Genomic DNA, 71,060 nt, shown 5'->3' with positions numbered 1-71,060 from the left:
GAGGCTCTGGAAAGACAAGAAATGGAAGTCTCAGCTAAGGAAGAAGCAATTCTAAAGAAACTGAAGTCTGTTGAGAAAACAACAGAAGATATAATAAAGGTTAGTGCTATATTATTCCAGAAATAGAATTTATTACTCAATATCATCATATCCAGGGAAAGGGGAACTAGCTGGGATCCCATGAGTGGTCATGAGCTTTTGTCTGAAGTGACAACAGTTCAAATATGGAGGGGTCAAGGTGTTACATTTCTTTAAGTGCCCATACGGCTCCATTTGCTTACTTATGAGGGTGAGGGAGCAATTCCTATCTTTACTCAACTACAGTACATCTCTAAAAACAGCAGCCTTGCATCTCAGCCAGAGACAGACACACCAGGTACAGACCAGGTATGGAGGCTGGTCTATTCATGCTCCTTCAGGTGATGTGCCCAGCTGAACTGCATTATTCTCCTCACCAAGTCCCTGACAGAGATTATGATGTATGTTAGTGTTCTCAGCCATTAGTCTTTGTCAAAAGGTAATTTTAGTATTTTTAAATCATCTTAAATCATCTCAAAAAATACAGTGATGAAACCAAACTTCAGTTCTCCAGCTGTTCTTACATACACGCACACATTCTCTGAAGCTACACAGGGAGATCAGTAAAACTGGAAAGCCAAAGTAGGACCTGTAAAAAACCTTTGACACCAACCAGGTTGGGCCACAGTGGGAGGCTAGGTCACTGTTTAACACTTCATAATATTTTTGTCCTTTCCTGTGTGACTTGGAATCATAGTGGCAAAAGACTGCAGAAATTTCACTCTCACTTACCATGCTCCAACTGAGCACATTTCACTTTTAGCCCCTTCTCTGTATGAAGCTATGCACACAAAAGGTTAAAACTATCAGGGAAACCAAAGCACTGTCTAGTTAATATCTTAAAAGTAACTATCACATTTATTGTTAATGGTTCTCTTTCCCACCTAGTCTGTGAAGACTGAAAAAGCTGGATTTGAAAAAGGTACGTTTAGTCAAAAGAATATTTTTTAAAAGGTTCTTGTAGAAGTAAGTTAAAACATACTAATGCTTTGTGGATCTGTGGATCTTCTTTACTCAGAGGCAGCAGACTACATATATGCCAGCATCCCTGACCTTCCCAAGCATTTCAGACCTTCTGCACTGAGAAGTACAGCACATGCTGACACAGATGATGAAGAAAAGAGAAAAGGTACTGCTTATTAGTAACTCCAGAAGGTGTCAATATGTATAAAAGCTTCCTATATATTGAATCTAATACTTTAAGCAAAGAATAGACATCACAGATATGAGACATTAGTTCTCATTTAAGCTGTGTTACCAGTTAGGTCATCAAAACTGAGAGGTGAGACAGTAGTGTAAAGTATGTGCCACTGGGAATAACTCTTTTCACCACTGACACTTCTTTCCAGCGCTTCATTTTCCTGCCTGTCACAACTAAGTGCAGACTCCCTTCATATCATTCATTTCACATTTTCTATCTGCACTTACAGCTGTTGGGTAGCCAGCAGTAGTCAGGCTATTTCCCAACTACTACAAAGCCTCCCAGCCTTTCAGAGTGCCCAAGACTCTCTGGCATTGCAGCACGTGCAGCTCTTCAGCTGCTATTGCCCAGCATAACGCCAAGGGCCAAGGTTAAATCTGGATTTCTCAGTCTATCATGTAATGAAAACTGTCTCAACGGCTGATTCTTCCTCACAGAATGAAACTATTTTTTCCACAGGATAAAAGAGGACATCCAAAATGAGAATCTAATATATGAGTTGTGTATGTGATAATTTCACATATTTAATAATTTATTCTGACAGTTGTTCTCTATCACTGTCAGAAGTCCTATATTTCTTGCAGCTACTGCATTACCAGTTTAAGCACTTGTTTCTTTCAACAGCATTGTTTGCAATGGAAATTAAGGTTGAAAAAGACATGAAGACTGGAGAAAACACAGTGTTATCAACAATACCTCTTCCCTCAAAGGAGTTTAAAGAAACAGGAATTAAAGTCTATGATGATGGCAGGAAGTCAGTCTATGCAGTGTCCTCAAATGGGACCACAACACAAAATGGGATGGATGAACTTGCTCCTGTGGAAGTGGAAGACCTGCTACGGCAGGCAACTGAAAAAAATTCTCAGTCTCCCACAGAGTACCATGAACCTGTCTTTGCAAACAAATTCTGCAGGCCAGTTACTCCTCAGAAAGACAAATTAGTCCCAGGACCAAAACCGGAAGGCACTGACAAAAGAGAGATGAATGGATTTAGCAATCATCAGACAGGGTTCTCCTCCAAAACAGAGCCCTTTATGCAGCAAAATAAAGAGAATGGCCTTGATCTTCCAAAGGTAATACAAACAAAGTCTCCCTCTCCAGTAATTTCTCATACAGAGAAGAAAGTGCACACTAATCCTGATAACAGGATGATTCATAATGAAGAAAGAAATGCTGCACATGAGGAATTAAAACCTTACCAGGATACAAGGGAAAACCATAGTGAGACAAGGTTTTTAAATTCCTGTCATGCTAACGCAGCATCCCCTGCGCCTCAGGAGGAGGAAGATGTTCGGTACAACATTGTGCAGGCTGTACCTTGCTACGTGGATGAATCCGAACCTGTAACGATGGTTTTCATGGGTTACCAGCGCGTTGACGATGACGACACAGAAGCAAACCAGAAGCTGGCCCCATACGATGGGGTTATCCGTGCAGAACTGGTCATCATTGATGACGAGGATGAAGACGACAGCAAATCTGAGAAACCAGCATATCATCCCGTAGGCCATTACAGTCAAGTTTACCAGCCACCAACCAGGAAAACCACAGAAGCCCAACAGACAAACCCTGTGAGCAGTCTGGGTCCAAGCCTGAACAAGGTACCCCACAAAAACTCCATCTCCCTGCAAGAACAAGAGGAACGCTTAAGCTCACCGACACACCATGCTCATCTTCACAGCCAGATGTCTGGAGATGGTACAGAAGATCCCTCACTAACAGGTAACAGAAAAGGAAAATCATGTCACTGCTGCTCGCTCATGTAGCAACTTGATATTGCTCTTATTTGCTGGCAACTGTATCACTTCTGATATTGTTTGGATTGTTTCAGACTAATATACTATTAATAATATTTTTTTGCTCTTGTTTGTTAACAAATACCAATCTATATTTTAGATCTGTTGAATTATTTTGTCTTCAGCAATGCACTAGTTACCATATCAAAATTTGAAAAATAAACTCACAGAAATTCCATTCCTGTAACCTTGAAAGATTGAAAGTGGTTCTCTTTCAAGTTCCATTAATGCTACCAAAATTAGCAAAATTAGTTTTCATTTCTTGCAGGTAACTAACAGCATTGCTACTTAACAATTCCTCCTCCCTCACTGGCATGTTTTTCTGCCTGTCTGCATTCCAACTACTTCCTAGACCATCCAAGTTACTCCTTAAATAAGAAAGACTGCTTAATAATCAGCTTTACTTTGTATTTTTAAGGAATCAACATTGCCAACATTGTCTTGATAGTGCTTATGCAAGTTTTAACATTTTTCCTTTAACTTGAGCTAGACATTTTTATAGCTTCTGAAAGATAATGAAACAGTTTTCATCACTACACAGTTAGTTCAGTAGTCCACAGAGTTATTTTTTAATAACTTTTATATTCTATTAATACATACAGTATCTATTTCTTACTATAAAGTTTTTATTATAAAAGTTTGAAAGCAATAGCAAAATCTTCCAGAAACATAGAAAACTCTTCTTTATGATTATGTTGCACTTTAATGCATACAATTAGACTCCATTTAAATATGCTTACAGAGCAGCAGATTGCAGATTAGCCACATTCCACTTGAAGGAAAGAACACTGGTTGAATTACAGGAAGATCAGGGGTCCTCATGCCACATTCTCTCCTCCAGAGAATTTGCAGGAAAAATGTAAGTTTAGACCCTGGCTAAAGCTGAATTGACAGCCCAGGAATTCTTTACACGACATGTAAAGCCAAGAGAGAGAATGATCTTTGGATCATGTAAGAACTTTCAAGTATTTTTGCATCAGTAGGCAGCGGTTGGGAAGAACTGTTCAGCAAGCAAGGCTCTCAGTTTTTAAGAGTACCATCATCATGGAGTGATGCACACAAAAGCCAGAAATATTCCAGCAGTGCTGCCCATCCTTTCTGATCAATAAGGCCATTACACTTTTCCATTACCTTTGCTTTCCTCAAGCACCGATTCTGCCATCTATGTACTTCCCTCTGTTCTCCAGCACCAAGGGGTGCTGCCAGGAGCTTTTATATAAGCAACTGGAAGCAGAAGCAGTTAGTACTGGTAAGATAAACCACTCCAGAAGCTGCTCCAGCCCATTATATTTTGGGGATGGTTCCTCAATTCCCCCCATCACATAAGTATAAGATAATGGAGAAGGGACACTCACCCACCCACCAGCAGGTTTCTACTGAAACAGGTCATTCATCCTACAGCCTGCTGAGCGAATGCTCCTGAAACTATCCTGGGAAAGAGTTGTCCAAGTAGTAAGTACAAGCTGACAGTACCATCCAGGTGGGCCATGTACAGGCCATGAGATGTTAGCTGAGCACCCTTATCTGTACCAACACCCACTTATTTTTGTCTCTCAGGAGATGCATCTGAAATTTTTACATTTTTCCCCTTCCACTCAGACACTTCTCCAACAATCTGGGTTCTCTCTTGAGGTTAATAAAAAATACTGACTTTCAGGAAAGGGGACTAAGCACAAATATAGCAAAGATATTTGACAATCTGTCCTGTAAATCTGTATTTGGTCTCAGCCATTTACTTATAACTATTCCACCAATAAGAAAATGGCCAACTGGGAAAAATGGATCCCAGCAAAATTACAAACAGTTTGGCAATTGCCTCAAAAATTCCCCCAGTCAGCACTGCCTCCAAGTGAGTAACTTCATGTCTAGTAGAATTTGGAGCTAAGCCACACTCTTTAGCCCTCCACTTATTTATTGCCACTCCCTAGGACATTTTTGATCAGTGGAAAAAGCCAGGAAGTGACTCAATCTTTCCCAAGCAGCCCTATAATCATACTGAGACTTCTAAAAGAGAAACAAAACCAGGAAAGCCTCTCGATCTACAACAATGTAATTATACAGAGCTGTTTCTTAGAGAAATATATTGTTTTCAAAGCAGTCATTGATGCCCACCCTAGCAGGTTCACCCTAAATGCCACTAGAGAAAAGAGTGGAGTCAATTATTTTTGGTAGCTCATCATTCATTACTAAAACGAACAGTAAAACAGAAAAACAAATCCTCTTGGAAACTGAAGCTTTGGGAAGCTTGCAGCATTTAAACATTAAACAAGCACTGAGGACTCAAAGACAATGGAAAACAAAGAAGCACAGGACAGACCAGCATGATGGCCACTTATGTAACAATTTTTCTTTAGGAAAGAAATGAACCTTCAGAACAAGTTACTGAATTAGTTAGCAATGGCCAAGGACAAAGAAGCAGAGACATTGTTCCATGTGCCAATCTATATAGAGGCAGATGAGATTAAATTAGGAGCTTTTCATGCCCACAATCTTACAAAGATGTGGGGCATACTTCTTTCCACATAGCAGCAATTTTCTTTCACCCACAAGCTCCTTTCTTCACCAACATCTCAAAGTATGTGCCCTTAGAAAACCAGAGGGCAGAGATACAGAGAAAAGGATGACAACACTATAATTGGTACACCCGTATTTGCATTATTAGGACTTATTTTCTTCTTCAAATTTCAGGCAAATTGATTCAAGTGCAAATGTTTTGAAGATGCAATACTCATTAGGGAAATGAAAAGTCCTTGGGAAGGAACAAAGGCGAGACATGTGAAACGAATAAGGAAATGCAAAGCTAAAGCTGAATAAGCAGCAAAACATACTGACAGTTTGGAACAGGCTCTCATGGGACACGAAGGTCCAAGGCTTTTGGCAGCTAGCTAGTCTAGATGAGCTATTTTTTGCCTACCACTGGAAGCATTGCAACCTTCAAAAAACACAATGGAGACAGCTCCATTTCTGTTGAAGAAAGTAAAATACAAAAATCCTTTTTAATGAAGATCCATGCACACCACCTGTTCCTGTAATGTACAGAGCAAGACAAAACTAGACTATGGGCTAGAAGCTAGGCATCAAACTGATTGTTCTCGAACCATGACCAGGGCTTGAATCCTTCAGAATTCCTCAGCCTGTAAAAAGTACACAGTGTCTTTGTAAGAGCTAAGGTTAACATCAGTGGCTCTATGATATAAAGTTACACTCAGATGCTTCTGTGGTTTGCATCAACTTCAGCATTCAAAACATAACTTGAGTTGGACACTTGCTGACATGTGTAAATCAAGTAAACAGCTGCTTTGACCCCTCGTGTCCCAGCACAGAGACACATGCAGGGTGCAGGAATGAGACACGCTATTTTTGGTGACTCTTCAAACTAGCAAGTCAGAGTAATGGAGATTATTCCTGTTGCATTCTCAGATCAACAATGTGCTGGGGGAAGGCTTTTACATATCAAACAACAGCATTATATTGCTGTTCTAAAAATAACCTTAACAATAAATCATTGGCCTTTTGCTGTCCCTTTCAAACTTACCCCCACTACACCCAGATACAGACAATAGCCATACTGATGTTTATACAGGTGCTGTTACTGCATCAGAAATCAGGAACATGACTAAGTCCCACTCTGACTCACAACACTGGGAAAAAAGGAAAGTTTTCTCTGAGCATCACAGAAAAGGAAAAGGTTTTCAAACAGTTACAGCTCCCACTGAGGAGTTCAGTTTAAACAAAGAGTTTGTTTAATTATTCACGTGTCCTTTTAATCTGTCAGCATCCAGTCAAGGGCAAAACCAACTCTGTGTAATGTGTTAGTCAAGGTAACAGAGACAAAATAGAAGGTAGCTGTGCTAATTTTTAAATAGAAATTATGGAGTAATTTCTAAGTATACTCACTTTATTGTAAAATTACCAGAACTAACACCTTCTACTGATTTCTTTCTGTAACACTAAAACAATGCTTATTCTGCTGGATTAACTGCTGGAGGTATGTGTATTCTTCATTTTTCTAAATAAGGAGATTTTGCTTCAGAAATAGAAAGAAAGACTTAAAATGCAATGGCTTTGTTTATTTTTGCAGCTCTGAGGATGAGAATGGCAAAGCTGGGGAAAAAAGTCCTTTAACAGCTGTAATGACATGGAAGTAAAATTTACCACTCAAAGCAGATAAAGCTAAGAAGACTTTCTTCCACATACTTTTTCTGGATCATAATGCTTGTTTTGCTACTCTGTTTCATGGGCTGTTTTGCCCTCCGCATATAACGCAATGGACTTTAACAGACTTTCAGATTTGACCAACTGCCACATGCACACATATCTCATCCTGGATTTTGTTTAAAGTAGTGGGAAGCTACCTAAGGCCATAAATGCAGTGTATATACAAGTATGAAGACATGTGCATACCTGTTCTCACAATCAGAAATACGCTGTTGCTGTATACACAGAGCAGATAAACACCTATCTCCATGGAACTTCATGGGACATTGTTTCACATTAAAGTGTGCCAATCTATCTGACTTTGACTGAAAATGCTGTTCCAGCATTCTTTTCCTAAAAGCATTGGTTAATAAAAAGCAAAATGTGAGAGAGGAGCAGGAAGAAATGTAAATATAAAATATGCCTACCAATTATACTACCTTGGATGAAATGTAAAGCATTCCTTTTTAAGTGATACCACAACAAACAAAAAATAATTAAGCCAGCATATTTAAATATTTAGATCCCTTCTAGACCTCCACAGTCCATTTACCCTTCTATGTTACATATGACAGTGTAGCCATCCTCATACCCTGCTCTCTTCACCATCCCACAAACACGCTGCCCACCCACAACCTCACAGATCAATCCTATGCATAATAATATGAACAGCCTGACCTCCCAGCCTGCTGAGAAAGCTCTGCTTTTCCAAGAAACTGGTTGCCAGACAGGCAGTGCTGTCCATCAAAAAAACCAACCAAACAAAAACCCAATCAAAACAAACAAACAAAAAACCCCCAACAACAGAAAAGGACTCCAACAGCCATACTGTTTAGGTTTCAGTGGGCTGGGGAGCTAAAATCAGGCAAGCCTCCCACCAGAAATGCTGAGTTGCCAGTAGCTTGTCCTGCAGCTGAATACAAAGACCTGTTACAGGTGCAGACACTGCTGGGCACAGTTCTCCAGCAAGTTTCAAGGCTCCCACCAAAAAGCAGGTTAATTCTTTCCACACGGTAGAGGAGATAAGGGCTCTAAAAGCAGGTTCAATCACACCTAGAGAAATCACATCCAAGTCACATTTTCCAGTACATAGTTCCTGGGGAGAAAAAGTGCCTCATAGCACACTACACCATTGTAGTCAAATCAGTGCAACAGATTTAATTCACTATGTCTTAGCCTCATTTGGAACACTAAACAGATACAGCTCATGTTGTGTTATTCTGGTATAGCTGACTCTAATTATGCACCAGTAAAAAAAACAAACAAAAAAAACAACTTTAATTTTTTTGCTGGTATTCTTTCCAAAGCAGGAAACTGAAGTTACTACCTCATACTGGGGCACGATGGTAGTAATTGACTGATTTGTCGCCTCTAAACATTTGGTGGCTCCCAGTCTGATGTGGGTAATAATCTCAAACTTTAAGACTTGTCACAAATGGTTACCTGGAGAGTGGAATAGTGAATGAGAATAAATAAATTTTATTACAGTACACTTCCTCTATGTCTATCCTCTTGTTTGTTGTTGTTTTATAGTGGTTTTTTTCCTTATGCTTCTTCTGTTATTTGCTGGTTGTGAAAGCAGAAGGCTTCAGCCTCAACTCTTAAGGATACACTAAAAAATGAGAGCAGGTGAGTGACACAAAGTAGTCACAAACAATTTTTGTAACAGAAGCAGAGAGCTATGGACACTCATCCTCTACTCCCCCAAAAACCTGTACTATTAAACGTAAAGAATATGGAAAAGGGAGCGACTATCACCATAATACTAGTCAAAGTAGTTTAAAGGAAAGACTGGAAAATTTTGTGCTTCTGGAAAGTAGGAAAGTTCATCATCTGAGTGCTACAGCCCCAGAGCTTTCCTGCATCCTTTATCAATAAGAACAGAAATACAAGGTGGCAAATTATCTTTTCAAATGTCAGTAGAGATGCCATGCAAAGCTCTAATTCATCATTAAAGCCAAGTGATTTCTAAAGCCCCACAACACAAAAGTCTCTCTGAAGCAAAGCTGAAGCTGCAGTCCTTCTAAAGTGCAGTACCCTTTGTGTGGGATGATTGTCATAAACAGCTGTTTCAGTGATGCAGTTTTATGGTTTACATTATGTGAAGTCACTTTTGCACAGCACAAGGAAGACCAGCAGAAGCTAGACAGTGGTTGAACTAGGTCAAGTATGAACTAAAACAGGTGGCTCCAAACATGTTCTGAAGAATATGCCCTGTGCCAGTTCTGCTGTGCCACTTACGCAGGTAAGTGCAACAGTTTCCACCTTCACACAAATCCCTTAGAGAAGTCAGAATGAGATTTATGTGTGCAAAGAATTTCTCAGACCTACTAGCAGATCATCCCTATTAACCACTCTTCCATTCACTTGGACTTTTCTTACTTCAGCCTGCACCAAAGTTCTAAAACCACTGAGGTATTAACTTCTGCATAGAAATGCAGAATACTGCAGTTTTTGCTTGGTGACTGCTGCTCATCTTCTGTTGTCTGGACAAGGATATACCCACATGACAAAAGAAAACCATCCATATCTGCTCAAACAAAAGCTTAATAATAGATAGCAAGCAAACACCCATTCCAGAATGTCTATCTGTATGAGATGGCTTGAATTTAAAGACTGAGTTTCTGAAAATTTTTCTAAGTAGTTCATTTAGGAACACTTCCTATTTTGGAAAACCTTTCCATGCCAACCTCTCACGGACAGGTTGCAGGAAGCAAGCAAAGCAGAATGCTGTTATTTGAACAAGGGCGCCGCGTAGCGTTAGGAACTGATGGAACACAAAGCAGGCAAGCTCTCCTCAGCCTTCCCTGGCTAAAGGAAACACATGGCCACTATTACACGGAGATGGACGTCTCCCTACCTTGGGATTTTTGACAAAACAGAAAACAATGTAGCACTCAGTGTAAGAAGGAGAATTTAAATACACCTTCCCTGGATTGTGCTGCAGCCTGAAATGTCAACTAACTTAAAGCAAAACAAAGTAGCTGTGAACTCTATTACATTTGCACCAAGTAATTTTTGTTCAAAGCACAGGCAAAGAATACGATTTGTAGCTAAGCCAAGAGCAGATAACGAGTATTTGGAGGCTGCACCTAAAAAAATCAAAACAGTAAACTACTTGTGAGACTAATCACAAATGTCTTCCTGTCATCTGTTTTCCTGCCAATATCAAACCCTTCCAGAGATTTTTTTCAAAGAAGTACACAAAAAACTTTGGAAGATATTGGAATACAATGACATATTATTTCCTCTTACTAGTTATGCAGGAAAAGGGCAGGAGTGGTGGTGTGAACATAAACTATGTAAAATAAGCAAGTCTTTCAATCAATTAAGTTACAATACTGTACATAAGGCTCCCATAAGAAACTAGACAATACTGCAAGCAGTGGGAAGAAAAAAATTATCCAGAACAACAGAAAATTTTGCCAATTTAAAAGTTGTATTAGATGTGGAACAAGGAAACTTTTTTTCTTCTTGAGGAAAAGAAACTGCTTTAAAAAGTGAAACTTTTTTTAACATTCAGTTTCAATAATAGTTTCTCCAGGAAGGATTTACATAGCTGTAATTTATAAAACAACATTTACAAAAACCAGACAATCGATTTTGCTACTAGGCAAGACTTTTCTAGTTTCCTTTTGACAGCATTTTCACATTACTAAAAGGGACAAGAACTTTTATTGCGATATTTACATTCATGTTTTAAACCCCATGTTCATTGTCACATGTAAAGGAAACAACCCTCAGTACAACTATGATAGAATCTGGCATTAACCTTAACTTAAAAAGCCAATAATCATGTCTAGGTTGAGTGATTTTTCTACATTAAATTCACAGTAGATTAAAGAGTCCCACAAAACTTTAGCACTATATGAGCCTGAGATTCCCAGGCTTTTTGAGATCAGACTTCTCTAAAAAAAACCTCACACCCACCCAGTTGGCCCCATGCTTCTTGTCCTTCAGCCTGGGTTGTGACTCATTTCTTCGTAGCCCCCCTTTCCCACCCTGCACATGACTTTCCTAAGGGAGATGATTCAACTTGGACACACTTGCAGTCAGCTGCTGCTGACAAAGGGATTAATCCCAGCTCCATACATGTCCTTATGGCTAAATCAGATATCTGAGCAGCCAAAAAAGATCACTGACAAAAAAAAAAAAAAAAAAAAAAAAAAAACAAACATGTAGCTTCCTGAGTATTACCTGTCCATGCAACAGGCTGCACCACAGACTTGGCAAGGTGGAAGAAGAGGCAGAACCAGACAGCTTTGGTAACTGAGCAGAACCACCACCTGGTCCACACCTACAAGTGTTTTAGAGCTGGCCACACTTGTAGAGATGTTGCTGTAAAAGTCTATGCCAAGTCAGGCCTCACTACTCATTATTCTGTCCAATACTCCCAAAACCTTCATTCCCAGCTAGCTTAGTATGCCTAGCTGAAAAACATATCTTGAATTGCTACAACTAAAAAATTATACTTTTCAGTAAGAAAAATGAAGATGTGTGGGAGCAAGCTGTTCAGAGCCACAAAATACAACTGCAAAGCATATTAAGGTTTCATTTCCAAAATGCCATTTCAAGAGTATCCTTCCATACTTAAGCAAACCATGAACCAAAAATGTGAAACAATATAGTCTCTTTTTAGTCTCTGTACCTAGTTCATGTATTTGGAGAAACCTTGTGTTGACTAAAATATTGCCCGCCAATATTCTTTCAGAATAGAGTTGTTATAGAATTCTTATAGTTCTGTCTTCTAGGGATGCCAGCTCAAAGGACTCTCACTTAACATTAACAGAAGCTGCTTTTCCTAAAGTGTCAACCTAGTTCGCAACTTACATTTTGCTCAATAGCACAAATACAACTGCAACATTCCAGAGCAAGTATTTTCACTTCCATTAAAGCGACAGTTGGCATAAATCCATCTTATTCACACAGTTAAGTAACTCAGAAGGCTCAAGCAACCAAAGACAGTAAAACAGAAATCCATAAACACAGCTAGGTTCTTCCTTGGATAAGTTACTATTGGCTTTAATGCATTTATGTTGCAAACATGTTTTCTCTTTATGATTTAGAAGCACCAAGAGGGATGAGACAGAGTAGTATTTTGAGTGAGGCAAATGGTGGTTTTACTAAAGGACTGAAGTTCTTAAAATCCTGTGCTTGTGTAAGTACACTGCTCAGAGCAAACAGTGCTTTCTGCATTTTACTTTTATCTATTTAGTTCATTCATCAACCTGCATTTGTGACAATCTTTCACTAAGTGTCAAGGTTTTTTTAGTTGGGGGTTTCTTTATGTACAAAACTGTCAAGAGCAGGAAGCTGGCATATCACATATTAGAACACAGTAAAGTGGACAGATTAATCTGGACCAGTCATCTCTTACCAGTTCACAAAAGGCTTAGGGAAATGACTACCCAAATACAATTTTTGGCATATCTTCTCAGTCTTCTTTTCACCTATAAGCTTCAATCAAGTAAACTAGTGTGCTTAAAAAAATAGAGATTTCATTCCTTACTCAAGCAAAGGTCCCCATTAAAGTCCCATCAGAAGACAGATTTTGTAGGACTGCAGGATTTCTCTCTAGATTTGAATTCCAGATGTCCCTAACACTGAGCATGACATACATGTGCTGTTCTTCTTCAATTACATCTTCAGGACCATTTTGAGAAAAAAGTTGTATAAAAAGTATTCCTTGCAGATTTTTCAACTGCACAGTATTTTGTCACAAAATTCTCAAATACTTATTTCATACTTGGTTGATTGCTATCAGGAAGGCAACAAGGAATACTATATTTCCACAGACATAGATGGTTAACACAATCTGTTTAAACAGACGACCCTGCAAGAAAAGGGGAAGAAAAGTCATCAAGCAGTCAGTCTTTTTATTGGTTTAAACAAAGAATCATTCCATTTCACAGTACTCAGTTACCAAATTGTGACTCACCTCTGCTTCTGCAGATGTAAGTGACTGCAGTATCTGTACTCTGTCATCTTCTATCACTTCAACTGTTCATGGGAAGAAAAACAGCAGTCAAGTCTGCCCTTAAGAGGAAGGGGGTTTCATTTTTATACTGCAGAAGTCTTACACAGCATCAAATCTGAAAAGGACTTGGGATTTTCATTTGACATTTCCTGACCTGTTACTATCACGCTCACAGCACAAATGAAAAATTATACTGGCGCTGACCTACAAAATGTAAATTCTGAACACTGAAGTCAAAAAACATTTTGTCTTTTGCTAGACTAAATAATCAAAACACTGAGTTTTGAGCTAACACCTTTTTCTTTTATATTTTAAGATAACTGGATTTCATAAGAAGTATTTTCATTAGCCAGCATAAGAACGCTCATTGTCCAAACATTCCAGGTTAATTTTCCCTATTTCTAGGAAGTAATTACTGCAGTTAAATTTAAATTCACATCTTTTATAATCACTCCTTCTCCACATGCCACCTTACACGGACCCCTTATTAATCATACTTCTTCAGTTCTGCAGCTGTCTCGTCTCAGCCTTAGACCCAGGTCATTCACATGTGCAATCATCTCCTCTCTGTGACACCAGCCAGTAAAGACAATAATTTCTAATGAATTTACTACCCCTCTCTTCCCTAGACATATTGGAGTCAGGATTTCATATTCCTTCCCCAGTCAGTCAAAATGACAAGCATTCAAGATTGCTCCTGCAATAATTTCCAATAATTTAAATGCAGATTAAATCTACATTAATTAATCTGAACTTAACATACCCACGTGGGATCAAAATTATGGCAAAAATTAATAGAGTCTCAGAAAATATTTACACATTTCAGTCTGCACATTTTAGCCCCCTATGAACTGCGGTTTAAAAAATGAGAAGCTACTACTTAAAATGGCACAAACCCCACTCTTCTAGAAGACTTTTGTCTTAAAGACTGGCTTTCTTCCATATTCATTAGTCTACAGAAGATTTGACACTACTGAAGAGTTACCTCCTTTCAGCTTCCGTGTTAGAGGCCAAAGAACACCTCCTGAAATTCAACCCACACTGGTTTGATTCTCAGCAAGCAAGGAGACAGCAGGAGTTTTGCTGGTTTGTACCTTTACGAACGAGACAGTAGCTGTGTATTTCCAGAAGAACATCAGTACCAACATGCCAAGCTACAAAGCCAATCATTGCATAGGTGTCCCACGGGTCTGGCAGGTCAAGTGCTGGCAGATCCATTCCCAAGAACATAGTCACAACTATTCAGTAAAAACAAGATAAAAAAACCAATAAGAACGTTATGCCAGTGTACTTTAAAAATTCTCTCAATGCTTTTTAAATAGATTTCCCATGAATTACCTAAAACTGCTTGAGGAACAAGGTTAAATGAGTTCACACAGCTGGAGGTTGTTGAGGGTTTTTGTGGGGGAGATCAGTGGTTGTTTTGGGCCTTTTTGGTAGTCACCAGTCACCACAATATTAGTGGTTAAGGTTGCTGTGGAAGCTTGCCTCTATTATTAGAATTAAACCCAGCTTCTGGATCTGTAAGTGAAATTCCTGTCTCCCATTCAATAACATTGAACTATGCTACTGTAAGAACACCATTCTCGTATCTTCCAAGAGAAAACGAAATTATGAAGATAAAGGACAGGTCCTCATTACAGAGGAATTTCAGATTTGTAATTCCTTTGGTTTTAAAGTCACTTTTTTCTAAGTTGTATCAAATGGCCCCTTAAAACTCACAAAAAAGATGGCCAAGAAAAAGGATCTTCAGACATGTCTGGACTAGATATACATAGATGCTTTAAATGAACAACAGCCCAGACAAAGGGCAAAGTTCTAAAGTTTCTTCTTTAAATCAGTTAAGTGGGAGTTAGTTACTTCTACTCACCAGCTAATATTCTAGCTGTTGTACCAGTACTCCAGTGAAACCAGTTAAACAGTTGCCTCCTATAAAACAATGAAACACATTTTATTGATTACACCACTGGGGGAAGGGGTCAGAAATCAAAGAACATCTTCTACTTTCAAACTGTAAAAACTTTCCATTGTACAAGAATGTTTATAGAAACAGTCACATTTCATTCCTGTGGCTGTAATTTAATGAGTCAGTTGTACCTTGGCGCGTGACGAGATGGTCTGAAGCCTGCCATGAGTGGTTGAAAGATTGTCAAAGCCATCACTGCACAGCCAAGATAAGGATGAAAACCTGCTTGCTAAAGAGAGGACATTTTTCTTAAATATCATATCTATATAAACAGAAAGAAAAGACACCAAAAAGTTGCAAATTTTCCTTGTTCTTGTATTAATAAGTTACAATGGAGCAGCACTGGCAGAGGCAACAGGACACAATAAGCTGCCCTGCAGCCAGATGGAGATTGCTTGCCTTGGTAGCAGACACGCTGGTATGTCTGCTCAGGGCTTGCCCCACATTTTTGCTATATTGAGAAATTCTACCAGCTGAAGAGCAGACTAACATGACTATAGAAACCATAGTCCAAGCTCTCCAGCCTCAATCCTGTGTCTCCAGGATAGGCCTATTTTATAACTCCTCCCAGCACTGGTCTTCTCTTTCACATGAAACGTTTTATTCAATTTCCCTAGCTCACACCTGTGACCATATTCTTCCACCTTAAATTCAGATACTCTCTAGACTTTCCAACTTTTCATGTGACTTCGCATCAAACAGAATACAGGCGACAGCAACAGGCATAAAATCTCTATCCAGCTACTGCTCCAGACTAAGCTTATCACTCACTGTTATGCCCAAATTGACAAAGACACTTCTTCCCAGCAGGTTTACCATGCTAATGTCAGCCATCACATCCTTACTCCCCTCCCAAGATCATATTCTCTAAGAAAACAGTAAGACCAAAATAGTACATAAAGAAACTGTGAGCAAAGAAGTTATTTGAAAGAAAAAGGAAGGAAGGAAAACACTGATTTTTTTCAGCTGTAGTTTAAAGGAGACAAAATTCCTCTTCTGGGTTACCAGAATTTGAACTCAGCCTACTTAAGAACAGTTTTCACAGAAAATTGGTTAGAAATAGTCATAATAGCTGGCAGTGGACTCGTTCATTCATTTAGTGCCACCCTTACCTTTCACCTAACAAAAAGTACACACTTACTTGGCTCCAACCTCCTCGGTACACAAAAGGCAACACAAAAGAAATGCTTGTAAGCATGACTGTGGTCAACATAAGCATACGATGCACCTAGAAAAGTTAAGTTTGGTTTTAGAAACTCTACACTTAATAAATCATTAAAAGACATTACAGTTAAAAGACTTACAGTTAAAATATATTCTTAATCCCCACTTAAGACAACCTTTACTAGTAAAGTAGGTGAACTTGTGCTTTTTAATTTAAAATATTAAACAAAGATTTAAATCATACCATTTTTAGTCTATTTATTGGTTTATAATTCTGCTTGCAATAATACTAGAAAATACAGCTGGAGATATGTGGAGATTTTGCCCACCTGAAACCACAACTCCTTTCCAAGTAGGAATGAATGAGACCAGACAGGTTTGAAGAATCGTGCAACAATAACACCAATACTAACTGTGGTAATCCAAGCAACAAACATTAGTGCTCCTGAAAATAGAAAAAGGTAAATGATAGGTAACAAGGTAACAAGTTAAATGATAGGTAACTTAAGTGCACGTGAATACAACTTCCAAGACTATGTAAATTTTTAGTCCATGTGCACATGGGTAAAATTTACCAATAATTAAAAACATATCACCTGGCTCAGGCTACTGTTTTATAGCCTTTATCTTGCTGGAGAACAGAAATATCCATGCAAAAGAGAATCGTACTTTTCCCACACAACACAACAGAGCAGCTCTGGCTACTGCACATTTCACACATGCTAATACACTTTGTACATACTGGAGAGAGAAACCATTCTATCACCAACTCAGACATCAGAGGATGAAAGATGACATTGCTAAAATCTGTGTGACAAAGAGCAAGTGGCAGTTCAATTATGGACCTGCATTAAAGTCCAGCAGTGTGGGAGAAAAAAATTCCCATTAACTTCAGTGACTCCAGACTGCCAGTTGAGTGGTTTCTCATTTCAAATAGAACTAAACCAAAAATGCAACTACAACAACTTCAAATAGAGACAAAGAGATAAACAAGTCCCACTTTTAAATTTAAGGGAAAAGGCAAGGGTGGACTCATTTTCCTGGGAAAAAACAACTGTTCAACACTGTTCTTGAAATGAAAAATTAGGAACTTTACTTGCCAGTAGATTCTAGATCTCGCTAACCAACAGAATATACAACACAAATGCCAGAAAGACAAGAGGAAATACCAATAACCCTGCAGTCTCAGCAACTCTAGAACTGGGAGACAAAACTAGAAAATGCAGCTTACCATGAGCCTTGATAAGCCGCGGGGCCCGGGAACCTCCGATATCCTGAGGAAGGCCTGTGACATTGTACAGTCCATTGGTGACCAGGGGCTGACGATGATGTTTGTATATGAGTCCACCTGAGCAGTGACAAAGTGATTTATTTCTCACTAATGAAAGCCACTGCACTTGTGTGCCCATTCCTCATTCATGAATTCGAGCCCTGTTGTGACTACTGCACATAATCATACAAGCTAGCACACAATAATATAAGAACCTAACATCATCTAAGCCATTCTGCACACTTACTGTGCAAAACACAACTAACCCAGCTATGGAAAATACAACACATATATGAGTAAATTTGCAGTAACTTCCACAAGCAAACCCATGATCCAGAAAAGCAGTAAAGGTGATTGAATTAAAGGCCTCAAGCTTGGAAACCTTAGTTCAGAGACCAATTCTCACCTAAGCCATATTTTCCAGAAGGATTACTAACTTATTTGGAGCTGTTAAAAGAAAAGCAACCATATGTAAGTCAAATTTACCTTCACTAGCTTCCCCATCTGCCAGAAAGATGTAGTAACTGGTATCCAGATTAAATCTCCCTTTATAAGCAGGAAGACGAATCCTCCTTCTGAAAGAACATTGAAGAATACCATCCGCAAGCCTCCACGACACATCTTCAAGGGCATTCTGTAAAACAGGAGATACTTAACACCCAGTGTTTTCACTGGCTGAGTAAGTGGCTTAAAAGTAACCCTGCAAAAGACAAGAGTGTCACTGATATATAAAGAAAAAAATGTAAAATTATTCAGGGAAGGGGGATTCCTTCTGAATTGGTATGCAAAAGGTATGTCAATAAGTCAACATAGCAACTTAGGGTTTGAACTCATCACTAATTTCTACAGCCTACAGCAATGTTTAACTCAGGACCACTTGCAGTTCTAGCAAAGGGACAGACTAATAATAGGGACGAAGCTCCTAAAAAGACTAAGCTTCCATCACATGGCTATCTTTACAAATTAAATTTAGACTTCCAAAGTTAACACTTACTAGGAAGTAAGAGCCCAACCAATCTCACCTCAGAGAATTATGGATCCACCTCAGTATTTACACCTGCTGTGCAAAACAAAAGCACAAAGCAGCAGCATGCCTTACGTCAAAGCTACACCTGTGAAAGTGCCTGAGCTGTTTTAAAACATACCTCTGAATCCAAGAGAGGATGACTTCGCTCCTTCAGATGGGCAGTGCTCACATGAATGCGGTGATCCGCATTAACACACAGATAAGCATCATCACCACCCTGCAGAGATGAAAAGAAAAATATCTATAGCTCAATAAAAACCACTGGCAGTCTCCAAAAGGTCTTTGATTTAATATAGGCAGCAAGACCTGAGAGATTTTTGTAGTTATCAAGCTGTTATTCCCCATTTTTCAAGCACATCAGTATTATTCCTGAGGAACCACATTAAGTCAAAGAGATGACACATAGAAAGAGACATTATGATTCACACTCCCCTCCCAGAGTAACAACCATATTATCAGAAGTTTCTTTAATAATTTAAAATTTATCAAATTGACTAGACAAGACAGAGATGGATGTTGGAGCTATTTAAAAATCCACTTCAGTTACAAGATCTTTTCCTGCACAGCTGCAAAAAAAGTGTTGTTAAGAACCAAATGTTCCTGCACTAGGGAGATGAATATAAACAGCATCTTCTTTGTGCAACAAGTAGCTTATGCATTACCCATTTGTCAACAGCATCATCCCTTTACTTGGACATAAGTCAGAAAGAAGTATCTTTCAATATTTTTAAGAATGTTTGTATAAGAGTACATTCAAGGATCAAATGCAAATGATTTTCTGAATAACAACTCAGTTTCTGAGAGGTAAGATTTTTTGGATAGGAAAATAGAGATTGATTTCACCAGGAATTTCCGTCAGACAGGCTGAATTCTGCCACAAGAGATATCTATAGGAAAATTCTACTGCAGCTATTCAATCCTGAGCTAAAAGTGGATATGCACCTGTAAGAAACAACCTGTGTTTTAGCACTATGGGAGACCCACAAGTTTGTGTGACATCTGACAGTATTTCCATTTTCCATATGCATTTCCATTCAAACATTACTAACAGCACAAAAGCAACTACAGAAAATAAAATAGAACACTCACCATCCACTGGTCATAGGAAAATGCAAATGCTAAATATCCTTCACTTGGACCACTCATTTCAATAAAAACTGAACTCTCCTCTTGTTGGAAGGATAGAAAAAAACATGAAGCACTCCCAGGATCACAGTTTGTAGGGTTCCTAATGCAGAATTTCATAATTCCACAACCTGATGCACTAAACTAAACAATGAAACAAACAAACAAATTGTGAGCAATGAGAGTTTCCACTCTCTTCCTCCTTTTTACCCATGGTAGAAAAAAGCATACATGGAACAACATCATCTGTGTCTGCACACCAATATCTTAACCCATGTCTACAGTTACCCTAGGACTACTAAGTAAATTGATGGTGAACTCCAAGCTAAATTTGAGTTGAGTTTTCACTTTAAAGGCATTACAATAGAATAACTTTGAAAACTCAGCAAGAACGTCAGAAAAAAAAAAATCTCCCTCTGGTCTAATATTTGGAGAGGTAGTATCAGCTGTAAGATGAGAAAGAAAATAACGGTACTACAGCTTTATGCTTGCTTTTTAAAGCAGAAACTCCACTGATATACATGGAGAAAATACATTGATTATAAGGCACAGTTATCCTGGATCAAATAGCAATGCTTGCTCAATCCATTCAAGACTCAGTAACAAAAGTCAGTAACACAGATGAACTCAGAGAGGAAAGCTTCTGAGCCTGCAGATGCTAAATAGGAAGTTATTAGTCAAGACCAGATTAAGTCTTTTCCCATCTCTCATGAGAAGTATGCATAATATTTTCTGATCATTAATTTATAAATATTCAGTTAATCTTCTCACCTGTATGCAGCATGAGAACATTTGACCCTGCAAAGTTCAGGCAACTCATCTAAAGGTAGCTGTCATGTTCTTAGCCTTAGATATCAAAGTTACTCATCCATCATCTCTCCTTTTCTGTTAACAGGCTGTATCAATGTCATCTCATTCAATTCCATTCATCACAAGCATTAAAGATAGCCTGATTTAGCTTCATCATTACTTACTGGCTTTGATATGGAGGAAACTGGGTGTGAAGTTGACATAGCATCTGAAGTTGCATGCAAAGGTGGTGTCGGGGACAGCACATCAGGCTGAGAAACAATGGGACCTGGAATTTTTACCCAGAAAATCCTGTATTTCTTCACAACTGTGGCTCTTAAAAAACACAACACACACAGAGTAATTACTGTATAAATTTATACTTGGCTGCTACTTTAAAAAGGAAAAAAATCTACAGTTCACAGAAATTATTTGTAAAACCCTCATGTCTATGGAGACTTCTACCATTTTAGGGATTGAAGTAGAAAGTATCTTAAATCTCGGTAGAAAAAGAATTTTAAAACAACACCACATGCTACAGTGAATATAAGAAACATTCATGCCTATGGCATAGATAACTTCAGAGAAGAGTTGCATTGCTTTTATCCTGTAGTTCACAAAAAGCTAGCAGTGTTAACAGGAGGGTACACATATCATTTAGTTAGGTACAGCAAAGAGGAAGATTCTTAACAGTGTGTATTGCAGGTATGAGAAGTGAGAAGGTAGCTAGAAAGACTAAAGAAACCTATCTCCAAATCCCCTTACACTCTCCCTGGGAGGAAAAAAAAAGTAAAGGAAAGAAAAGGAAAAAAAAGTGTCTGCATTAACACAGACTCTGCAGCAAGTAAGGGATGTTGACTTTTCAGGTCATTGGCCCCAAGGGCTTTTCAGTTGCTGGACAATATTTGACACAGACAATGGTACAGGTTTGTCTTGTCTGCATTTTAATAAATTAGAATTAGGTTTACTTACAGAAACTGTACATGTTTTGGAGCATCTTCAGGAGCAATCCAATAAACTTTTATGTCTTTCTTTTTTGCTTTACTTGTGTGACTGACAGCTGAATTCTGAAAACACACATATATCAAGGTTTACACAGTGGATACACATTTTGTTACTTAATACAGTCAGCAGAGGCTGCAGCTAAATCCTACAGAAACACTGCACTACACCAGTGCAACTGGCTTTTCCCCAGTCACTCATGATCAGCTCAGGTGAGGTGTAGCACAGCAACTTACTCATACTAACAAAGGTCAAGACTAAAAGGAAGGACTTTCAATCCAGAAGACTCCAGCAATGAGCTAGAGGTCCCTGCAGCATTTATACAGAAATAGTGAGATTTTCTTTGTAAGGAAATGCTCCACTTTTTGACTACAAGATGAAGAGACAGAACAAGCTCCTCAGTGCCCACTGAATAATTGTAAAGAACTGGACTCTACCTTGGTACGACCACATGTCAGCAGCTGAGAATGTCTCCGGTCAGCTAACACAAAAGAACCAACTGCAGGGCTATCCAGGTGTTCTGCATCCCGGGCTTGTATGAAAAAACCTTCAAAATCTGGTCCAGAAAGATGAACTAAAGCAAGAAGAAGAGTAAGGAAGTTCAACTCTACTCCAGAGGAAGAAGGAAGTATTTCAACAATGACTAGCAGATACATATTTTACAAGTACTGAATGATGATTTATGGATTACCTAGAAATGATTCAACTGCTTAGATAAATCCAGTATAGAAAACTGAGGAAAGGCATACTATAATACAAAGAAACAATAAATTAAACTCTTCAGCTGTAACTGACACAATACCTTCTATGTTGTCCCCTGGTTTAAATTCAGTCCCATTCACTGTAATGGTGTGCTCAGGTGACAGCTGAGGAGAGCTACCATGACAAGGTACCATGCTAGTACAGGCTTCTCTTACTTTTCCATTTGGATAACCAACCACAGATGCATAGAGGCAAACAAACATCCAAACAGCAACAGCAAAACCAGGCAGCTCCATCTGTATAAAACAAAATTTACAGGCAATTAAACACAATAAATGTTTACATTATAGGTCGCCACTCCTTTAGAAATCAGTTGAATGGTAGAATACAAAACCATGTTCAAAAAAAGCATTCATGAGAAGACACCACTCCCAGCTTCTGAATAACTTCTGCTTCTGATAACTGCCAGGCATTGTTAGAATGTTCAGATACCATATTTCAGGCCATCTACAGGTTGTCAATGGATTCCTCTATCCACTGGATGGATTATTTCCCTCTATGCATTTTGACAGCACTTTTCTTTTAAAATGTCTTTTGCCAATCCCTCTCCTGTTCTCTCTCTCAAAAAAAAAAAATCAAGTTCCTTAAACATCTGCACAGGACAGACAGGTCTTAAAACATGCCTCACAGATATATAAAGGTCAACAGTATTGAGGAACTACACAGCTATCAAGTATCAAGCCCACTTTTATTAATCATAGCTTCATATTTTGCATCATTACAGACTGCCTTTTGTTTCCACAACCCGTGTCTATTTCCTCGCATATGACAAATAATTCCCCAGTAACAAGTTCTTCTTTCTGCAGGGAAACTAAAGTTGCCAAATGCCAGAAATAAATTTCATACATGCAAGAGTGAGAATTTGGTATGAAGATTTAGACAAAGAAAGATGTATGTTTGTTGCAGACAAGCACAAGACTTCTCCTTTGAACTCTCCCTTTTGGATATTGGGCCTCTAGACAATTAGTCAAACAATGAACTTGGCTTGTCACACTCTTGTCAAGGGAACAGCATGCATGAAAGACAAGGGATAGTAGGACTCCAGATCCTAAAACAGCTATATGAACCCCTAACCTCAGCTTTCATCATGCAATGTTTTGCCCCACCACACTACTGTTTTCATAAAAGCTGTAACAATTGTTTTGCTGCTCCAGTAGCATGCAGGGCTTACAGCTGTACTGTGGTTCACAGAACACCTTAGCCAACAAAAGAAAGCGTTTCCACATCCAAAAGGCCAGGAGAACAGAGAAACTTTCTTTCAATCCTTAGGCACCAGAAGTGAGTTATCAGCTCTGCTGGAACATAGACCAGGCAAGTTGGTCTGCCTTCTGGAAGGGCCATGCCCATTTTGCAGCAAGTGATAAGATGTATCAGGTTATGAAGTTCCCTGACAGCATGGATGGACATGAAGATAAGAAACACACAGCCATTTCAGACTGAACTCTCAACACCTAAAAAGCAGTCAAATGAAGACAAGGCACATCATCATCTTACACAATAGGAGGCATCAACATGAACTCTTCCAAAGTTCTCATACATGGAAATCCACAATTTCCAAGGCAATGATATATTTTTACTTCAACATATGAGCTCCTCAGCAACTTTACACCACTAAATAGAAGAAAATCAAAGGTAAGAGTGTGTTGAACAGTTAGGTTTCAAGAACTAGAAAACTCTAGTCTCTCTCAATACTCAACTCCTCCCAAATATTCAAGATAACATTACGATCATATCTTTAACTTCTAGTTCAAGTATTTCCTTCTAGTTCAAACACTTGTCCAGACTGTCAAAAGTTTACATCCAATTGATTTTTTACACATAAGTTAAAGGCACCTATAGAAAGATAAAAGGCCAAGGTTCAGCACAATTATATGTACCAGAGAAAATTTCAAAACAAGAGATAAGGCTGCATATCACAGAGACAAAAGAAAGGGTAGTATTCTGCTTTAAGCAGCAGAGGATGTGGTAGGGATGTAAAGGAAACAAGAAATAACCTTGTCAGATTTAACTGACTCAAAAGCTGGCAGAAGAAAAAGATTAAATAGAGATTAAAAGAATTTAAAAAAAAAAAAAACTGAAAAAGATTTGGATAAATGGAGAGCAGTAAGTTACTACCTCCTGCACTGAAAACAACTCCTCCAGTACCTGCAGATAGCCCTGGTAGCCTAATAGCTCATGAGCACAGTGCTCACATTCCAACTCAGGATTTCTTCATAGAACTGATCTTCTTTCAGCTGTTTAACTTCATTAGCTGCCTAGTGTGAAACCTAAAACTAACTTCAGAGAGGAAGAAGAGATGAGACAACAGTCAAGGCAAACATACTGCCAGCTCAAAGGTACAAAACTACCATTGACAGAAATTTCTCCTGAGCACCATCAGACAAGAGGGCGAACAAAAAAGGAAAGAACCACCTGAAGGGGAATAAGCTATATTAATATAAGGGGTGTATGACACATTCCTTTAGAAATAAACCCCTACAAAGGGAAAGTAGCCAGTGTTGCTGTCCAAGAGTCACCCTCCCTCTCAATTCATAAAAAGACCTTGGGTTGTCCTCTTCTACTTAGTTAAAGGTGGTCATATCATGACAGCTGGATTGAGCAAGGACAGAAAACATAGTCATAATAATTCCTTACTTTTAAAATATAAACACACACACCCCCCCATGCACACAAAAAATACACACCTCAGCATGGTGTTCTTTCTAGGAAAGAGAATTTCAAGGGCATATTTGTTTCAAAATTATTTTTTGTAACAGTTTGAGTGTAGGTACTTACCTTACAGCCAGTCCTTCTGTTACAGTGACAAAGCCTGAGTAAAACTGCTATAGGCTCTCCACTTGTAGTAAAACAATTTATATGACTTTGTAATATCTTCTATTTGGTTTGCATCTAACTGTATTAACCTTTACTGTATCCAGGAAGCTTGTCTGAGAAAAGAAACAGTACACACACAAAAAAGTAAGGTTTATAAGAGCATCTTTACTTCAGGCACATATTTTATACAGTTTCCCCACACTTCAGCTGCAATGCATGAAGCTGTAATGAAACACTGATCCTGCAGCTTCCTTTGCTTTTTCAGACACTTCCCCAGACCTCAAAGAGTTTCATACTAAGTAATTACTTAATTATCTTCTGGTGCAGTTAAGGGCAGGCAGGGGGAACCTAAACCAACTTTTGATACCTTCTTCCGCCAAGTATTAGTTGACATAAATTTGCAGCATGATTTTAAAACTCATTATACATTTATTCCCTATCAAAGAGATGTTTTATTTTAGAAGAAGAAGAAACAATTTTTAAAATATGGTAACTTTCTCTTTTTTCCATCTATTTCACCAAGAAGGATTTTGCCCTGTTCATTTGTTTGCTTTAATGAGTTTACTTGGGCAGCTGTTCTGCATAGAATCTTCATGGCCCTAACCTTGCAAACTTTTATCTATATGAAGAGGTAAAGTTGGAGACTGACCTAAAAAGACATAGTTAGTTATCCCAACAAGCAACTTCAACTACAGCATGAGCACATTTACTGTCACAGCTATCATAGAGCCATCTCCTATGCGCGTTAACAAAGAAACAAAATAAGAAACTAATATTTGCATAACAAGAAGCAAAAAAGGTACCAGAGGAACGTAGGTGGCATGGCTTCCAGATAAAATAAGCCATAGCTTACCTTGACTCATTAAGGCACACAGGTTTAGAAAGCAATTCAGAATTCTTGCATGAAAGGCAGCATCTACATGGTGCTCTAAAAACGCCAGCAGATTTTTCACTTCATACCTGCTGCAGATGTTCTGTTAAGCAAATACACTTTCCAAAGAGCTTGTAGCATCCACTTCGAGCACGCACTGACATCAGTTTAACCAAAGCACCACTACAAAGGCTCCAGCAGCTCCTCAGCCCCGCACGTCGCTGCCCCAGGGAGCCTCACTCTCCTCTCCAGCACTGCTGACGGGGAAAGCACAACCGAACCAGGCAGCGCTTTCACCTGCTCCAGCCTCCGCCGTGGCGGCGGCGCTTTTCTGGCTGCGGGGGCGGCCGCCCGCGGGGCGCGGAGAGCCCGGCCCGGGCGGGGCGGGGCGCGGAGCCGCGAACGCTCCGTGTGCTCGCCCCAGGTGCTGCTCGCCGGGAACCCCCACAGCCGGGGCTCTGGGAGGTCTGGATGGCCGACCTGGGTTAACAGCTACAGCTTTACTGAGGGATTGGCCTTGTCAAAGCTTGCAGAGCTCATTAGCGGTGCTGTTCGTGGGCCGAAAGGTGGTCACATATACAGGCTTGCAAAACCAGGCCTTTCTTATCAAGAAAGCAAATAAATACTGGCTGTAACTGGGGCTTCGCTGGCAGAAACTGCAATTGCTTACACAGGCTTCTCTGACTTCTGTATTGTCTAAATCCAAGTTCTCCATTGCTCACGAAGTGACACAAAAAGACCATTACTTAGTAATCCAACAGGAATTTTGCCTTCCCACAGCATAGAAATATTGTGTTTGTGTTAAAGAACACATTTATTGGAGAGTTATAGTGATTCAGTTACTTAGTAGTAGTTCTGAGCAGTTCTAGAGATCCTAGTACTATTAATTTCGTAATATTTTCTAAAAAATAATAACTATACTAAAATATGACAGACTACAAAATGCTTTTGTCAGTATTCACTCTTTTCTCAGTTTCCATGTACCCTGTGGTAACATATTAAAAATATATTTAACATGAAAACCAGTATAGGATTACTTTACCTTATCAGAAAAATTATTTGACTGTTACTTGTACTCTCTTGCTCATGGTAGTTACTGGGAAGCTGAGATCTCACTTCAGTGTTCAGTAACTGAAGAAACATAATGCATAAGCAACAGCTTGAAGTGAAAGTGAAATATGGCTATTTCCCCCTAGCTGGGGGGAAAAATAATTCAGTTTACAACTACATTCGTAAAGTTCTCATATATGAAAGAGTTTGATAAAATTGCAGGCCTAACTACATACATGCTTTATTACGTAACTGTGTGTTTTTAACTTATATAGATACAGTATTAGTATGACAAGTAATAACATAAATATATTTACAGTAAGAAAACTGGTGACCAGAGGGACCAGTGTTCTTGACAATATTTAGGTTCATAACTTTCACAGAGTACAGTGGAATTAATATACAAATATTTTAAGATATTATTAAATATTAAGATATTAATATACAAATATTTAAGATATTCTGTCAACTGGCTCATTGACAGAATGGGGTATATATGTCTGAAACATTGTAATATATATAAGTATATATGGAAGTAATTTCCTCACTAAGACTCACAAGGACAGATGAAAATGCAAGCTACAATTCTGTTGGTAATCAGAGTTTAAGAAGAAAAAAATCTTTTTTCTGTGAAAAGTAAAGAGGGTAAGGGAGGGAATACAGTTTTGCTTATCATTGTATAGCTTCTCTTATTTCCAAAGATGTTAGCTATTGCTAAAGAGCTGCAAAGCAAGAAAACCAAGATAACACCAAGAGAACCAGGGAGAAGAAAAACTAACCCTGTAACTACTGGTACAAGTCCCCATACTACTGCATGGGCAATCATCAGTCTGAAAGGGCTCTTTTCAAACACACCAGTCTCCTTTAAAAAATAGTAAAATCAATAGTTCTGCAGTCTTAATGAGAATGTTTCTATTAAAAGGTACTGCTTTCTAATTTGTTAAATGTCATATCCAGTATAAAGTAAATAGAACTCATTATGGTATATAAGCTACAAAAGTCCACAGCTGCATCTTCTTTGTAAAGTGTACTGCAACTGCTGTTATTGTGTTCATAACAAGTCTATATTTATTTCAAAGCAGATGTTCTACCTTAACCAAATGAGATAGAGGCATAGAGGGCTGGGGGTGCCTTTGAATCTTCCTGCAAGCCTGAAGAGATAAAGCTGTGTAACCTACTATTGACCTGTGTCAGAGGATGAGGACGTCGAGTGGCAAATGAATGGAACAACATCTAACATGAAAAGAAGCTGAGTTTTTTTGCATGGTTTATTATAGGCACTTAAGGAAGTAAGTGAAATCTTCTAATTTTGAAAGCAACAGGAATTTCATAGAGGAGACTTTATTCAAAGTATATAAAAGGGAATTTCTCTTGCTTAAGAACCAAGAAAGCAATTAAGTAAATATATATAATTTTGGAAATTAACTATTTTGCAGTCCAAGGTTTATTCTGATAGCTATTCTATTTTTTAAGCTCAAAGCTATAAGGAATACAATAACCCATTGAAGAGAGCCCATGTTACCATGTGAGTCCTTCTAATCAACTTTCCTCTTAGGTATTAAGCTTACTATTCAGCAAAACTGTGGCATTTTAGGTCAGACCTTGCTCAAGTTTCATATATGTGCATTGAGCTCCATGTTACTGGCAAGGTTATCACCATAAAACCTCACAGGAGTTCAAGTCAAGTGATGTGCAAAAAGGCCTCATCCCTACCAGATTGTTTTGATGATGGATAACTGGATCAAAGAATTTTTTGTTATTAGTGTTACCTATTTTGAAATACTGAAATGTGTTTGAAAAAGTGCACTGGAGTTGGCTAAATATATGCTGGATACTAGGCTTTCTCTGAAGAGAACAGTCCTGGCACCAATATGTACTCACCTCTCTTGCGTAAACTACACATAGGAAACCACGCATTTCAAGATTTTTCAAGCTTTCAGCATTTTCCAAGCTTTTCAGCATTATTGTCTTAGTTAAAGATTTATTAGGGAATTAATAACAATATTGTTATCTTACATATGAAGAATTCTTCCTACCAAATCAATTTGTATGTGGTGGGTTTTTTTCCTCCCAAAGTAAGGAGAATGTTGAGTCATTTAAACAATCCTGACCATCTAAAAGGAAATAAATTATTATAAAATCACAATATAGGATGAGATTTTTTTTCTCCATAGTTAATAATTTAGTTTCCCTTGAGCTTTGGCACTGTTTCATACTTACCTGATTTACCAACTTACTGTTAATTTACAAATTAGATTAAAGTATTCCCCTTATGTTCAGAAATGTTCTTCTACTGTATGCATTTTTTGATTCTTTACTAATCACGTTCATTTTAGAATTTTTTTATGTCACACATAAAATTTAGACTTGGAACCGTATTTAAATTGAAATACTTGTTTACCTAGAGGTAAAATGCATTTTACAGTTTTCAGTCAATGACTGTAACAAGCCACCTGGTGGCAGTAGCCAATCAGTCAAGTAAGATTTGCCAGGTGACTGCACAGAAACCCGCTTTGGTTCTGCATCTTTATTCTGACACAATAGCTGAAGTCCCTGACCCGCAGCTTTCCACCAAAATATGTATCCACTATGACTTAAGTAGATTTTGTTTTTTTAAATCTGACACTAAATATTTAAATTGGTTCCCTGATATCAATTTGAGACAGGACTGTATAGGTGTTATGAGAAAATGACACATAACCTGTCACTTTTCTGACATTCTCCACTTATACACACATAAATTGATAAAGGACTTCAGTAAAATCATTTCACCTCGTTCAAGTGATGGGGGTCAATGCTTTGTTTGATGCACACTATCAGGTTTTATCTGATTAAAGTACTGCATTAACCTTACTGAGTTTTCGGTATTTTCTGACCATTGCTATGATGATTTTTTAAATTATTAATTTCATTATATCAGCAAGATGCGATACGTTTTTATCGTTCTGCTTTACAGGGAGCAAAGAACTTGCTGGCAAAGGCATTGACCTGTAAGTGCTTCAGTGTAAGGCACTTTAGACCTGATTACAGAATTCGTAATGTCAAGCTAAGATTAATAGAAATCTTGTACAACGTTCTCTCACACAATCAGTTTCTTTGCCAGCCAATCTCAATTCCTCCTTTGCCCTTTGCCCCCACCCAGCTTTTTTTCTTCTGCCCTTTCACTTGGATTAGGAGCTAATTTTCCTACTCTTTTTCATCTCATCTCAGAAATCCTTTCTCAGACAACCCATTTCCATTTCTTCACCTTTTCTCAGCAGCTCCTAATTTGACTCCTTCATGGATTTAAATGCATTCTTTGTTCAGACCCAGCAAGTCTGTGGGTTTTGCAGTTGCTTTGGGTTCAAGCATATGCAGTCCTGCTGGAGAGATGATGCTCAGCACTGTCAGTTGTAGCAACATTCCAGTTAGTACATGCCCAGTGCCCCTGTGGGGGAACCATGGGGTTTGAGTACTCTCCATGGAAAGGGCTGCAGAGATTTTAGCTCTTACATAAGCAAGTCTCAACTAAAGGTTTGCAGAGATTTTCAAAAGCTAATAAACAGGTCAGACCATAACAGGGCTGGTAAAAAGTATAACCAACATTGTGAGCTGTGAGAAGAGTAAGGGAGAGAAGGTTGTTTTGTACCAGTTTTAAAGTCCCGTAAGCAGCAATCCTTGATTGATGAGCACAGGGGAATGTCAAGCAAGGTGTAAAAGGGACCCAGCCCAGAGAGGCTATGGAAAGCTGCCTCCTGCACAGTCAGGTTAGTACATGGTCACTTTGGAAGCCAGTACCTCCAAGGAAGTTCCAAACTTTCTCAGAAGCAAAATATCAAAGCTGTTCTATGTTACGAGACACTTTCCTCCAGCTGAAATTGAGACTCAGTGCTTCGTGCAGAGATAGGATACTCATAAAAACTGAACAGCAGCAGCAGTTTGTCCCAAAACACAACTAGGTTGTAATTCATAGGTTCTGGGTGTTCACATAGGAATCACTGTCCAGTAATGGGCAAACTACTCATCAGTAATCCTAAACTTAAATTTGTGGATGACCAAAAGACCTGATGATATCAATGAGACAAACACTAAGGAATTTTATTTTCTGGTAGCAGCATTTTGAGATGGTTCAACTGTAAATGTTTTTGTGGTCTAACTGCTGTACAGCAAAGGATTTGTCAGTCTGAATTCCAGCTTTGTAGCAGTCTAATGCAAACCACTCTTATATCATCCTCCTTGTTCTTCCTGCTCATCTTTAATATCTTTCAAAATAAATGCTTGTGGTAGTCATACATTTGGTGAAATATTTTCCTTCTGCAATATATTACCCTGTGTTAACCTGTTCACATTACCCTGGCTTGAATTCTGCCTGCACTGAAAGATTACAGAGCAGGACTACAGTTCCCAATATAAGCTTTCAGATAACTTAATGTAATTTTTTCTTTGCTTAAAAATCAGATGTCAAATATATAGAACAGAAAAGAAAAGTCAGTTGGTTACCATTTGAACTCAAAGGTAAGATTTAAGGAAAATATTAATTATATTCTCAGTATAGTTTGATATATTAGGAAGGAACATCATTAAGGAGATGGAGTGTGCAAGAGACACTCTGAATATTTATTTTTGAGGAGGAAATAGATCTGCTTGATAAGACATTGCTACAATACATTTAGGAATAGATCCACTGAAATCTTAAATCTCAGCATATCTCACTAGTGTTACATGGAACAATTCACAGGAAAACAGAAGTGGTTCAGCACACAGGTATGGTAAGTTCTCCTTCTACAAGAAAAATTGGCCCAGTTTATGTGAATCAATTTTACATTTAACTAAGTTAAATGGTACAAGAATATAATTCAGATAGTTTTGTTTGCCAAGTCCCCACATTTACAGATTATTAATATCAAACTAATGTGATGCTGTTAGCTAAAGCAAAGTCAAATGTATCTTAAGCACTTATGTGAAAAGCTACCTTTAATGACATTTTATATGGTCCTCTTTAAAGATATTTGCACTGAATTTTACAATTTTCTATTAAAAATTAAACTTGATTAAAAATTAACTTTCCATGGATCTTAGAGCATTGATTGTTTGAGGCCACACAGTAAGAGAATGGCCAAACTGGAATTGAAAACAAACCCAAAATGTTAATCTTTGAAAGGTCAAACACTTCCTTACATGAAAGGCCAGTAAGGACAAACTAAATAGGTTCATGTCCTGGCCTCTCCATCTCATATGATTTCTGACTGAAACAGACATTTTTATTCCAGCCTATCATTTATTCACTGCCCACCAGGTTATTACAAAAGCCATTTAGAAGGGACTTTTTAAAAAAAGCTATAGGTGATTACATCAATGTTCTCACTAATGTTTTCACTCAGTACTAGATTCTCATGTCCAAGAACGTATCCAAATTTCTGCTGAGCATGTAACTGCCTAAGAAAGCACTTGTTTTCAGTCACTGCATAGCAAAGATTTAACTTAGAAAAGACTGAAGTTTAACCAAACTGCAGAAATACAGTTTTAAAGAAAAGGAACTTTCTTTCAAGTTTGCATTTCTGGTTGAGAAATCCCCATTAGAAAACAGAAGACTCACTAGAATACAGAAGACTCAACACCTCTTAAGCTTCTTATTGTTGGAACAATAACACAGTGCTAATTTATGAATTTACAGAGCATGAGTGTAAAGCATTGAGAAAAAAATGCTCACTTTAAATTTTATAAAGTCTCATATTTCCTGTGTGCAGGCCAAAGGAATCTGCTGTTAATTTTAGTTAGATGTTCAGCTAAGTTCTGTCTGTACTAGTTGGCTTTTTCTGTTGTTATTCGGAACTATATTTCTGTTACTAAAAATAAAAAACTACTGTCACCATGTAAGTACTCCAAGTTTCCCTTCCCACACTGTGTTTTTACCCTTTAAAAGTACTTAGAGTACTTTTTACCCTTTAAAACAGGCATAAGCAGTATGACATTAGTGAGATATGACACCTAGTGAAAAGCTCCCCAAAGTGTACTGACACCACTACTAAGATAAGTGCTCTGTAACACTGTGTTCCAAAACAGGAGGAAAGAAAAGAGAACAATTAGGAAGGTTCTCTGAACTGAAGAATTCCAGTATGAGTAGATTTGAAACTGCTGCAAAATTATTTCCTGATGATTAATATTGATATGGTATGTACTCTTATTTTGAAGCAACGATTGATCATTCCCTGCTGCAGTATATCATAATCACACACAGAGAAACTGCAAACAAAATAAAATGGCACTGTGAAAATCACTCCTCAGATGCCAGTGCAGCAAGTGCTCAATTGGTGTTGGCTGTGTTCTAGACAAAAGTGCAATGCTCAAAGGTAACACTTGTGCATTCATGTTTTGCTGGCTTCCATACAGAGAAAAACTGCTCAATTTACATGTACTAAATGAATGGACCCAAAGTCTGTAAGGGATGGGCCAGCATAAGAGATGATGGTGATGGAGAAAGGATTAGAGAAGTCTGCGCTGCTCCTGATTACACTTCATCAAGAGACCTGCGACATTCATTATCTTTGAAGCAGGTTTTTTTTATATTGAATTGAAAGCCAATGAAATTATAATAAGTGATTATTAATATATAAATTATACAAATTATTAAGTGATTTCACAGTACCTAGGAAACTTTTTTTTGCTGTGTAGTGAATCAAGTCCTTTATTTACACTGTTGACATCTGGTTTAGCTACAGTCACAAATTATGTCAAAATAACTGTCTCAGGCTTGTTTTCATAATTATTTTTGTCCAAGACACTAGAAAAAAGTCTTTTTCATAAACCTGGTTCCATTTGAAAATCTGTCTCAATGCATAGTATGGAGGGAATGTGCCAATGCAAACCTAGTAAGGCTACGGTGAGTTTCGGTATGGAGTAAGAAAATCAAAAGAGACACATTTTAAAACTTTGTAACAGAAGAGAAATTGCTTTCAATAATGCCCATTTCGTTCCTATCTTGCTTTTGATGAAGTATTCGACATGCACTTTAGGATAACTATTGATGCAAAGGACTTGGCTACATAGGCATTATTTGCTCTCCCTCTCTTAGAGCTGCTCTCTGTGTAAGCAGCTCATGAAATTTTAAATCCCAGCCCATTTTCAGTATGTGACAGGACAACAGCAAGCCTGGAAAAGACACTTATGCAAGGCTCTGTGGCAGACCAACTGCAGTCACTTCAAGTTACTGAAGCTTGCAGAGGACCCTAGAAAAAAAGATGGTCCACATCTCATTCAGTTACCTCAGTTGGTTTTGTTCCTATGACTTCCATAACTGTTGAAGCTTCCTGTATTTCCCATTCCTATCATCTTCTTTTCTGGGACACATTCAATTCAGAGGAAACAGCCAGCATGCCAGGAGAGCCAGGGTTCTGGTAGGTACAAGTCTGTTCTGTATATGGACACAGGCCAGCAAGCTGAGTAAAGAATAAGGGGGCTGGAAAAAACAAGGACAGTGGAGAATTCTACTGGGCAGGAAATAGCCATGTGAAATAACTCAGATTGTAAGTACCACATCTGAATCATATCTGAATGAGCCTTGATGAGGTGAATCTTAAGGGAACTGCACTCACAGGGGTGCTTTTCCTTTTTGCCCCATTCTGTCCAGGAAACCTAATATATGTCAAGGGCATGCATACAAATTGACATAGTCACCTACACCGACATGAAAACCTTTCTCAACAATACCAAAAAACCTTAACTGTAATGAGGAACAAACAGATTTCTTGACATTTTCAGAGGGAGGAGCAAGTGAAAGAGAAAATAAAGGAGAAAAGCTACCAAATGATAAAAAAACCTTCAGTTTGAAATGAGTGGAAGTGTTTCCATGAATATCAAGACCTTTGGACTTTCCCTAAATGCACTGTAATTGGATAAATGCCCTGCAGTAAAATACACTTATAAGGGTATGCATGGGATGGCTGGAAGTAAATGGTTAACCCTAAATTGCTTTGCAGACTCCTTCCAATTCCACAAAATATATATTCCACCTTCAAGATGAAAAAAAGAAAAAAAAACAAACTCAGTATAACACAGTGACTGTAAATTGAGAAGCACTTTTTTAAAAACGTATTTCTAGGCAATAAAAATAGACTGACCTTCCAAAGCTGCAAGGCTGACCTTTACACTGGGGTGCAGTTAATGACTTCTGTCGTGAGAGGCCTGGAGCAATTGTTCCAGGTGTTCTGCAATACAAGGCAATGGTAAGGGCTGAATGGTGTCAGCACTTCGGATGATAGTATGCTGCAAAACAAGGCGGCGGGGGGTGTTGTTCTGGTGTTTGGGATTTTTTTAAAAACCATGCTACCTCTTGGTCAAAGACACTTCCACGGAGTTTGTAGTCTTATCCACACACTATATATAGCACTTAAACTCTGGCTGACATCATGTTTTTTGAGCAGCGCAGCCTATCAGGATGGAGCCGGCCGCCCGGCGCTGGGTGCCGGCCCTGAGGCAGCGGGGCGGGAACGCTGAGGGAACTCGGCGGAGCGGCGTTCCAGTCACCGCAAGGAGTGGCTGGGCCCAGAGGCACCAGGCGGGATACTCCAGACAGCCTTTAAAGCCACCCAGCCCTCAGCAGAGGGCCCGGTAAACCGCACAGAGCTCCGGACTCGGGTGGCCGGGACACCTCTGGTGCCTGTGCGCACCAGCCGAGCGTAAAGGCGCTGCTGGGGCTGTGGAGGCTGACAGCAGACAGGTACCACCACCACACCGCGCTGCCCGACAGCCCTGCCGGGCTGCAGGGCCCAGGCTCGCGGAGAGATCAGCCCGCTCGCTGCCGCAACAGCGCGGGGCACGAGGGGAGCCCCTGAGGTATCTCTGGGAGAACCCGGGGTAACCCTGAGGGAACCCTGGGGTACCCCTAAGGTATCCCTGAGGTATCCTCTCCCCGCAGGGCGCGCCTCGCGGAGCCGCCAGAGGAGGGGCAGGACCGCGAGCTAGGGGGCGGGGTCAGTTCGGCGGGGCGGGGCTGAGAGCGGAAGAACGGGGCCGGACGGGAATGGAGGGGCGGGATTGACGGGGAGGGACCAAAGCCGGAGGGGCGAGGCTGGGTGGGGCCTCGAGCGGAGGGGCGGGGCGGAGTGCGGGAGGGGCGGGGTCTCCCCGGCCCGGCTGTCCCGCAGCGCTGCCGGGGCGGGTCCTGGGCTCTCGCGGGAGCTGCGCCGGCGCCGCCCGTGTCCGAGCGCGGCCGCCGCGGAACCAATAAACTTTGTTTAAAAAAAAAAAAAGGCAAGAAAAGGGCAGGAAAGGAGCGGTGCCGTCGCGGCTGCGGGCAAGTGCGTCATTGACCGCTGAACCAGCCCGGGGCGGCCGCTGCGGGCAGCTCCAGCCCCGGCTCCCCTCGGCCTCGGCAGCCGTCGCCCTCCGCGGGGAGCGGCGCCTCCGCCGCTCTGCGGGCCCGCTCGTGAGTATGGTGGAACGGCTGCGGTGGGCAGCGCTCCCCGCGGAGGGCGACGGGGCGGCCGTGAGGGGACTGGCGGGGCGCTCCGGCTGCGCCGGGGCGGGCGCGAAGAGTGACAGGTGTCAGGCTTCCCCTGCCCGGGGGCACCCCTGTAGCTCTGGCTGCGGGCCGGGCCGCGCTGTGGGACGGGAGCTGCTCCGGGGTGCTGCGGGCGGCAGTCGCCGGCCGGGGCAGGGCTGGGCTCTGCCTGACAGCTCGTCCCGTGCCGCCTCCCCTCCGCCCTGCCCTGCAGTGCCGAGTCTCCGTACTCCCCCGGGACCGGGGAACATGTAAGAGCGGCCGGAGGTGTGAGGCGCTCCTGAGCGGCCGTGTGCTGCCGGGGGTCTCCGCTGACGGAGAATTGTCTATTCCCTCACGGCAGGGCTCGCCTCTCCCTCCCCGCACTGAGAGTCCCGGCGCGGCGGGAGCGCCGGACGGGCAGCCGCAGCCATGCCGGGCCGTAAGGAGACGCGGCTGCTGCACCTCGGCGAGATGGAGAAGCTGGACAAGACCCTCTTCAGGCTGGAGCAGGGTAGGTCGGGGTGCCGCGGCCGGGTGAGAAGGAAGTGGCCGGGACCTCGTAATCGCCTTTGGATGGTAGTGGAAAGAAGAGCTCATCCTGAAGTGGGGAAGTTTTGGGGGTGTGTGGGGGGTGTTCTTGGTTTAGGTTTGGTTGTGGGTTGGTTTGTTTTGTTTTGATTTGTTTCCACTGCAGAGCCCTATGGGCTCCGCACACAGTTTAATTTGACTCGTTAAACTCTTGAGAAATGAAGAGCAGATTGGCCAAGAGCCGTCAGTCTTCATGGGACTGAAGCACAAAGCGTTTTTGAGACAGGCCTGTTCCTTCTCCTTTTATAGCCTGTGTACTTCAGTGACCTGAAAAAGTCCTCATAAGTCAAGGTCTCCAGTGTTTATCTTCTTATGCAGCACCCCATGTTTTAATATTACAGTTTTGAAATCTGTCGGTAATGCTTGCATTTTGCACAGTCTGCAGGTTTGAGGTAGTGCTTCAGAATATAAGCTCTTTGGCAACTCCTAAATCTTATTATCAGATTTGTTAACTTATCAGAGCTATGTATCATGCTGCATACTTAAAAGAACTTGATGTTATTTCTTCCTGAGAGTGTTTTTAAGTCTATTTATAAAAAAGTTCAAAACCAAAACCCATCCACTAATTGGTCTACTATTATGCTGGTCAGCAAATTTAGACTATAAAACTGAAGCCCTTGTCTTTAAAAATATTTTTAACGGTCCAACAATTTTTAGTAAGAGTTATTGTGGATTTTTTTTTACAGTGTGTTCCTAATCTAGGGAAATAGAGGAGCAAGATTTTGATTCTTGAGAATAAAAATTCTCTTCAACTATATTGATTCCAGAATCTTCTGACCAGCCTAATGTAAGAAAATGTCAATAGTGAAGAAGTGCAGAGTTGATCCTATTTAACTTATCCATCAAGATGTGTAAATTTTCTTGACATGAGGGAAGCAGAAGTGCATGGCTGTCAAACATTCAAAGTGCCCCTGCTGGTAGCAGTCTCTGAGAGGGCATAGCTAATTTTGAGCACAGCATTTCTGATGTCAGTATAACTCTTAGAGGAAATAAGATATCAGTGGCATATATCCCTGTGCTCTAATTTTAGTAATCCCTGCAACAAAATGTCAGGCCAGTACTGAAGAGAATGTACTTAACCTTCCAAAAGTAGTTTTATGCATGTATTTATTACATTCAAGTGAGCTTCATTTTACCTGGCAGGCATTCAGATCTGAAAACAACTGCTTTGCGTGGTGGGTTTTGGTGCAGTGGTGATTTTGTTAATGAGAGAAACACACAGCTGGATAACACTTATGTTTAAATGTATTCAGACATTGAACTCTGGTATTAGAGTCCCCATGATTCTATTTAATAAACAAGTAGGTTTTTTTCAACTCAAGGTATTGTAACTTGGTGTCCATAATTTTTTATACTTTCTGATTCATTATCTGTGTACTAATAATTTTCCTCTTTTTTACAAGTACTCAGGTTTCTTTTACTCCCAGTTTTGTAGGCTGCTAGGACTAGTAGGTGATTTACTGCACTTAACTATGTGACTGGCATGTTCTGTGTAAGAGCTTGCATCTGTTTCATTCACTTGAATGAACCCTCCACTTAGCCACTTGTGATGGTGAGCCTCATACCTGCAAGGGGAAACCTTTCTAAAACTTCCTGACTGAACAGAATTTTTATGTCTAACTCAGTAAAGTGCATATGCTTTTATGTTCTAATTTTTTAACTTAATTTTTTCTCACTATCAAAAGTATCTTAAGCTTAAACTTAAGCCTCTTTCTATGTGTGTGAGAGACCTGAAGCACACCTACAAGATTCCCTTTAATTTGTTGAGCTCTCTGAAAGTTTAACAATTTGTATATTGTAGATCACACACAAGTATATGTAATTCTTCAGTTATAGCATAAGAATTTTACCTGTTCCTAATTTTTTTCAGATGTTTTCATGGGTCAGCCTACTATATAGACTTGGTAAACCTAAGTACTTAAAGACCATGTAATCCAAAATCGACATAAAACTGTGTGTAATCTGATCATCGTGGTACTTTGCTGTATTTTATTTTTTAAAACTTTATGTAGCAAAGACAAAGAAATTAGAAAGAAGATGAATGGTCCCATGTAAGTAAAGGAAAAAGTTTATATGTAAAGTGTGCCAAGAACAATGTTAGGAAGGAAGGGAGAGATGATGCAGCTTTGAGTGCTGCAATATAAGGTTTGAACCTATTAGAGAGTGTCCAAAGAAGAGCAGTGAGGATGGTGAAGGGCTTGAGGGGGAACTGTCTGAGGTGTGGCTGTGAACACTTGGTCTGTTCAGCCTGGAGGAGAGGAGACTGAGGGGACACCTCATGGCAGTCTGCAGCTTCCTTGTGAGGGGCTGACACTGATCTCTGCTCTCTGGTGACCATTGACAGGACCCAAGGGAATGGCATGGAGCTGTACCAGGGGAGGTTTCAGTTGGGTATTAGGAAAAGGTTCTTCACCCCCAAGGTGGTTGGGCACTGGGGTAGGCTCCCTAGGGAAGTGGTGACAGCACCAAACCTGACAAGAGTTCAGGAAGTATTTGGAAAATGCTCTGAGGCACATGGTGTGATTCCTGGGGAATTCTGTGCAGTGCCAGGAGTTGGACTTGAGGTCCTTATGAGTGCTTTCCAGCTCAGGATGTTCTATGATTCTGTGCTGTAGAAGTTTATAACTGTGCTGAAATTCTTAGCAACTATGATGGTGTTATAAATATAGTAGCAAATTAGGAATTGTAATAAGAGACTAGAAATATCTAATCCTCCTGATCAAGTAATTTTAACTTTTGTCTTTTTCTTTTTTTCTTGAGGTTTTGAGCTACAATTCCGATTGGGCCCAACTCTTCAGGGCAAGCCCGTTACTGTGTATACAAATTATCCAGCTTCTGGAGAAGTATTTGATCGCCACAAGTTCAGGACACTGTCGTGGCACAATCCCACAGGAAAAGAGGATGACTCTGACAAATACTGCAAGTTGGATCTCCAAATTTCTGGGTCATACCAGTACTATTTTAGTCTTGGGTAAGTGAAATCTGTATACCTGCAGCCAAATGCAGTTTGCTCCCTTGGTCTACATCTTAGCCTGAAAAAAACCCTTTTTTTCCATGCAGTTTTCAAATTGTAGCCAAGGGACCAATTAGAATCCACCAATGAAAGACAGTAACTGGTGGTTCTATAGTACTTTCTGATGCAGAGATATTCTGGAGAATATACAGAGCCAAGCTGATCAACTTTCTGTGAATGTTGGAGAAGCAATCTATTTTTACAAGCTTTCAAATTCATCAGCATTCTGAGTATCTCAATGATTATTTTGTACTTTCTTCTTTGAGGGTTGTTTTTTATCTAGCACAGAAGTTCTGGCATTCTTTACTTGGATCCTTTACTTCGTCTTTTTTTTTAGTGGGACAACTGCAGAAGAGAAAGCCACTGTCTGTAATAATTGTAGTCTGGTATTTTGTGTTTCTGGAAGATGGGTAGTTAAATTATTCCAGACTCAAGACATTTAGCTCAGGTACCTTCCTGAGGATGGGGCTCAAAATCTAGATCTAGGTGTAATAGATGGGCAGTTGTGCTTTCTGTGTTTCCATATGCCAAAAGGAGGAACCAGTACTCCATCTCAGAAAATAGCAAAGGTATCTCATTTTTCCAGAGTTTTAAGCTCTGTATCCCATTTGTATTCTTTAAGTCCAGTAGAGAGATGATGCATAAGAAATGAACATTTCAGTGTTTACTGTTTCCTTCATGTGTCATGCAGTCCTGTTCCCCCTCTCCCTCCAGCCACTTTACTGGGCTACTGTGTTTCTGGAAACCTATGCTATTTGAATTCTCTCTCTGAAACAGACTGGTACAATGGGTCTTAATTATACCAATGAATTTTTTTTTTTTCCTAGAAATGAAAAAAGTGGTGGCGGTTACATAGTTGTGGATCCCATTTTGCATGTTGGAGCTGATAATCATGTGCTGCCTTTGGATTGTGTTACGCTCCAGACATACCTCGCTAAGTGTCTGGGACCGTTTCATGAATGGGAAGATAGGCTTAAAGTGGCAAAAGAAACAGGTAATGCTAATAGACATATTCAAGGATAGAAGTTTTTGGTTTATGGTCAAAACCCAAAGTTACACGGAAAAGCTTCAGTGTAAACAATCAATAGATTCTTTGTTGGTAATATATTTTCTACTATATTAAATTTCATTAACAGATTAAATCAGTGAATTGATTAAAATATTGGCAGAGGTGCAAAAATTCAGGGATTTCTTAATATTGGAAACCACTTATTTTATTGTTTTCATTTCAGATAGACTTGGAAGTTTGTAGAACTGACAAGGTGGTTTTTAAAGCTTTTGTTACATAGAATTTCAAGGGAAAGATTCAGATTAATTTACATTGGTTATTCCAAACAGTAGCTCTGAGTACATAAGTGCAGCTTATTATGCTTCTTTCATTTAACTTTGACTGGGGCTTTTTTTCCTCATTAAATAAATGGGTTTTTATTTCGTAGGTTACAACATGATTCATTTTACGCCACTACAGATGCTTGGACTATCTAGATCATGTTACTCATTGGCTGACCAGTTAGAAGTAAACCCTGAATTTTCAAACCATAATAAAAAGTGCACTTGGAGTGATATAGGAGCACTTGTGGAGAAACTGAAAAACGAGTGGAATATGCTTTGCATCACAGATGTAGTCTACAATCATACTGGTATGATTTTTGTGTGTTAATAACCAGATTGATCCTATAATTATATTTTATTTCCCTTAACTTCTCTCTCTTTAACCCATTTTTACTAGCTGTTTTAAACAATGGAGTTGTCTCTGAGTCTCTCAAATCCAGGACAACTCCTTGCAATTACAACTGATACGTCTCTGTAACAGGTATAAAAGAACTTAGTATTGCTACTGAAAGAGTGAGGAGAGCCCTTCTTAAAAAGAATTAATAAGTTGTGTATCTGTATTTCTATAGTATGCCCATCTTCATTATCTGTGGTGTGCACTTCCCATATATTTGAACAGAGTCTGTATTATGAATTGTTCGATGAGCATAAACTGAGTTTGTTAAACAGGGTATTATGCTTGTAACTGCTTAAAAGTAACTGCTCTAATTTGGGTCTAACATGCAGACTAGAAACAGAGTTGGGACAAGAAGGTAGGATTAAGTAATGGGGAAAATGTTACAGCTCAGACTGTGGGGGGAAGAAAGAGAGCTTTGTGTTTGGGCAGGCTTTTTTTAAAGCATAGATATGTTAATACATCAAAGCTGTTACTTTTCTTAATTGCTTGAGGGACAGTGGATTTTATTCTGTGTGATCTGATGAAATTTAAAGTGTAGTACTTAATAATTTGTAATTTTGTTGATTATTTGGATAATGAGTTTTGTTTGTTTATAATGCAGTTGCTACTGCATACTGTAACCCTAAAGATCATAATTACCATTCTCATACCAGAGACTATTGCAAGGCGTTATGTAGATTGATGTCTTTTGAGGCTCAAAAATGCCTAAAAGTAAATAATTTGTGAATTTCAAGCTGTAGTTCTTTGGTGTTGACTTTTGCCAAACATTCCTGTCCAATCAGTCTGCAACAGAGTGCTTTCCCTGTCTGTTCGTTGAGAAGTTACTAATTATAATTGTTGGCTCTGTGTCTGAGGGAATCAGGCTTTTAAACATACTCCCAGTTCTGGGTAAAAAATTTCTTACACTTTTCAACTAGGTGTCCAGTTTCTGTTAGAGATGCTTGAGGTCCTCTCATTTTTTGAACAGTGTATATTTGCATGCTGCTAAGGAGGATGTTTTTTGATGGACGGAGAGATCTTAACTATAATAGTTACGCACCAGAATATATATGAGAAGGAAAATGTCATTTTATTTGGCTACATTTGTAGGACTTTTTCATGTTATGTTCAGAGTTAAAGTAATCTTCATTGGGATGGATGACTCAACATTTGTAGTATGGTGAAAAGATGTTCGGAAGTGTCTTCTGAGAGGATAAAAATATTCAGATGATTGTGGTTCCTACATCATTAAGCAAGGTATCCTTGATGACTTTGTTGCCTGTCATGACCCCTCAGTTTAAACTGGTTCTGTCTGTTGGTAGTTTCTGCTTTCTAGTGGAGACCATTGTATAAAAATGGCATTGATTCCCCTCTGCCCCTGTGGGAGCCAAGCAGCATCACCTGCAGGATCAGGCATTAAGCTGAGGTGTTTGGTGTGAAACCCACGCTGTGGGCACAGCAGAGAACAGTGGGAATCAGCTCTGGATGTCTTTGTGAGGCTCTAATGAGAGGCAGCACCTGTGGCTCAACTTGAAAAGTTGATCCGTGATCCTTTGGCGTCTTTGTAGGAGTATCACAGATGAACGTGCAAACCCTCTCTAGTAACAGGGTATATTCAAATAGGAAATATGTTTGCATTTACCTTTTACCCTGAGACAGAAAAAAGACAGTTGAGCTGAGCTTTCCATGGCTGTAATAAATCGTATAAAGTAGTAAAAATAATGTGAAGTAAATTATGTATTGCTTTTATTTTACAAGAGGCTTCTATTGTACAATTGCAATATAGCACTCAAGTCAATCTTAACTTCAAGTAAGTTTTGTGTTTAATTTATGTAAAAATGAATTAGTTAAGAAAATAATTTCGGATTTTTATAAGGAGAATGTAATGAATTTTAGAGAGCTTTCTGTAATTCCTCATCTTGGTATTTCCATATTCCTATACTTGCTTTATTCTATAGACATACTCTTCACTATGTTATTTTTTCCTTAGCTGTAGCAAATGTAATCACCAGTGATGTTTTGGATAATTTTTCTTCTGCAGAGTTAGATTTCTCCTGATGTTATGTTGTGAATCACTGGAACTTACCTTCTAATGGAAGGCCTGTTGACTTTTTTTTTAATGCTAACTCTTTAGGTTTAAATTATGTGTTGTCTTTTTAGAATTATTTGTATTTTCTTATGAAATTCCTTTATAGTAAATTATAGTTCTTGTTAGAAGAAGAGAACAAGCTGATTTTGCTTTTTGGAGAAGAAGGTTTTTTTAGAAGTAGTAAAGGATAAAGAAAAAAAGAGCAGGAGGGGATAACCTGTTTGGCCTGAAACAGTCTTTAACAGGCTAAACTTGATATTGCTTTACATAACTTTAAAACATGATGGGTTTAGTAGTAGGTTGTATTTAAACCACAAGGACTTTAATTTCCACAAATGGTTTGACCTTATAATGATGAAATTTTGCTGTATCTTGAGATACAATATAACAGGGTACTCAGAAGAGCTGTTCACACTATAGACTAAGGTAGTACTTTTCTTTTTTTGCTTTGATATTTTTGTTTTAACTTAGCAAACTTGGGATTTTAAGTGTTTGTTCTAATCTGGACACATTAATGACTCTTTATGTTTTCAATATAGAAATTTGTTATGTATTTTCCCATGTGTGAAGTACTACTTCTGTTTTTCTCAGCTTTTCTGAAAACCTAGTTTTTGTTCTTATGTGTTCTTTGAGGTTTTCTTTTTATTTTCAGTTTTATGATTTAGTATTTCAGTTTGAAATATTCATTCAGAGGAATATATGAAATTTATTTTCTTTTAAACAGTGTAGCAAAAGAGTTGCAAAACTAGAAAGAAATTAACTCTGGGATTTTTCTTCATTATTATACTTCCAAAATCAAAATTCTGTGCTATGTATGTATTTACCTGTACTGCTGAATGTGTGCAGTCTATATTAGAATACAACACCCTAGTGTTATAGTGTTCTAGTGAAGGCTCCTTACCTTCTCTAAGTTAATTTTTAATGTTCAGCATATCTCCTGGTGCTTGTTGATGCTGCAGGGGAAGCTTGGCACATAGACACAGAGTGTAGTGTTTGTCCTGAATGAGTGTTCCATCTGCATGCACCACACAGTGCTCTCATCTTGCTGCGTAAGACTCAGTGACGTTGCTTCCTACCACTCAGCTTCTTTCTATGGACACAAGTATCGCAGCTAATCCTTTCTTCAATGCCCATTTAACTAGATTTTGCATTAATTATTTTTTGGGTGTGTGCACTCTTCCTCTCTGGCTGTGTGTGGCATCTTGACAGAATGAAGAATATTAAAAAGAAAATAATAAATATAATAAAAGTATGTATTAATAAATAAATAATAAAACTATATATAAATAAAAATAAAAGAATGTTAAAAAATAAACAACTTTATAATGTAAGTTTGGGATGTGTGTTTGGCTTCAACACTCAAGAATATCAGTATCTTACATTCAGTATTTGATGTATTTCTTGCATCAAAATATGATTTTTTTTTGGTGTTTTAGAATTGGTGATAGTATTGCATATCTTTATGTAACTAACAAAGTTTTTCTACAGTCTCTGCAGTTGTATTTTTGATCAAAAACAATCAGTAATAATGGTCAATCAGTAATAACATTTCTGCACAAGATATGATTTTCTATTGACATGGGAAACTTTAGTTTAAATGTGAATGAACCGTATGTGCTATAGTATCTCAGCTTCTTGGTGTTAGGATGTTTACAAAATACAAAGGGTTCAGTTTATGTATTTACATTTTTGTTTGTTTTTTCCCCCCTCCTTTCTTCACTAAGCTACTAACAGTGAATGGCTCAGGATGCACCCAGAATGTGGCTATAACCTTGTAAATTCTCCTCACCTGAAGCCAGCTTGGGTCCTGGACAGAGCTCTGTGGCATTTGACTGGTATGGTGGCTGATGGAAAGTGTGTTGCCAAAGGGGTCCCTCCCTTGATTGAAAATGATCAGCACTTGAATGTAAGTGAATAAGAACTAAGTATAAGCTAATGAACTGCATAAATAGCTGAATAAACCTTTAATATTTCTAGGGTTGCGTAAATACACAAAAATGGTGTATGCTTTGCAGATAGATTTAATGAAATAAGCCCTTATTCCCACCTTTTTTAACTTTTCTTAATTATATTAACAAACAACCTTAGTAACTAATGCAATTTTTATTTTTACAGTGTTTACGTAAAATAATTTATGAAGATATATATCCAAAACTGAAACTATGGGAGTTTTTCCAAGTGGATGTTAACAAAGCTGTGCAGCAATTTAAAACCCTTCTAACTCAAGGTAAAGGAAGATCATGTTGCTGAAGCATGTGAATTATATATTTATAGTTCAAGAGACTTAGGTAAGCTTAACAGTTAGACAGAAAACAAGATAATGCTATTTTTTGCTGTGTGAGACGTCCACTGTGCTGATTTAGGCATACAGGAATGCTTTGAGGGCTAGGAAAGTCTTTAAAGACCTTCAGTACCTTCATCCACCTGCATCTTGGTTATGCTAGAATTATAAAAGTTGTGTGTCTGTTAAATGTGATTCCTGTTTTTACTTTGAGTACTCATTTCTATTTTGTTCTCAGGCAAAATGGGCACTAAATCTGATCCAAATCAACATCTTCAAATACTGCAGGACCCTGATTATAGACGACTTGGCTGTACTGTAGATATGAACATAGCACTGGCAACATTCATACCACACAGGTACCGCGTTTCTGATTACAAGTTAAAATCTAAGTGAAGCTAAATTCATGAAGCCAAAAAAATGCATTCTTTTCAGACATGAGGAAAAATTAGGTTTTAATTCATTTTAGTAATTTATGCTGCATATTTTTGAAATATTTTTTCTAATTGTTCTCTGCTTTTAATGTTCTCCTGATAAGCAATGGACCAGCTGCAATAGAAGAATGTTGTAACTGGTTTCGCAAGAGGATTGAGGAACTAAATGCTGAGCAATACAGGCAAACTAGTCATCATCAAGAACAGGTGTTGAAATTATTGTTTTAATGCTGAATTGTGTAAAACTGCAGGTAAATGCAGACATTTCAGTAATAATGCATTATTCAATTACTTCCAGGCTGTCAATTGCGTTATGGGGACTGTGGTTTATGAACGAATCGCTTGTCATGGTCCTAAGCTGGGACCTATCAGTAGAAAGCATCCCTTGGTTACCAGGTATATACATGTTTTCTTGTTTGTTTGGAAACTATTAGAATCTATCCAGGGAAAGCAAGTTCCAAGTTCAATAAGTATATATTCCAAGTTCAAAAGCATACATTTATATGTAGAAATATATGTTTTCTTTGACATGGAGAAATGTCACTCAGCAAATTGACAGGGTTTTTTTAAGCAATAACTATTTCAGAAACAGATGTGATCAGAAAGCATGAGACAATACTCGGAGCATATCAAAACCTTACATAGTGCAAATTGCTGTTGTAGGTGGAAGAGGAGTGGAGCTAGGCAAGTTTACACCTTTCATGTTTTATGTACTTGATGCCACTCATATCTAAAGAGCTACAGCTTTACTCTTACATTACCAGCTGACACCAAGATAGTGGCAACATCTGTTCTTGCTTCTTCAAAGGTTCCTTCAAAATAGAAAACTCTCCATCATTTATGCAAGTTGCTCTCTTATCTGTATTATGTACAAGCTAGTTCATAGCATATACTTTCATTTCAAAGACAATAAATTGCAGCTTAGGTTACCATATGTGTTTGATGTTTGTCTCTTTGATTTCTCTTTTAATTGCCTGTCTATTCCATAGGTATTTTACATATCCATTCAAAGAGCTGACTGTGGAGGAAGAAGAAAGTATGATACATCAGCCAGATAAAGCTTGTTATTTGATGGCTCATAATGGCTGGGTTATGGGAGATGATCCTCTTAGAAACTTCGCAGAACCAGGTTTGTAAAAGAAATTTGAGTTCTTACAAACCATTTGATACTCTAGCCAAAGCAATAAGGATTTTATTTAATCAGTCTTTTTTCCAGATATATTCCTGTGAAGCTGCAGAGTAACAGATATTAAGCTTATAGCACTCTAATTTCCCATTCAGCATATAGATGAACTGTAAGAACTTGAATTTGAGGAATTTGAGGTACAGTTTTACAAGATTGGAGAGGGAAATTACCAGCTTTCTGCCACTGAAATGGGGATGTCCTGCCTCCCCACTTTTGTCATTGTCTTTGTTGCTTACTTTGTACTTTGTTCCAACACCAGTGCTTGTTGGCATTTCCATGAGACAATGACAGTGTGGCAGAAAAACTAATGCAATGAAAAGGTGAATAGTGTTTTACTGCATTAGTGAGCAAAAATTGGATCCTTGAAAAGTCCGCTGAGTGGCAGTCAGGCAGTCAAGAGATGACCCAGTTAATCCAAATTAAGTATGCAGATTACTTGTGAAGGTAAAATAGGGCATGAAATCATCATGCACTAAAATATTGCATTCTAACTCCTTTGGGGGGCACAGTGTTGATATACAATAAATGTAAAAAAAAAGCTCGTGTTCAAAGTAGCCATTCACGTGGTAAACTAAATGAAACAAAGGCCAGTTTAATTGTGATTAAAAATCGTCTGAAAGTTTGAGTCTGCTTTACAAACTAATCTGAGGATACTCCACAGTGATCTGCAGTTAGCAAACATTTAATTTGTGCAAAGCAATCTACATCTCTTTCACTAAATTTTATTTACTTTTAGTCTCCTCGAGGATTGAGATAATAGGTGTTTCAAGAGTGTTTTTGTTCAGTTGCCTTCAGATTATTGCCCTTTCTTCTAGGCAGACTTGTATTTTTTTTTCCTGTCAGTCACTGGCTTTAGTTAGCATTCTTAATTTCCATTGCTGGGGTTTCTCTTGTAACTCATCTACAGGGTTGTGAGTGCTTTATATTTGTGTTATGCCTTTGTTTTATGCCACACATTATTTCAACTGAGAACACAATGTGAAAATGTGGTACAAAAAGACACCATAAAGAAATTGCAAAACAAATGCAGCCAGTTCTCTGAATGATCCTTTGAAAAAATCACGGTGTACATCCAAAGAAACACAGTTTTTCTCTCTGTCTGGCTGTGCTGCTATTAGTGAAGAAAAGAGTTGGCTGTGCTTACATGAATGTTTTGGGAATTTGTGGTAATTCACAGTTCCTTTTTTTTTTACTTACCGGCTTTGGAAATTCATCACAGTCTGCTGTTAATAGAAGATAAAATTGTAAATTGTGGCTGTGACAGATTATAACACAGTGAGATTCTTTTTTTAATTTGACCAGTGTGAAAAACAAAACTACTAATTTTGTTTGTTTGATTTTTTTTCTTTTTCTGAAGTACAGGTTTTTATGCTACTTTGAAGAATTAAAAGGAATTTTATTTCAATCTGAAGAATTGTTGCAGGATCAATATAGAAGCTAAATGTTCCCAAGGAAGAGTGTGAAATTTTACATCAGTGTAGTGTATATAGATTTTTGAGTTGATATGGTTTTTGTTAGAATTTTTACTGTTCATTACAGTATTTTTCTGTTCTTCAGCAGGAGAAAATGCCACATCTTCATTTTGGTGCCCATTCTATATACTCTCTATATGTATATATATGTATATACACACATACACACAAGTGAATTTATTTCCTTTACAGGTTCAAATGTGTACTTGAGAAGAGAGCTCATTTGTTGGGGAGACAGTGTGAAACTGCGTTATGGTAATAAACCTGAGGACTGCCCATACCTCTGGGCACATATGAAAAAATACACTGAAATCACTGCCAAATATTTCCATGGTGTTCGTCTGGACAACTGTCACTCAACACCTATTCATGTAGCTGAGGTATGCAAAATTAAGCATGTTTGTTAGAAAGCAGCTTCCTGTCTGTGAAATAGATCCTGCAGATCTCACGGCATCAGTGCAGGACTTACATGCAGTTTCACTGGGAGTGAATCTTTCTCACTGCATAAAATCAAGGTTTCTTGTCTGGTGATGTTTAGAAATGGATTCAGCTACCTTAAACAGTAGAGTGGTATAGTTATTGTATCTTCTCTACTTTAATTGAAATACTGTGGATGTGGATGGGCCTTGCTAGATTTTCCCTCACTGAGCTGTTGACATAGTGTAATGACTGCCAGTATCCAGTATGCCAGTTTGAGCTGTTTGAGCTGGAGTCATGGCCAAGACCTGATTAAAAGTCTGACTGTTTTTTTTTTTTCTTTTGCCATATATATTTTGCTATTGGTAAATTAAACAGGAAATGGTTCACTTCACAGAATTGAAAAGCTAGTAATGAACTCCTGCAACAAGTTTTGTCTGGCAGCTGTATTGCTAAGACTAGTGCTTCTTGTTTCCCAGGGAGCTGACTAAATCCCGAAGTTGTACTTGCCTTGTAAATTTGCTTTAAATAGGTTTGGAGTAGTGCATCTTTTTAGTGCTTAGTCTTAACTTTGTAACAGAGCTTACAGAACTTTGTAACCCTATGAACAGCTCTCTAAAACAAGTTGATTTGCCCATGCAACTTGTAAGTAGCTCCTAAATGCAGCCTTTTCAAAACTTCTGCCATTCTTTTCTTTAGTGTTACTATTTTTGGAATGGTAACTGCCAAGGCTTAAACTGAAGTGCTGCTCAGATTTCTTTGTTTAATAGGGATCTCTTTTATCCAACCTTTGCTCTTGTATTTTGAGCTAAGATTTTGTTTTAAAACAAAGTAGTAGTTAGCTTAAAGTATATGGAAAATTTCCCAGAATTACTCAATCCATAAGTAATATCTGTTAAATATAACCATGGTTTTCTGAAACTTTCATGCTATCAATATTTTTAGTGTGCTGCATATAGTGAATGATCGTTTGTTCTGTTAACATCATGTTAATGTTTGTGTATACATAGCTGACAATGGATGTCTTGCATTAAAAATGTATTGTGATCTATAGGAGATGCTAGCAACAGCCAGATCAGTCAGACCTAATCTTTATGTGATAGCTGAACTCTTCACGGGCAGTGAGTACATTGACAATGTTTTTGTCAACCGCCTGGGAATTACCAGCCTGATTAGAGGTACAATAAGCAGTTGAAAATTATGTAGGATTGTCATGTATGGTTTGGAGTTTTAAATGTGAAACTAACATTGGTATGCTTTATTTTTTTACATATTCATGTTCTTTGCTTATGCAATTATATTTTCTTCATGTTCTGTTTAACTTCTTCTGTGTTGTATGCTAATTCTTGGTTTTGCTTATGTTTCTGTGTCCTCTTCTGTGTAACAACTTGTTTTGTTCCTTAATTTTGGCTTTCTGTTTATCTTTGCTGCATGGCATTTTCCTATTGTCCAATCCCTGCCTAGCTTTGAAACTTGTCCTTTTTTATATCTACCTTTCCCCTTTCTGTGGCTTTTTTGGCTGTGCTTTTTGCAGTACATGCTGGACACAGCTAGAAAATTGCGAGCCGATTTGTATGTAGTGGCTGAACTGTTCACAGGAAATGAGGAGCTGGACAATATCTTTGTGAATAGGCTGGGCATTACCTCCTTAATAAGAGGTAGGCTTGCTGCGTGTGTGGTCTCTTTCCAACGAGAGATTATAGATTACATGCTTTTTTCAAGAAAATGTTTTCTACTGGATTATGGGCTTTAAATTTCATACCCCATGTAATCAGAAGTACAGGTTCTGTATTGTGACTTTTTTGATAATTGGCAAAAAATAAAGTACTAGCCATAAAATAAGAGAAGACCTCCTTTGTTAGTTTACAGAAGGTTAAATATTTCATTCTTGATCTAGTGAAGGAAAAAGGAGTTGTAGCACAGTTCTGCTATGTAAGTCCTGCATCATGTCTGATTTTTGTTGCATGAGTTTTTTAAAGCCTGTGAGAAATAGTTTGATCTCTGCTTTTTTATCCTTTTTTTCCCTATTAGCTTTCTCTTCCTTAATATGTTACAGTAAATTGGATATTCCAAGGCTGTGTTTCCACACTGGAGAATATAGCTATATGTGTTTGATTTTTTTGATTGAACACACCAAAATAACAACTTCTAAATGCCACATTAACATGTTTGTGTGTGCTGTCCTGTGAGGTAGTTGTTGTTATGCAAACACTTAGCTGCTCTCTTCTGTAGAGGCCATGACTGCCTACAATAGCCACGAAGAGGGGAGGTTGGTCTATCGGTTTGGAGGGGAGCCTGTCGGATCTTTTGTTCAGCCACGTTTGAGGCCTTTGATGCCAGCTATTGCTCATGCACTGTTTATGGATATTACACATGATAATGAATGTCCAATTCAGGTGAGCATGTAAACAACAACAAAAAAATTACCTTTAATGTTTTCGGGAGTGATATTTCTGAACTGTGGGAGGGCTTTATGCAATTTGGATATCCTGAACAATTTTTAGAGCAAATGCAGTTCAGTTCAAGCTTTCATGCAGAGCAAAAAATTTTGTAACAATACCTTCTGACATTCAAGATTTTGTCTTTCAAGGGAGAAGTATATAAAGTTACTAAATAAACTGGTTTGAGTCTTTCATACAGATGCTGTAAGCAGTTTATTGACCTGTTCTCCTGAACTTGTTTACAGGCAGGAATGAGAGAAAGTGGTGGGCAGGGAGTGCTTATTTTGATGATTTTTCTGAAGTTTTCTTAGTTAATTTGTAGAAATTTTCTCCAGTAATTGTAATTGAGGAAATGATGACCATGAGATTAGCACTTCCTTTTTTAGATTGAGTGCATCTTCTGTATGCTGAATTGGGAGGACTGAATTTTCTTGGTTTCACTATTCTTTATCTTTATATTTTTTGATGTAGCACCGATCTGCATATGATGCTCTTCCTAGTGCAATGATTGTTTCCATGGCATGCTGTGCTACTGGAAGTACCAAAGGATATGATGAACTAGTACCACACCAGGTACATGTCTCCAGTTCAACTCCTAAGCTACCTTTAAAAATACCTTTTATTCTCATACTAGAACACATACTTTAATGTTGTTTGTTGAAATTCCAAGCAGTTTGCTGTCTGGCATTATTTCAGATTGTCCAGCTTCATATGAAATTTGAATTCATTATACAGTTCAGACCTCAAGATGTGGTAGTTTTTATTTCCCAGAGTAATTAATATTTGCTTAAATTTGGTTTTTTTACAGATCTCTGTAGTATCTGAAGAGAGGTTTTATTCAAAATGGAATTCAGCAGCACATCTGACCTCTGGTGAAGTTAATTTCCAAACAGGAATTCTAGCAGGAAGGCTGGCCATAAACAGGCTGCATCAGGAGCTGGGGACTAAAGGCTTTAATCAGGCAAGAAGTGAGGGTAACACTGCGATTTCTTCATATGTGTTCTCTGAGTGAGCACAGTTGCAATGTTATGTCTTTTCTAGGTCTATGTAGATCAAGTTGATGAAGATATAGTTGCAGTGACAAGACACTGCCCTAACACACACCAGTCTGTTGTGGCTGTGTGTCGAACTGCCTTCAGGGATCCTAAAACTTCTTTCTACAGTAAAGAAGTACCTGAAATGTGTATACCAGGTAAACAGATTTCTTCCCAAAAGCTGATATCCTGTACAAAAATTTTAAGTTATTCACACTTTTTAACTTAAGGCACATGCTCATGAAATCCATATGAGAACTTGCAGTATGTAACGCTCCAGCACAGTCTCCTAAAAGACAATAGACAAATTAAGAAAGCTGATGACCAGTAAAAGACAAGTTGTTATTCTCTCATCATTTGATTTTATAACTAATTTATTATAAAATAACAAAAATTGCCATTTAAAATACAGTACAGAATATGAGTGTGTAATGAATATTTACAGGTATTTAGAATATTAGACATGTGTTTCTGTTGTTCTGCTGTATGACAGAGACTTGTATATTGAATATTCAGCTTTTTCATTTTAGCTTTTGTTTCATAATTTCAAAATAATCACTTTTTTCATTTCAAATATCCAAAGAGCTGTAACCTGTTTTAACTTTTTCTAGGAAAAATAGATGAAGTAGTACTTGAGGCAAGGACTATTGAGAGAAGTGCTAGTCCTTACAAAAAAGATCTACATTTTATAAATGGATTGCCTAATTTCACAATGGAACTCAGAGAGCATATCCAGGTAATTAGCATCCTTCACCCATGTACTGATATAATATTTTTTAATCTGTCATATTTTATATCAGAAAAAAAAGACAGTGGATTTCAGTTGTAAATTTGTTTTCTTTTTTAAGATAAAAGACAGTAAAATCATAAAGCAAGCTGGAACTGCTATAAAAGGGCCAAATGAATTTGTTCAAGAAATAGAATTTGAAAAATTAACACCAGGAAGTGTAATAGTATTCAGGTATGTTATTATAATTGCCATATGGCTGTGTGGGTTGAAAAGTGGTTGGAGACTGGAGAATAGTTCTTCTAAGAGCTGTATTTCTACAAGATATGCCTTTTTATTTACAGAGTTAGTCTGGACCCAAAGGCACAAGAGGCTGTGGGGATACTCCGCAATCATTTGATCCAGTTCAGCTCTCATTTTAAATCTGGAAGTCTTCCTGATGATCACTCAGCACCAATATTAAAAACACCATTTTCTTCGTAAGTATTCCTTGAGTTTCTGACTTAGAACCAAGAGAGCTACTAGGGGAACAGAGAATACTATGTATACCTACTGAGGGTTGTTGAGTTTTGGTGGTGGTGATACAGATGGGTTTGAATTGTCAGAGTGCAATAAAAACTCTGAGAGATCTTCTTATGTGTATAATACTAAGTGAGACTAATACTGAAAAACTTCCCAGTTTGTGTAATTGCTGCCTAAAGTAGATTTTCTAACATGGTCTGCTTCTCAGTGTGTGATTGGGTGTGATTTTGAACATAATACTGTATTTCTAAATAAACACTGGAACATCTGAGAGCATCTTGAACACCTGAAAAATTAGACTTCTAAATTCCAAGACGAAGTATTGAGAGAACTGTATATATTTTAGTATTTAAAGTCTGAAATGAGAATTGTTTGGGAAATCCTTTCCCTCTTTCCTTCCTGAAGTTATTTTGGGGTTTACTCTTTTTTTCTCCCCTGTTTTTTAGAATTGCATCTAAGCTAACTTTGGCTGAACTAAATCAAGTACTGTATAGATGTGAGGCAGAAGAACAGGAAGATGGTGGAGGCTGTTACAATATACCAAACTGGTCACCCCTAAAGTATGCAGGCCTCCAAGGTAATAGTTTCAGCATTATTTTTTCTGTCAAGTAAAAAAAGTAAATGAGAACTTCTCAATTTAGATCACATCACACAATAATACTGTTGTGTTGCTGCTGCCATTGTTGGGTAAAAAAGATGTGTTTTTTCTGCTTGACCTTGCTACTAATTGTTGTTGTTCCCAGGAAATCTCATACTAGAACAAAACCCCTCTCTCTCAATGCTTTGAAACTTAACACTGCAGCTCAGGATGTGTTTTAACACCCATACCTTGACTTTTAAAGTATAAGGAAAATAAATATACTTGCAGTGAAAAGTTGCATTAATCTAACCTGAGGTGTTACTAGATTACTGAGGAGTGTCTGTCATTTATCAAACATACAAATTCCATCATGCTAGTTATTTGCAATGATGTTCATAAGTTTCTAGGATTTATGCTGAGGAAACTAGAATTGGGTTGTAGCTTAACTTGTTATGCAGATGAGAGAAGCAATCCAGTTAAAGCATCTGTTGCTATGTACCTTTTGCTCCTGCATTGTAACTGCTGTTTGTGATAATGGTGTGTCTTTTAATACAGAGTTGGGTTTCTATCTTCAGGGTTAATGTCAGTGATGGCAGACATTAGACCAAAGAATGATTTGGGTCATCCATTTTGTGATAATTTAAGATCTGGAGACTGGATGATTGATTATGTCAGTAATCGTCTGATTTCACGTGCTGGAGCCTGTGCAGAAGTGAGTAAAAATACTTATTTGGTAACTTCAGGGTTTTAACTTGCTAGTTAATTTCATTTCCAATTACTAATTTTTTTTTTTTTTTTTTTTTTTTTATTCAGACTGTCTATAACATCTTTCCTGCCCAGGCAATTTCCTTTAGTAGATGAAACCATTAATATGTTTTTCTTCCCTCCCCTCAATCCTATTTAAGAATAGACTGCAAAAGGGGAATGAAAAATATATGGGGCATGAAGGTATTGTTAGCTCTTGCATGAAGGCTTGCAGGGGTCCCTCCCTGTTTTACTTCTCCTCAAATAAAAAATTAAATTACTGGTTTTTTTTTTTTTTTTAGGCTTTGGGGGGTTAAATTAAATTACTGATTTTTTTTTTTCTCTAGGTTTTGGGGTGTTTCTTGGGTTGATTTTTTTTGTTTGTTTTAGGAAAGTACTTTCAAGAGAATGCCTAAATACTGCTGCATACATGAGTATGACAGTTACAGTCAGCCAAGCACTAAGACAGGAATTTCTGAGATTCAGGGTTGCTTTATAGCTGCATTACAGTGCAGTCCTTTTCTTTGTCATAGTTCATTTTCCTACAGGGAAGCTGCTTTATTTATTTCACAAGACCTGATTTTTGTAGTTTACCTAACAAATACAATAATAAAGGCTTTAACATTTTTCATTTTACTCCTGAAGTCAAGTCTAGTAATACAAAGCAGAAGAATAGATAAAACAGTCTAATGTACTGAAGTGAATGCTAAATTTGCCCTGAGAAACAGAGCTTTTCTAGAGAACAAGTTAGTCTGATACTTGCCACATTTGCTGTTCTTCAAAGACTATTGCTTTTTTCCTGTGTATTTTTGAGTTCTTAATTTGTAATGTCTCATTTTGTTTCAAAGACTTAAGTCATGTGAAACTAAACTTGACAGTTTTGCTTTTAGTATAGTCTTATCATGTGATATTTTGAAAGGTGCATTCTTTATCTGCAAGGCTTAAATCTTCAGTGACGTACTAGAAAGTTGTCATAATGTTATTTGTCAGGACTAGAAAGAAATAAAAATATTTCCCAGATGTCAAATGTTTTGCAGTGATACGAGGAGGTGAAGATCTAGAATCCTGAGTCCAAGACACAGACCTGCAGTCATATTCACTCGTGGCTCTACATAATTTAGCTCTGATAGCTTTTTATTCCTGGTCTTCAGATTCATCTCCTCAGTGTTATCTTTGTGGCAATGCAAAACTTCTTCCCATCTTGGATTATAGTGATGCCTTTTTCTTTGCTACTTTATTTTAGTAACAACTTCATGATAGTTCATTTTTTGGCTATAAGACTAGCAAAATATAGTCTACTTCTATACTTCACATTCTATACTTCTATACTTTTTGGCCCATTCAGTATAGATGTAATACACATTTTTCTCTACTACTCTTCAGCTAAAAGACATTAAGAAGGTTTGTAGCAGTAGGGCACAGCATAACTGGGGTGTAATACATGTACAAAAACTGTAACAATATGCATCCTGAAGGCACTGGCATTTGAACTTTGATGGATCAAGTTCTAATTCTATTGCATTTTAATAGGTTGGTAAATGGTTGAAGGCCATGTTTGTCTACCTAAAGAGAATTCCACGTTACCTCATCCCATGTTACTTTGACGCCATATTAGTGGGAGCATACACAACGCTCCTGGATGTGGCATGGCATCAGATGTCGAGGTATGCTTGGCCTTTTTATCAGAGCTATAAAGGCATCTGGATACGTTATAACCTTTTAAATTTTATCTACTGAAGAATGTAATTGGAATGTTTTCGTAGTCCTCTAATGTAGAAGGGTAAAATTAGTAGAGAATTATCAAATCCATCTTCTAACAGTGGTGGTTTGGAAGACTGAGAGTTCAGACATCTATCCATGGTTTCAATTTATAACTACTGTTGGGATTGCACAGTAGGAGGAGGAAACCCTAAGCCAGCATCTTTTTTGCCAGGCTTTGGAAGCTTTTTTTTTGCTATAATTTTAGTACCAATGCAATGATTCCTTAACTAAGGTAACTAAGAAAATACCAGATTGTATTTGATGCTGATGCTTTCTTCAACAGCTCTCCATTATTACTCCCCATTATCTGAGCACTCTGCTTACTTTCTGAAATAACTGTTTAATCTTCAGAGTCTGCTGCTTTTTTTTCTTGCAAAGGGAAGAGAGACTCATTTCATGGAGGCTTCATTCTACCTATGAATATGCTGAACAAGTTGATACTGTTTGATACTGTTTTGTAAAAACAGGGATGTTAAAACGGGAATAGAATTTGGTATGGCTGTGAAATCATGGAATGTAATATATTTTATGAAAAAATGCTTGGAGATGAACTAGTGAGGAATGGAGATCAGCTATTTCAGGGAATGCCTTAACAGATTTTTTTTGATTTGCAGTTTTTGTATATATATGTAAAAATATGTATAAGCATATGTAAAAGTATATATATTGTAAAAATATGATCTTTAAAAGTACTGACTAGGCTGGATAAACTTTTGTTTTGACTCTTAACATTGGGTACCCATTTTAGGAAAATGAGTGATTTACAAATTAAATCTTAGATAAAAAATCAGTTAATGCAAAATACTGGTATTAATTCATTGCTAGTTTTTTATATTTCTTCCTTGTAATGCTTGTCATGTCCTTCTGTAAATGAAAAAGGGTACATTTTATAGACTGCTATCATTGAATTCAAAGTTATTTTAATTTAATTCTGTTGAATTACAGCTTTGTGCAGAATGGATCAACATTTGTTAAACACCTTTCCTTGGGCTCAATCCAGTTGTGTGGGATAGGAAAATACTCTTGTCTGCCAGATCTGTCTCCTTCCTTACATGATGTTCCCTATAGGCTGAATGAGATTACAAATCAGAAAGAACAATGTTGTGTTTCCTTGGCAGCTGGTAAGTGAGAACAACCTTTAAAAATAAAAGTCTTCCAAAACAGTTAAATTGCTTTTAGTAACTATATTAAAGTCTTCTGCATCATGTTTGAGAGCCATATGTCAGAAACTGTGTATAAAATGTAGCAGTTTCACTCACTTTTGCCTTGTGTTTAAGGTAAAGGTTTTCTCATGTTGCAAGTCTGGGAGTTTTCTCTAGTAGTAGTCATGGACGTTTGGAGGGAGAGCTTTATGTGTGACTGCTTTTTTTAGAGACTCTTCTTGCTATATTTGTTGTTACCATATACACAGATCAAAAAAATTGTTTTCCTTTCCAGGGGACTTGCTTCAGATGAGTATGCTTATCATAAGGGGTTTTAGTCTATTTTTTATAAAGGTGAATTTTAAAAGTGAATTGTAATGGAGAGACAAGAGTGAATTTATGGTTTACAAGTTCTCAGAAAGAACCATTAGCATTAGAAGAACTCCTAATCTAAAACTGTCTCCAAAAAGGAAAGAGCATAAAAGCAGTCAGCAAGTAGTATTTATACCTCCAAATGTTCTGCCAGCATCTGGCAATCTTCCTATGGGCATTTGCCTATGTCCAAAGTATTATCTTCTGTGGCTTAGAATGAGTTTATTTTGGTTCTGAGTTGGCTCATTCCTTTTCTGAAGCCATGGAAACTTTTAAGCAACCACAGATGCAGTGGCGTCTCTCTCAGTAGGGTGCTTTTCTTCTTTTTGCCATCACTCTTGTGTAGCTTTATTGCTTTTAGTTTCTGGATTTTAATAACATTCCATCTGCCTGCTTTAGTGTTACCTAGAAGCACAGAGGCACAGTGTTCCCTTAAACTGGTCATAAAGATTAGTTATACTGAAGGGTTTGGTTTTAAATATTCCTTTCACATACTCACTCATAGTTGTGCCTGAGATTTTTAAAATGTACACAGATTGTCATTCTCAAGTGCTGCTGCCATATACTATAAATTTGCAGAGATGTGGAGGCCTTATTTGAGAATTAGCAAATACTTTGTTAAAGTGACCAAGCATGCACAAGAGACTTCTGGTTTGAAGCTTTACGATGTGGAATTTCTGTTTAATTGCTCATAAAAGAAAACAAATGGCAGAAAAACAAGTATGGATGTTACTGTTGCAATTATTATGCCTTATCATTTAGACTCATTCCTAAAGCTACATGTTATAATTTCTGCAGTAAAATATAGATCTCTAAGCTGCTGGAAGAGAGAAGCAGGATGTCTTTCACAGTGTCTGAGAACATTCTCATCCCCTTTATGCTGCTGAGATGCCACAACTCTCATGCATAAATTCTTTCCAACAAAGTGTTCCAGTCATAGTTCTGATTTTTTTGGTTAGTTTTCTTTCTGTTTCTTTTAATTAACTTTTGATTAAGTTGCCAAAAGGTGATTTAATAAAAATCAAAATGCCACTGTTAGTGGTATGAGAAATGCTTTTGTGTGATCTTGAAATTCTAGAACACCTTATTCTAGAATAGGGTGTATTTAATTCTGTCAAGAACTCGGTCTAGGAGATTATTTATTTGAAATATCTTAATCTAGGAAAAAGCTATAAATGAGGATTTTTATTTTTTTTTTTTTACTTTTGGTTTTTTTATATATGTGTGCTTGGAGATTTCTGCTATATCTATTAATTAGATGAATAATGATATTTCTTTTCAGGTTTGCCTCACTTTTCTTCTGGAATTTTTCGGTCATGGGGAAGGGATACTTTTATTGCACTAAGAGGTCTACTGTTAGTTACTGGGCGCTATCTAGAAGCACGGTAAGACTGGCCTAGCCTTGGTTCTTGTTGGCTTTGTAGGCAGTTAGAAAAAAAGCAATGCTCTCAAAACCTGAGCTGATGCACAAGATATTTGAAACAGTTGATGTGCAGTTATAAAACTTTAATGGCACTAGGCGTATTTGGGAGCTCCCTCTAAGTGGGATTAAAAATACTACTCAAATAGTCTTTTACCTTCTTAGCACTGATACAAAACTGATGTTCTGCAGAGATAAGGTAGTTTTAACCCCAGCAATGCTACTGTTTGTCCTTGAACAAAGTGATTGTTTCACTAGTACTTGCATCATTGTTGCTGAGCAATAATTTCAGAATTGTTTACGTAAAAACTTGAAGTAGCAAAAGAGAATACTGTTCTAAACAGAAAGGCGTGAATGCAGGTCTGTCCTGATTTTTTTGTAACTGCTAGTATTTGTCTGTTGATACTAGAAATCAGATAAATGTGCGTTGTTGCAATCTGGTAGCTATAAATATTTAACCTGACAAATGAGCCATACATAAGCCAGATGAATTTGATATTTTGATTAATATTGATTTGAATGGAGTTTGGCACACAATAGAAACATAAAAATTAGTTGGTGTAAATCAGCATGTATTTATGCTGCTGTACATTTGGCCAGCTGTTAGCTTTCTTATGCAGAGAGATCTGCAGTCAACTAGGATGTTTATTTTGCCTTTTAAAGCTAGTTGGAATCCGTGTTTTCTGCAAGGTATGCGCAACGGTTCTCAAATGAAACTTCTCATAAACTCAGCTGCTGTCGCCTCTCTGTATTTTAATAGGAATTTCCCATCTACTCCTGCCCTCCGTCCCCATTCCACCCCACCCATCAGAATGGATACCAGGGTAATCATATACAAGGTCAATAACAAACCTTCCCTGTGACCTCTGTGGGATTTAGATTTAGGATCTATATCACTACCTATTAAAAAGCAAATTATCTTTTCCTTATGAATAGATGATGTATGTTTTGTACAAACTGATTTAAATGTATTCATGTTGAGGAATTTGTTAGGGAATGGGTGGCTTTTTATTGTAAAAGAAGTTCATGCTAAATTGAGTAATTTGTAGCTTTCAACAGCAAACTTTTGGAATCTGTCTTTAAAATGCTGTCTGTCTTCTTGCTATTATCGTAACCCTGTATGCTTTGTACTTGATACTTGGTCTGACAACGGCCTGGAAGGCAACTTAGTCAAGACTGTGATTTTCTTTTGTTCTAGAAACATCATTTTAGCATATGGTGGGACTTTAAGACATGGTCTCATTCCCAATCTGCTCGGTGGGGGGACACATGCCAGATACAACTGTCGTGATGCTGTGTGGTGGTGGCTTCAGTGTATCCAGGAGTACTGTAAAATTGTTCCCAATGGATTAGACATTCTCAGGTGTCCTGTTTCTAGGATGTACCCAAGAGATGACTCTTCTCCTCAGCCTGCAGGCACTGTGGTAAAAATTCTTCTAATTGAGCTATTTAACAAAACTATAAAGTTTTAATGAAACGATCTAATTATTTTCTAGCTGCCTGCATCTGTTGCTATATGTTTTTTATGGTAAAATTTGATTACAGCACAAGAATTCCACATTTTAGGCACTTCTTGCATCACCTAATTAGACCAAGTGCAAGGAGGAAAAAAGTTCCATCAGCTTCTAAATCTTTTTGTTGTTTTTTGTCTTGCAAAAATGTTGATGTGAAAAGTTGTATACAATGGTATTGCCATTGCCAAGGATGCGACTTGAAAATGTTTGATGGTGTGGGAATTGTTTTGGAATATCATGTAAACTAGAGTTTAAGAAATGCTTCTTATTAATTTTTCATCTTGCCTTTCACATGTCATCCAAACATGTAATGAAACTAGGATCAGCCACTTTATGAAGTAATACAGGAAGCAATGCAACGACATATGGAAGGCATAAATTTCCGAGAAAGGAATGCTGGTCCTCAGATTGACCAAAAGATGAGAGATGAAGGTAACATACAAGAATACTTGCTGTGCAAAACAGAAGTTGATGAGTATATTTTGTATTTCCTTTTCCTATTATTTCCTCTTTCTCTTGAGCATATTTTTAAAATATATATTTATTGCAACTAAAACTGTATTACTTTTATATATATATATATATTTTATAAAATGAAGTGCCTAAATAATAGTAACTGGTCATATGTTATGTTGCAAGTTACCTTAAAATTTCACTTAAAGTACAGTTGCCTTCAGAAACCTACCTCAAGTCTCTTGTTGGAAGGTCTTGTTGTTTATTAGGAAATTTGGGTTGGGGGTGTGGATAATTGGGATTTTGTTTTGCCTAAAAAATGAACTTAACACCTGATATTCTTTCTTGCCAGGTTTTAATGTAACTGCAGGCATTGACCCTGAAACTGGCTTTGTTTTTGGAGGGAACCGCTTCAATTGTGGCACTTGGATGGATAAAATGGGAGAGAGCGACAGAGCTCGCAACACAGGAATTCCAGCTACTCCAAGGTATGAAAGCCAGGCTTGAGGCAGGGGTTTTTTAATTCTTTTTTTTAACTTATATTCTTCTGCAGAACTACTATGAGTTCTGTTGACACATCTGAGAGGTTATCTCTCAAATGTTCTAAATGTTCCTACTTACTAAAATGTTTATGGATTTTTTTTTTATTCATGCTGATTTGAAGTCAAAAGCTGTGTTCTTAGGCAGGTGAAGCCCATGGCTTCTGTCACAGTCTTAGCTTCATGCCAAGAGTTGACTTCTGAATTCAGGTAGTAAAATGTAATTTAGGAAATACTGTATACTTGCTGTACTAGCAGCACTTTGGTGTTCAAACTTCTCATAAGAGTTATATATTGATAATTGTGTTGTTTGAATACTTCTAAGTTTGAATTCAAAAATATTTACAACATCTACATTTTTTGAGTTGAGATTAAGCATTTTGAAATAGGGTCTTTATTATGTGCTAGCAAACTGCTGCAGGCATCCTTGCTTGAATTCAGTACAGTTTCAAATTAATTGCCATTCATGGGTAAGAATTGAGGAAATGTTATCTTGCTTGACAAGTCAAGCATTTTAATTGGGAACCTAGAGCAATTGAGCTACTTTCCTAAAGAGGCTGAGTTGGTGATATAAGAGAGAAAATTCCATCAAGTAGACAGTAAATCTGAAATATTTGCATATATTGATTACATTAATATTACCTGACAAAAGAAGCAAGTCCAAGAAGTGTATTTAGTTCTAATTTTAATCCCTCACTTTTGACTTGAGTAGTCTCTTATGGCAAAACTATTACCTAAGTTATAGAAGTGTGCGTGCAGTTGAGAAGCTTTGTATTGAACATGGTTTTGACATCAGAGGACCACATTTGGTGTTGGTCCTTTTTTCATGTTCTTAATCACTGGTATAAAATTATCTTCCATTTGTGCTAATTAGCTGGGTATGATAATTAGCTTTAAATAAGGCTGTTGGACAAAAAAAGGTATTTGCTAGCCAGTTTACAATCAAGTTCATTCCCTGACTGAGAAATAGAGGAATAATAGGAAAATAAGAAAAAAGAAATTGTCTAAATAAGAGACTTATGAATCTAAATTTTTCAGTTACTCACTGAACTTTAATAGCCTTCTTAAAGTGAATAATGAGGTTTTTTATCATTATTATTTTAGAGATGGCTCTGCTGTGGAAATGGTTGGCCTGTGCAAGTCAGCTGTTCGCTGGTTGATGGATTTATCTGGGAAAAACATATTTCCATTTCGTGGAGTCACTGTGAAAAGACACGGTAAAAACAGGCACATCTCATAATTGTATTACTGGGTTATAAGAGTAACTAAAACAATGAAATAGTGACCATATAACCTCAGGAGAAAGTTTAGGGTAAAAGGGCAAAAACGTGAGAAAGTATCTTGTATGATCAAAATAATTTTGTTGGTATAAAAATTTGTTAGAAGTTTATATTGTCTTCTCAGTATTTCACATAGTTTATTCTGTGGATTACAAAGGAATTTCAGAGCCTGAATACCTTTTCTCAGAATGGGTATAAGTGATAAGGTTACTGTGGATTATGATGATTGCATTATTCATTACAAGAATGCAGAGTAAAATGGTGCAAGACACTTTATTTTTTCTTTCTGTCCCTCCCCCTAGTATTCATAACACAGAAAACCCTCTGCTGGGAATATTTACATAAATATCATAGGAAGTCCCTTATCTTTTAGAGGGAGTACTCTTCTAATCACAAAGTTACTTTAAGCTTAGCCAGCCCAAGTGAATATGTACCCTGTGGAGACTCTGATGTTGCGCTAGTCTCACTAGAAATTTCAGTGAGCTGTTGCTCCTGTGATCTGTACAATTGGCCTAAATGTAGGGAATCACAAACTGAGAGAGGTGCTCTTGGTCTGCTCCTGTTATATTAAGTGTCAGCAATTCAAGAAGCATACTTCTCCTGTTGTCACTGTGGCTGATTGCAGAAAATTAAAACTGTGTATAATATCTTGCAGGAAAGGAGGAGATGATCACATATGATGAGTGGGACAGGAAAATTCAAGGACATTTTGAAAAGCTGTTCTTTGTCTCTGAGAATCCAGCAGATCCTAATGAAAAACGCCCAGATCTTGTACACAAGCGTGGAATTTATAAGGACAGCTATGGAGCTTCGAGTCCATGGTGTGATTACCAGCTCAGGCCAAATTTTACAATAGCAATGGTTGTGGTAAGTGTCGGGGAGTGGGAGGAGGGGTTTGCACTTAAATGCAAGCTTAGTTCAGTTATAAAGAACATTTTAAGGTCTGTCTGCATGGCATTCTATCAGGAAACATACATTGCTTGGAATAACTTTTAGAAAGCAGCTTTTTTTTCCATGCTTTTAATATTCATCAATCTTGGAATATATCCTAAAAATATATCAAGACAGGACTTGCCAATTTGCTCTGTTCCCTGTATCCAGAATACCTTTCATGGCTAGGTCTGGGAGGCTGCTTTTCCCATCAAATTGGCTAAAAAGGAAGGAGTCTTTGTCTTCATTGGATTTGTAAAGAGCTTCAGTAATGATATTTGTCAAGGGTATATAAAATAAAATCAAAATTGAAAAAGGCACTGGATACCTTCTGTTTTCTTGCTTACTCTGACTTTCCAGTTCCAGAAGTTGATTCAGTAATACAAAATTCAGGCTTTTTGTCATCTTCTGCATTTATATACACAGCCTTATGTATGTATATGCACAGACACTATTCATTAAATCTTTATTATTTTATTAGGCCCCTGAGTTGTTTACACCTGAGAGAGCTTGGAAAGCTCTGCAGATAGCAGAGGAAAAGCTTCTTGGTCCATTAGGCATGAAAACCTTAGACCCAGAGTAAGTACAGTAGAGATAAGCTCAAGTGGTAATTCCTAAAGACAATAAATATGACAGTAGGAATTATTTGATGTAGGGCAGGGGTGGTGGTGATGGTGTGAAATCTTCATTTATACCAGTGCAATAAGGCTGCAGGAAGTACTTCCAGAACAATTGTTTTGCTGTTCTAGAAGTCCGTGTAATTGATTTCTTTAAGTAGGCAATGGCTGGGTGGTTTTGGATGCTTCACAGTAAGCAAGTCAAATTTGGTATCGTAACAAAAATGTTGAATTTGCATCTTGGGACATGGTGTTTGGTACAGTGTACAGCACTACAGTTTGAGTAAAAGTAAAAGGGTAAAATTATGACTCTTAAGTCCTTTCAAGATGTTGACCATTTTCCTACAAATGTAAACTTTATTTGGAATTTCACTGTCATGTAAAGTACAGAACCTATTGGAGACCTCCCTAACTTAACCATCAGTAAATGTAAATGACAAGTTTTTTGTTAATTTCTGTTTGCATTTTCTGTGTATCATTTTTAATTAAGACTTTGTTTGCATAATACATTTTTTTTTCTTACAGTGATATGGTGTACTGTGGAGTCTATGATAATGCTCTTGACAATGACAACTACAATGTATCCAGAGGGTTTAATTATCACCAAGGACCTGTAAGAGCTACTTCCTTCAATTTAGAGAAAGCATAGTCATCTTTTCAAACCAACTGCTTTGATGATCATCTCTTTCATTCTTTGTTTAGGAATGGCTGTGGCCAATTGGATATTTTCTTCGTGCCAAACTGTATTTCTCTAGGTTGATTGGTCCAGAGATATATGCAAAAACTGTAGTTATGATTAAGAATGTTCTTTCTCGCCACTATGTTCATCTTGAAAGGTAAGGTAACAACAAACACAGATACAAAATAATCAAAATACCAAGCTAGTGGTATCCACTATCCAAATGCATGTAAGAGTACAGATCTACTGTATAAATGGGATCTCTTTTCTAGATAGGAAGTTGGCTGCTATATGTGCAATTGCAGGTCTCAAGTCAGATTTCAAATACAGGTGAGATCTAGTGCCTTTCACAGATTGCAGAATTCCTAATACCCATGCAAAGACTGGGTGAAATAAATCTTACACAAAAATGAGCATCTTATTTCATACAAGAAATCAGTTTCAGAAAAAAAGGTCAGTGAGTTGTTTTTTAAAAAAATCAAAGTACTTAAAAACAAACTTTGTAAAACATAGTACTTAAAGGGCAAGTAGTGACAGATTACAATTGCAGCAGATAAAATGATGCAAAATATTGTTAGATTTATTGTGTTCCAGGTGAGAAAATTAAGATTCTGAAGCTGTCATGCTAATAACCTTGATTTTCTAAGGAGAGAGAGGAACTTGCATTTTGAGTTTTCTTTCAAACCAAACCCACAGAGTTTTCCTCTTTTACTCTCTATTTTAATTAGTAAGGATTTGAGACAAGCTAAACTAAACAAAACACCTTGCCCTTGATATCTTTCATATAAACTGTTCTGCAGCACATGAAACATGTTTGTACCCAAAAAAGTAATTCAGGACTCATGACAAAAGTGTTTGTCTGACCACACAAGGAAGAAAAAAGGATTTGTTAAACAACATTTTGCCTTATGTAGTGTCTTGACTGAGTCTCTTGTTTGGTAGTATCAGAAATATTTTGCAGTTTGGTAACACTCTTTGCTTTTTCTGTCTTTTTAAAGTAGTGTACTTTATTATTTCATACTCTGTTTTGATACTTTGTTTCTGTACAGAATAATTAATGTAGCAATAGGCTTTAATTGTATTTTTGTAAGTGTGCTGGTTTGTTGGGGGGGTTTTGTTCCTAAGGAGGAAAAGAAGGTTTATATAATCATGCTGCCTTCCAGCCCTTGTCACTTTTTAGCACCATAATCAATTTAAAATACAGTTTGAATACCATTGTTATCTCATCTTCCAAATGCAAAAAGACCAGAATGAGAAACAGGAGCAGCATGCCAGATGTGTAAGTTCAGTTGTTATTAGTAGCAGAGAGTCTGCTTTGAAGAACAGACACTTCCACTACAATTAACAACTGCAGGTGAAAAAAATATTACATCTCAGTTATTAAAGGATATACTTTGCTTTGTGCTTGTAGGAGAGCAGACCTTTAGTAAAGCTTATCTGTTTCCTACTGAGTTTATCTTCCAAAAGGCTTTAAAATGCCATGTTCCTTTTTTTTTTTCAATCTATAATCTAACAACAGTACTCATTTCTGTTTTCTTTTACCAGATCATCCTGGAAAGGACTTCCAGAACTAACCAATGAGAATGGGCAGTATTGTCCTTTTAGCTGTGAAACTCAGGCGTGGTCAATTGGTGTTATCCTTGAAATCCTTTATGACTTGTAAAAGTTTATTTTGATTGATTTGGTGAAACTTCAGTGGTCTTACTATTGGGCATAAATGAACACTTTGCTTATACTGCAAGGGAAATTAACTGTTTTGCACAATCACTTAAGTTGTGTTCTGACTTTCAGAGATGCTGAATGCCAGCAACTTCTGTGCCCTATAACTGTGTGGGGCTTAGGTGTTTTGAAAATCAGGGCATGACAATAAAATAAAACTGCAGTGCACACTCGATGCAGCAACTTTTAGTAAGGAGCAATTTTAAGAATATGCACAAACTTAATTTTAAGTAGCTTTGGTTTTTTAGCCTTTTCAAAACAAAATCTTAATGTAACAAAGTAATTTTTCTCCTTCCTGAGCTAAAAATAAGTAGCACAGCTCTTACGTTTTTTTTTCTTCGTCTCTTAAAGAATAAATGTATGTTTTTGCAAATGTATGCTTAAGGAGGAGTAGACTAACCTCTAGCTTTCTAAGTTTGGTATGCTTTGTGCTCTAGTACCATGCATTAATGAAGGCATAATATGTTATCTCTCCATTGAACTGTATAATGGGGATGTTTCTGTATGTGTTCAATTGAACACTCCACTAAGCAACCACAGAAATAAAGTGTATGAATACTGTAATAAATCAACTTTTGAAGCTATATAAGGAAATTTTGAAAACTTTACTTTGAGAGTTAACTCAAGCAATAATGAGGTAACATCCTATGTTAATCTGTCTTTAGATTTATTTAAACACCATGAGCCATATAGCAAACCTGTTTTTTCATTTTTATCTGGTTTTCACCATAGGTAGTTCAAAAGAAGTGTGCATACAATGCACGGCCAATATGTTAGGGAAGGCCAAAGTGCTTGACTGCTTATTAAATTAATTTATTGAAGAGAGAGGGTCACCTGAGCCCTTCTTTCTTGGGAAAATCCTAGCTCTTTTTATCAGGTGGAAACACTTAACACAATGGAAAGACATAGTAGCCTGTATCAGAGAGGAGAATATGAGGCTCTGGGCCTTGTGAAATTGTACCAATAACAATAAGCATGCTGTGTAGTGTCCTTTGGGAACAAGCCAGTGAACATGATGCAAAATGTGTTTTTTCATATTTGGTTGCCTGCATGTCCTTATTAAATTCAGGGTTCACAAACTGAGAGGAGAGCAGTTGGTAATTCTCAAAATCTTCATACACTTTTTTCATCTTAGTGCAATAAACAGGCAGAGAGTAAGGCTGACAACACTTCCCACATCACAAGGCAGAAAAGCAAAAGCACTATTTCTGAATGTTAGACAACATATGCTGAAAAAATAAATACGGGATGTAATTATAATGCACTAAAACACAGATCAAGATTTTATCATGTCTGTATTTTAAAGTTTCTGTATTCTGTCTAAAGTACAGTGCACATGCTGTCTTGTTCAGAGAAATGTATTTCAGGTAGATACTGTAAGGGCAAGTTAACCGGTTCAAGAGATGAATTGTAAGAAGTGGCTATACTCATAAACTATTTGTTTGAAAGGTTAATAAGGATTTTAACTCCCTTGCTCAAGTGTTCAGTCCTTAGAAGTTAGGAATGGGTAGCGTCTATATTATACCTGAACTTTGAACTGCAGTACATGGGTTGGGAATTTTTTATTTTCTTAACACAATGCATAAGAAATGTCATTTGATCAAAAATGTTACGGAAATGTCAGCTACAGATTATTTTTTTAATGTGCAAGAGGCATAGAAAGTATTTTTCATACTGCACTGAACTTTCCAAAATTCTTGATAATTATACTGAGGTTTCTGTCCTACTGTTTCACTAGCTTTACTGTTTTCCTGGATACTTATTTCTTCTGTATTATTTCAAGGTATGTTTTATGGCTCCTGTGGCTTAGAAAGCAGGAACAAAGTGGCAGAAAAAAATTCCTTCCTAGTTCATGAAAACATTTTAAAATTGGAAGTGAAGCTTAAGAGCTATAACTGTTGAAGATTTCCACCGGGTGTCAAAATTATATTCATTGGCAATAACACTCTTTAAGTGTTGGGGGAAAAAAACATGAGAAATTTTTCATCAAAACCTTCCTATACTATGTACAGATAGCTTTCCAGTTTTGCAACCTGCACTGCTGATAGAGACTGCATATTTGTCACTGCTAGGGTTTTTTCTAATTTAATAGTAAAATTTTCTAATTTAATAGTAAAATTTTAAAAATAAATCACCACTGTGTACACAAAAATACATATGTTATGAAACTTCTAAACATGCCCATTTATAATGTTGCTTCGGCACTGATTAGTTGAGCATAGTTTTAGTGACAAATATTTTAAATAGGGAAAAAATATGTATTGGTTGACTTTGCTGTTAAGTAGCAACAAAAGTAAGATTTAAGGTTATTAACTTTCTGGGGGGGGTGGTGGTTTATTGGTTTTGGGGTTTTCTTTTTTTTTTTTTTTTTTGTTTCTCAAAAAGCTACTCAACACTTTGTCAAGCCAAACAGTTTAAAAATGAAGAGGGAAGAAAACAATGTTAACTCTAACATAAAATGAGCTGATATCCATATAGATCAAGTCATTATCCCCTCAAAATAGCTGACTTTATATTGACTGATCCTGAGCTGTATCATTATCATTTATATTTTACACTCACTAGTGTAAACTTCTAGTAATGCAAACTTATAATTGGTAAAATAGAAATAAACTAAATAACTCAGTAACAACTGTGCATCCATTGTGTTCCAGTTGGTGCTTCTTGATCTATGTTACACTAAGAATTTGTTTTCCTCCCAATTGAAATAATTTAACTGTTACCGATGTTCACACAGTTAATAGCTCTTGATTTATTCAAAGATGATTAACTTGAGAATTTAAGTAAACTAATGTATCATTCTCACACTGCATGTTGTAATGTAAAATGGAAACATGAGCTTTACATGT

At 37.7% G+C, this 71,060-nt stretch overlaps 3 protein-coding genes across 14 annotated transcripts in view; 2 read left to right on the top strand and 1 right to left on the bottom strand.

Annotated features, from left to right (window-relative positions):
• Positions 1-8,762, top strand: part of PALMD (palmdelphin) — a 25,298-nt gene extending 16,536 nt beyond the window's left edge. For both annotated transcript variants that reach the window (XM_041483590.1, XM_041483591.1), the window contains 5 exons: positions 1-99; positions 967-1,000; positions 1,097-1,207; positions 1,904-3,001; positions 7,157-8,762. The exon at positions 1-99 is cut by the window's left edge. In XM_041483590.1, the coding sequence (XP_041339524.1) occupies positions 1-99; positions 967-1,000; positions 1,097-1,207; positions 1,904-3,001; positions 7,157-7,200 (1,386 nt within the window). In that variant the 3' untranslated portion in view covers positions 7,201-8,762. The remainder of the gene's footprint in view (positions 100-966; positions 1,001-1,096; positions 1,208-1,903; positions 3,002-7,156) is intronic.
• A 1,897-nt stretch (positions 8,763-10,659) lies between these two features.
• FRRS1 (ferric chelate reductase 1) lies at positions 10,660-35,403 on the bottom strand. Of its 9 annotated transcripts, XM_041483584.1 has the most exons (19): positions 35,186-35,403; positions 34,331-34,524; positions 27,082-27,170; positions 25,130-25,281; positions 22,395-22,590; positions 22,030-22,166; positions 21,563-21,657; positions 20,776-20,926; positions 19,766-19,945; positions 18,795-18,893; positions 18,136-18,283; positions 17,611-17,727; positions 16,709-16,824; positions 16,357-16,443; positions 15,347-15,444; positions 15,120-15,178; positions 14,344-14,487; positions 13,211-13,272; positions 10,660-13,105 (listed from the first exon to the last, which is right to left on the bottom strand). In XM_041483584.1, exons 5-19 carry the CDS (start codon positions 22,588-22,590, stop codon positions 13,013-13,015), a joined length of 1,782 nt encoding a protein of 593 aa, XP_041339518.1. In that variant the 5' UTR covers positions 25,130-25,281; positions 27,082-27,170; positions 34,331-34,524; positions 35,186-35,403; the 3' UTR covers positions 10,660-13,012. The 9 variants fall into 9 exon arrangements, with proteins under 9 accessions (XP_041339518.1, XP_041339516.1, XP_041339520.1 ...); XM_041483582.1 differs by lacking the exon at positions 27,082-27,170; XM_041483586.1 differs by lacking the exon at positions 34,331-34,524.
• A 127-nt stretch (positions 35,404-35,530) lies between these two features.
• AGL (amylo-alpha-1, 6-glucosidase, 4-alpha-glucanotransferase) lies at positions 35,531-70,312 on the top strand. Of its 3 annotated transcripts, none has more exons than XM_041483577.1 (34): positions 35,531-35,784; positions 36,911-37,060; positions 39,898-40,108; positions 40,978-41,144; positions 41,587-41,790; positions 45,672-45,853; positions 46,063-46,174; positions 46,467-46,587; positions 46,767-46,869; positions 46,961-47,058; positions 47,652-47,791; positions 49,513-49,700; positions 50,792-50,915; positions 51,970-52,133; positions 52,650-52,751; positions 52,987-53,139; positions 53,220-53,370; positions 53,824-53,948; positions 54,061-54,173; positions 54,284-54,418; positions 54,908-55,038; positions 55,617-55,753; positions 57,316-57,449; positions 58,492-58,667; positions 60,343-60,445; positions 61,679-61,904; positions 62,315-62,426; positions 62,800-62,935; positions 64,091-64,203; positions 64,922-65,133; positions 65,678-65,775; positions 66,339-66,426; positions 66,516-66,649; positions 68,038-70,312. In XM_041483577.1, exons 2-34 carry the CDS (start codon positions 36,979-36,981, stop codon positions 68,153-68,155), a joined length of 4,593 nt encoding a protein of 1,530 aa, XP_041339511.1. In that variant the 5' UTR covers positions 35,531-35,784; positions 36,911-36,978; the 3' UTR covers positions 68,156-70,312. The 3 variants fall into 3 exon arrangements, with proteins under 3 accessions (XP_041339511.1, XP_041339510.1, XP_041339509.1); XM_041483576.1 differs by lacking the exon at positions 35,531-35,784 and adding an exon at positions 36,221-36,492; XM_041483575.1 differs by lacking the exon at positions 35,531-35,784 and adding an exon at positions 36,677-36,818.
• Positions 70,313-71,060: the final 748 nt, after the last annotated feature.

Source organism: Pyrgilauda ruficollis, unplaced genomic scaffold, assembly GCF_017590135.1.
Source record: "Pyrgilauda ruficollis isolate IOZ18807 unplaced genomic scaffold, ASM1759013v1 scaffold6, whole genome shotgun sequence".
In the NCBI taxonomy this organism is placed as follows: Eukaryota; Metazoa; Chordata; class Aves; order Passeriformes; family Passeridae; genus Pyrgilauda; species Pyrgilauda ruficollis.
This window is presented reverse-complemented; position numbering and strand designations above follow the sequence as displayed.

What these genes read in the sequence shown, in the direction of transcription:
- FRRS1 (XM_041483580.1), bottom strand. Translation starts at nt 23,893, where the DNA reads ATGTATGAGAACTTTGGAAGAGTTCATGTTGATGCCTCCTATTGT. An exon ending in AACAGCTAGAATATTAGCTG is followed by an intron (nt 14,488 to 15,119) that starts GTGAGTAGAAGT and finishes TTTACTGAATAG; the next exon opens with TTGTGACTATGTTCTTGGGA. An exon ending in TTACATCTGCAGAAGCAGAG is followed by an intron (nt 13,106 to 13,210) that starts GTGAGTCACAAT and finishes CTTTTCTTGCAG; the next exon opens with GGTCGTCTGTTTAAACAGAT.
- AGL (XM_041483577.1), top strand. Translation starts at nt 36,979, where the DNA reads ATGCCGGGCCGTAAGGAGACGCGGCTGCTGCACCTCGGCGAGATGGAG. An exon ending in AACTCAGAGAGCATATCCAG is followed by an intron (nt 53,949 to 54,060) that starts GTAATTAGCATC and finishes TTCTTTTTTAAG; the next exon opens with ATAAAAGACAGTAAAATCAT. An exon ending in CCAAAAGATGAGAGATGAAG is followed by an intron (nt 62,427 to 62,799) that starts GTAACATACAAG and finishes CTTTCTTGCCAG; the next exon opens with GTTTTAATGTAACTGCAGGC.